A 72,089-nucleotide genomic window follows, 5' to 3' on the forward strand; every position below is an offset into this window, starting at 1 on the left:
GTATGTGTTTGTGTGTATTATAATGTGGCAGGGAAAATTCATTTTTAGCCTTTTATTTTACTCATGGAATAACACAGAATTTTAATTTTTTTTATTGAGAATTTAATTTTATTATTGTGGAAAACTAGGATTCCTGCTGATCACCAAATATGAAAATAACAAAAGTGTAAGAATTCAATTATTATTATTATTATTTTAGCAAAGATCTGCATTTTTGTTTGTTCGTAGTAGCTTCAGTATTTTTTATAGCCTTGCTTATAAACAACTAAATGATACACACTAATCATTTTAAATGTTGAATAAATGGTGTCACATGAAGTATACTGTATAATAATATAAAAATATAAAAGTATACTGTATATTAGGTCTCTACACCTTGTATGCTTATTTTTATTTTTTTATTTGGTCAAAGAAGCTTGCCAGGACTGCTTTCAGCATGTAAGGTGGCTCCGAGCCAGGGTTGCTACATGTGGCGCCATGACCAGGTGCTGTGATGCTTGGCATTAGCATTGTAAGAACAGCGTAATTAGATCAACATCTTGCCACCAATATCAGCAATAGCTGGCACACAGAGAATGGCATTTCTCCATCCAGGAGAACTAAGATTCACCTGGGACAATTGGACGCTGCTAGAGATTGGAAAATGCAGGCAGATGTTGACCAGTTCCTTATTGTCCTACCCTGCAGTCAATCTCAGCACGCCTTGTTCTCCTGGTGGAGCTGACAGTACGATGGGAGAAATAAATTGGTATGATTGGTATAATTGATGATGTCAAATGTGATGTCAAGTGTGACAGGAAACATACACATAAGGGTGCAGAGTTAAGGTTGCGTGGCTACCTTAACTTGCAATGTCCTAACCTTTTGGACTTTTGCAACCAAATCTTAACGTTACTTTAACAAAGTTTTTGCCATTGAATATATATATATATATATATATATATATATATATATATATATATTATATATATATATATATGATATACATACATGTATTTACATATCACTAAATACTCCTGAACTCCATGGTATGAATTATTATCCTTGATGTTATTATGGAGACAATGATGATTTACGCTTTAAAAAAACACGTATTTTATTATTTTCTTCTGTTTCTTTTCATTTAAAATGTTTTTCTTGTTTCTTTTTTTTATACCATTTTTGGATAAATGGTAAAGCGTGGTAATCAAAAGCCATGATAAACTGTGGTAAATGCAAGATCAAGGGAAAAGCATGGTAAAATATAAGCATGCAGTATTTGCTATGGCAAACATTTACATGTCTATGGGAACCCTTGTGGTAAATGCAATAAAAAGACACAAACCGTTGAAGCTTTTAAAAGCCAGGGTTTTAATCCACACTCACATACATGCCTTTACACTTGAATGCTGCAATAATGTGGCAATATGTTCTAAATAACTGAGTACCAACAGCACTTAACATTCTCATCCAGAACAGCACTCAAAAGGCACTTTTTTAGCATGCATAGTGAACAAATATTACCTATGTGGCCAAACACTCTACTCCTGATTAAAGTTCTTCATACCCTTTTCAAAGTTCTGGCAAATATTTTCTTTTATCCATTTGCACTAATCTAGGTCGTAATTATATGACACAATTCACTAACTACTGTATTATTTAATAAAGTACTTTCCAAAAAAAAAAGGGTCAGGACTTGGGCTGAAAAACAGCCAAACATAATTTATCAAGCTGCAGACATGAAGGAATCTAATATTGTAATCAAACCAACTCTCCAGAGGTAAACTAAACCACTTTGCAACTTTGAAAAGTGTCAGTGTCCTTTGTAGTTTAACTTAGTTGAGAGACAGGCGGTTTACCCACAGTTCAGACCCTGGGAGTTGCAGGTCAGCTCAAGGAGTGGCTGATGGAGAAGGTGAGATAGACAGGGATCCAGGGGCCAAGTCATTTAAGAGCAGGTGGGGATACAGCTTGTTGAGGGAATGGGTGTCAGAGGGGACTGTAGAAGAGATGTGGAGCTGTGGAGGGATGGTAGTAAGGCAGAGAGGGAATAGCAGTGCGCTTCAGTGGCAGTGAACAGGGGCCCTGAGACAGACAAAAGAAACACAGGCTCATACTTTTATGTTAAATTACATGACAAAGTAATTCCGTAAATAGCAAATATATATGCTATAATTTTGGTGGCCTCAGAGTTTCCTAAAGGAAAAAAGTTGCATGAAGGAATTAAGTCACAACTGAAAACACATCAGTCATAAGAAAAACAGTGATTAGCGCTCAAAGGTGAACTACTGCATCTAGCTTCTAGGAGGTTGAGTTACTTTAAAGAAAATGAACGTTTCCTTTTTTTTTTTTTTTCCTGGAGAGATATACATTTTTAAAAATGCACTCAGGGACTCAAACTCCCAGAAGCAACTCAGGTGTGCAAAGCAAATGAACTGTATAAAGGGGCAGGTTCTTGATAGTCTCATGGTTAAACTTGTATAATGGGGTATGTTCTTGATATCCTCCCTGTTCTGTCATAGCATAGTACCTTGACTGATCTCCTGATCCCTAACAGAACAACTTATTAGCTGTTTTTTCTTTTCCTTCATCTAACATTTATTTTCATTTAACTAAATGTCTATATTTTTCTGCAAGTTTTCAGTACATTTTCTTGTACATGTTTTATAAATGTGATTATTACACATGTGCTTACCACACCCCCCTCTGTCAGGTGCTGCAGACCACCAAAATTTCTCATTTTCTCAAACTTCCTCCACTTGGCACGGCGGTTCTGGAACCATATCTGTCACAGAGTGAGAAAAGAAAACTCTGTGGGTTTCTTTATATTTATTGCAACAGCACCCTTATGATAAAAACAATCCCTGTAAGTTATACCCCTTCTCCACTGGCACATCCGACCCGTGAAGGCTCGGTACAGTATTGGTACGGGGATTCTCCACTGGCTATTTGTTGAGCCGAGTGAGAACCAAACTGTGAAACTATGGCCTCACAGGACACCTGAATCATGCTGTGAGCCGAACCAGGGGCTGAGTAAGTGATTTTCGTCATTATGTTACATGTTAGTACACTCCAGAAAAAAACAACAAACATGGCGGGTAGCGAGTGTGATGAGAGAAAAGTACAGCCTTACGACGCTGAGGAATTGTAGGCTCTAGTTTCTCTGTGGGCAGATAGAAGTGTGCAGGAAGATCTATCGTGTGTCAGAAAAACACAAAATTCTACCATATTTCTTCTTCTTGACCTTTATTATATTAATATTAAAGAATAAAAAAAGAAAAAAAGAAAAAAATATTCTATATTTATTAACAAAAATATAGTCAAACAAAATATTGTACAGCTGTACCATACATATAACTACGGCTCTTGTTGTGCTCACACAGCTTCTGTTTTTTAAGCACCCAAACAAAAAACAACTAGAAAAAAAACAACAACTATCCATAAATGGGATATCTTTGACACACTTTTTTTCCCTTCAAAAGAAATAATTGAACTTTAGTAAGTCAATATAATTAGCAACATTGTAGGATTATAAAGACATTCCTAAATATATTTACAAAATATAGCGATACAAGATACAGCTGGTACTGTTGGTCTGTTATTTTTTGAACACCATTTGTTTGTGCATCTTTTGGCAAACCAAGTTAATTAATAACAACCCAGACTCCCCTTAACCGCACCCTGAGGGCTCGGTGCAGCCCTGGCACAGCTCGGTGGTACAGTGGAAAACAGGTATTAGTGATTAGTGGTGTCAAGTCAAATTTAAAGAAGTTGCAGTTAAAAAAAGTTACTTAAATCTTAGCTGTTATGCACTTCTGTTTTCTATTTTTTTCTATGTGCATTTTTTGTTTTATTTAGAACGATAACAAATCTCAGTTTGCATACCTTACTTTCAGTTATTATATTACTGCTTCACTTCATAGGCCAATTCACCTCAGTAGTGTCTTGAGGATCAATGATGTCATTCTTTGTCAGTACAGGAAATACATACACACATGGAAGCCTAGTGCTGCACTGGTTGCTATACCTGCACTCTGCCCTCGGTGAGGTGGGTCTTGGCAGCCAGTTGATCCTGTGTGTGCACATCAGGGTAGTGGGTGATCTGGAAGATCTTCTCCAGCTCCTGCAGCTGTTCAGAAGTGAAGGTAGTTCGGATTCTCCGGCGCCCCTTCTTGTCCACTGGAATCACATATGTGGTTTACAGCATCCATGCATGCATGCATACATGCATACATACATACATAGATGCATATGTAGCAAGGTGATTTAAATCTTTAGGTCTTTGAGTGCCATACCATTAGTAAATAAACAAACAAATACACCGCTGCTGCTGCATTAAAAGAAAAAGGGGAGCCTTAGAGAAAAGGAGTTAGAGTTGCATGGGGAACCCCTAGAAACAAAGTAAAAAACAATGTTTTGAAGGGACACAGTCTCTCGTTTCCTGACTCTCATACATTAAGAACAAGGTCAGGTTCAAGCATTATACTCGGTTTTCATTTGTTGATATTCAAGTTCATAAATGTACGGTCATTGAATTTATTCTCTGTAAAAGCCACTAAGAAAGTCCTAATGTTGGAATACTGTAACATGCAAACTGCTGGGACTGAGTAAATAAACTGAGTGATTCGCAAACTTTACTTTCGGTTTCTTCAAGTCTTCACTGCTTTCACCATCAAAAAGCCTCCGGACCAGGTAAAAACACAGAACAAGTAAACACAGACAATGCAGAGTATTACAAGAAACATGGACAAACAATCAAGCAGGGGCTTCTCACAGGCGGAGGTCGGACGCAAACCCGAGACCTCGTGCTTTGAAGCATAGCACCGATACCACTGTACAAAAGAGCTGGGCTCCCTTGCAGGAGCATATGTTGGGTTTATGTCTTCATGTTTTAGATTGCGTCACCTAGCAGCCCTGATCCCTACCCCTGTACACGCTACACTCTCCCCTGCCAGCCTCAAGTCCGCCCTCGGACTTGCTCACCAGGCTACAGATTTCCAAGTGAATGCTGGGGTCCCTTTGTCCACTTCTGACATGAATGTGGTGAACCTCAGTTCCCACAGGGAGGGGTTTCTCACTGACGGAGGTTGGACATGAACCAGGTACCTCCTATTTTGAAGCATAGCACTGATACCACTGTAAAAAAAGAGTCAGGCTCCTTGCAGGAACATATATCAGTCTTATGTCTTCATGTTTTAGATGGTGTTACCTACCAGCCCTGAGACCACTACACCCGTGGTAGTGAGAAGTGGCTCCTCCTATCATCTGTCCTAAATTGTCTCCTCTTAACTATTCCTGTTTTTTTTGTCTAGTCCTGGTTTCTGTTCTGCAGTTAAAGTATTGTTCAGATCACTTGATTAACTCCTTTTAAGATTTTAAAGATCTCCATCAAGTCAGCTCTATTTTTCTTTCTTCTAGTCTAACTATATTCAGTTTCCTCAACCCATCTTCATAGCTCATTCCTTTAATCTCTGGGATTAGTCTATTTGTTCTTTGTCAGAGTTCTTTCCAAGGCCACAATGTGTTTAAGAAACTTTATCCCATATCAGGTTTACTCACTATAGAATGACCGACACACTGGGGTGTCACTGGCCTCAGCCTCTTGTATTTGCTCTCTCTGGCACGGTTGGCTCTCTCTGGGGGTTGTAGAACTCCTATTATGGACAGCCTCTGTTGCCAATGAAAAGCTGCATGGGGGGTTGGTTTGCTCAGGAGTTTTAGTGTGGGGTGGGGGTTCCTGGATGGATCCAGTCACTGTCCACATGGGTTCTTTCAACAGGGCTGACTGCCACTGTAAAGCAAGCTCTGTTGAGGGGAAGAGGATCACAACAGTTCAACCAAAACAGTTGTGCTAAAAGTTTATAAAGGTTTACCATAGTAAAAGCATAACAAAATGTAATAAAGCATAGTGAAAGCAAAGGTATGTTTTGTAAAACCTAGAGAGGTATGGGATAGCATATGAAAAAAAAAAAAACATGGAAAACTGGTAAACTCAGATAAATACTTTGTATAACTAGGGAGAAAACTGCAAAATTAAACTTTTATAAGGGACATTTTGACTTTGTGTTTTGTCATTAATCATAGCATTAAAGAAGTGCTAACCAAGGTTTTAAAATCAATTTTTGACCCTTTATAATACTAGCTACTTTATCTCTACTCCCTTTAATTCGATTGACAATCTTTTGGTTCTTTGCATATGCTTAACAATATATCAAAGACAACTCTATAGATGAAAAGTTGTTGACGCTTCCTAGTACTGTCCCAAAACACTTCATATGTTGCATTTCAAACTCTCTCCAATGGTCAATCAGACTATGTGACCTAAACAAAGGTACCAGGTGGCAGCAGTTTGTTATGGTATTGTATAAAAAATATTTGCAATATTTGGAATAAAAGATTCTCAGCATAATAAAAGGGGAACTAGTAACAAAGATTAGGAAAGTTAAAAAAAGAGGCAAGAAATTAAATTGTAAAGCGTCGACTGACTCTCCTTTGAAGTGCTAGACAGAAGAATGTAAATTATTTTAAATAAAAGAATGAAAGTAGGACCTCCAACAGATATAATCCCGATACCTGCTAAAGGGACATGTGATTGCTGTTTTATTCTTTCAGTTTCCTAATATCCTAAATCAAGATTTAGATGTTCTAATATAATTCTACTAAGTTTTGATGAAAAAATCAAGTTTATTCAATGATAAATTACACAATGTGGCCCAGGGTGACAAAGCAGACTTAAATCTTGACCAAAAAAAAGGGCTCAAGTCGCTTTTGCTATGACCGAGTCTTAAATCCATTTCACAAAGCGATTTTCTAGGGGGTCTTAAATTAGACCAGCATTTCTGTCCTTCTTCACTGTCTTCCACTTGAGAGAAGGCTGTTGCCTGAGGGACAGATTGATCATTTTGATAATTTTGCTTCTTCACTGGGACTTAAGAAAAATCATTGTCATGTAAATACAAATAAAGTAAAATGTATATATTATAGAATTGTGTTATTTTCTATTAAAAAGATATAATTAAAACTATATTTAAAAGTATGATTAAACTGACCTGTTCAATTATTTTATAGTGGTTAGGCTTTCATTGAAGTAAAAAAAAAAAAAATATATATATATATATATATATATATATATATATATATATATATATATATATATACACACATCACATGTAATTACAGTGAAATAAAAACAATGCAGAATGTTATGTAATTGTTATGTGTACTGTATTTAATGGACTATTTGTTAATAAGTATATATAAGTATATTAAAAAGAAAATGTTTGTTATCTGTCTATCTTTCTATTAGCAAAATCTAGTACTAGATTAATCTAGTTAAAAAACGCTATAGATAACAAATGCAAAACTACAAGGAGCTGGTATTACTTTGTATGTTTCTATCTGTGCTAATGAAGTCTTCATTCCTCTCAAGCCGTGCTTTTGGTGCTGCTTGCTATAACTTAAACATAGATTTACAGCCCTAAGTCTAGTTATAATGTTAATGGTATGCACAACAATGAATTTTGCACAACAGGCTCAATTTTCTACAATTGAGGCCCCATCAATGAAAAGTTTGGGAATAGTTCTCCCATAGCAATTATTAAGAATGGTAATAATGACACTATAGTAAGGCATGGTAATGGCAGGCTAAATGAGAGCTCCGCTTCACAACTCCTGACCACCCCTGCCATTTAGTTAAGGCTTCTCATATCAACTTGGGTAAAAAGAGACACAAAAACCCACTTGTGACCCAATTAAGATTTTGCTATTGTTTGTCGTTCTATACTTGTCTGTCTGTCTTTATATCTTTGTCTCACCAAATGTATGGGGCTGCTTAGCTTTTGCATACAGTTATTATACACTTTTGTGATTGTTTTCTTTTTTTTATGCCATTGTCTAAAACCACTTATAATGGACCCCTAAATTAGTGTTACCAAATGTTTTTCTAGCCTACTTTATTTATTTATTTATTCATTCATTCACTCATTCATTCATTCTTTGACCAGGAATAAATTCATTGAGACCGACGTCTCAGTTACAAGAATGTCCTGGCAAGATGACCAGAAATAGACAGCAGTAATTTCACATTACTAAAAACAACATCACTCTAAAAGACTGTATCATACATTCAATCTGGGATCAGAAAAATTTACACTTTGATCATTCTTGGAACCTACTCAATAAAATAAATGCAATCTCAGTCATTGTTCTATGTTTAGCTGATGCATTTTGGGTTATTTGATGCATATCCAGTTACTATGGTCCAAACTATTCCATGCCATAGGGCAGGACCTTCTCCAAGACACTTGATAAATAAATACAAGAACCCAGGGTGACACAGCAAAAAATGGAGTCTCGACTTACCCTTCTTGTGATGAAGATGTGTGGTTTGCTTCTGGCACTCTGGGTTGCCATCTTCCCTCACAGACCTCCTCTCCTTCCCTTCCACTGTTCTTAAATCAATAGGTTTCCTTAAAATCTCCTCAATGGAGTGGTGGATCACTGGGGAAACACTGTACCTCCCCACCCTTGAAGTCTCTCTGCCTCTGCTCCTCTGGTCTCCCAAATGATATTCCAGCTCTGCTGACCCACTCATTGCAGTTAGTGTATGGTCAGAGGATCAAAGGCATTGGACACTGAAAATTCCTCATGCAGAGCTTCCTCACTTAATGATTTATGTTGTTCCATGTGAATCCTAACCAGCCATTTATTATTTATTAAATTGTATAATTGTGTTTTCATACTAAATAAGACTGCTTTATACCTAGTTATTCATTTTAAATAAATCTGAAAAAATAAGCATCACAGCCTAGCCAAATTAAAAACAATTGAAAGAATTCTGATTAAAATATTTTCCTCACTGCTATTATATATTTTACAGGAACTTTCCTTTTCCAATTATTCTTATTTGGCCAAATGCCCATCTGTCTTCCTTTAACTCAACTGTTTACTTTCTTCTGACTTCCTCACTCAACCTGTGCCGACAATGTTTCTCACTAATCTGTGCCTCCTCCCCGTACTGGCCATGCTTTGTCTGAAATGTGCAGTCTGTCATAATTAGTTGAAAATGCAGGTACCACCATCATATGATCATTAATAGAGGGAGCAGGTTTACTGTGTAACCACACTGCAATAAAGAGCTTGCTTTGCTCTGAACAGCAGCCAACTCCACGGACACCTGCCTTTGTCTAATACATTGTTTACACTGAAGACTACATGTGCACCTTTCTTTCTTCATGTTTATATCAATGCAATACATTCACCATCCCCTTCAGTTAGACATTTTAAAAGAGTTTGTGTGAACTCTATGGAATTCGAGAAGTTGCCCTGCCAAAAATAGATACATAGATAGGAAACTTACGGGCCGATGTAAGGATATGTGCAAAGTGATTTGCTGCTGCAAAACACTGATATTGCTGCCAAAAAATGTGTTTAGCTGGCGTAAAGTGGGACTTTAGCGGTCATTAAAAATGTGGTGTATGTAAAGAATGGTTTTCATCCTTTGTTCTGCAACTACTATCAAATTAGCACTTTGCCATCATTAGTCCATTTAAATGGTATGGAAATGTATTCAAATGAAGAAAAGAGTACAGCATTGGACAGGGATCTTGACTACTAAGCAGGCGCAAACATTATAATCAGATGTAAGGATTTAGCCTTGCACTTGGGCAATTGCTGACGCTCCAAAAACTTTGCACCTCCTTTTACAAGGTGCAAACCGAGCGAGTAATTAAGAACCTATCCATTCTGTATTGTCTAAGACCTGTAAAATACTTGCAGATAATTCAATGTAAAGAACATATTAATTAAATTAGGACGGGACAGGGAAAATCTTCAGCATTTCATACCGCAGTGATTCTTCATGAACGCAACACAGCTATAAATGCAATACAACTGCACACGGAATTAAAAGTACATATCAAAATGCAGAGAATTAAAATAAAAGTAATACAAACAGTACTAGAGTTATGAATGCTTCACACGCTGCTGCAGACTCGATTAGTTTAAAAAGAGAATATGTTCAATGAATCGTACTATTTGAATTTGAACTATGAAGGAGTGTTCTGTGTACTTGTTCAGTTACACTTTTTATAGTTCTGTGAGATTTGTAGGCTTCAGACAGTCTCAGCTGAAAAAGCATAAAGAAAAGCCACAGCGTGACACTCTTCCATGGAACCCCAGGTGTATACATGTAAGCAAGCCAAAACCAAATTAGTCGTTTCGCTATGGAGGACCGTGTTCTGGCACAACAAACTGACGGCTTTAAAAATTCATGCAACAGGCTGGAGGGTAAAGAGGGTAAAGTCAGTAAGGTCATATGGTGTCTTATCTATTGCAAAGTACTGTTCAATGTCCTTGACAGAAAGCTGGGGAGATTTTGTATTAATTATTTACCTTACTGAGTAAAGTTTGTTTACTAAAATTAAATTGTTTAAATAAGCCAAAATAATAATTTAAAAAAATGTATATAAATAATGTATACGTCAAAATGTTAAGGTGTTATTTAACATGAATGTAATTTTCACATCATCCCGAATTATAACATAATAGGACACAATTTTCTATGTTAGGGGATAGCCGCTATGGCCTGCGACCCTGGGTGGTGACACACATCGAGAGAACTTTTGGCATCCTGAAGAGTCAGTTTTGCTGCCTGGACTATAGTGGGGGTGCCCTCATGTATGCACCTAAAAAGGTCTGTAAAATCTCATACATAATAAAAGCATAATAAAAGGCTTGCAAATATTTATGGCTTTACAGTATGCATGTTGAGTAATTTGCATTGCTCTTAAGCTTACATAGGCCGCAGTGCAAAATAATAGACAGCAGACTCAAAACAAGGCCTGGTGTGCAGCTGTCAGCTTCCGGCTGCCAGTGTCAAACTGCAGTGGAGTTGCAATCTGAGAGAAATATGGCGTTGCATTGCTGTGTGTCTGATTTTCAATGTGATCCAGAGGAAGAAAAAAAAAAGTATTTTCATTGTTTTCCCAAAATAAAACAAAGATGAGAAGAGTGGGTGCAAAAATAAAAAAAATATATATTTTAAGGTAAATAACAACAATAATTTACCCATGTATCTTTACAATATGAGAAACTTAACCTTGTTCTTGGTGCAGAACGCTTTGTAGCTCAACTAATTCATTTATTAATGGGTAATGTTTTATAAATAAATCCAAATTCATAATATATACAGTAAATTATACAAGAATACTCCTCTACCTTATTACTACTGATCTTATTACAAATATGCTATACTTATTAGTACTTCTTTGGAATATTGAGTATTCTGAATAATAAAATATTAGCCTCACGTAAATGTGCTGTTTGTGGTATATAGTGGTTATGTAGGGTGTCCCATGAACACATTTAATATGAATTCAGCACAATTGCACAAGAATCAAAACACAGAGGTAACTTTAAACATAATACACTCGCTATAACGCGGGCCTCAGGGGACACACAATATGAGCGTTATAACCAACTTTCCTCATAAACAACTTTTAATGAGAGCTGCTGGCTAAATCAGCAGTTCTCCTCTAATTCTCTGTAACAGGGACAGTCAAATTAATTCCTGAAAAAACAAAAGATTGTGCATCAATGAAAAGTTTTTTTTGTTTTTTTTTAAATCAGATTTAAGTCATTGTAGAAAATACAGAAGGAACCTTCCAAGAGGACACAGCTAGCAGCAACCCTCTCCTCCTGGAGTGCACAGCTAGCAGCAACCCTCTCCTCCTGGAGTGCACAGCTAGCAGCAACCCTCTCCTCCAGGAGTCCACAGCTAGCAGCTACCCTCTCCTCCAGGAGTCCACAGCTAGCAGCACCCTCTCCTCCAGGAGTCTAGCAGCAACCCTCTCCTCCAGGAGTCCACAGCTAGCAGCTACCCTCTCCTCCAGGAGTCCACAGCTAGCAGCAACCCTCTCCTCCAGGAGTCCACAGCTAGCAGCTACCCTCTCCTCCAGGAGTCCACAGCTAGCAGCTACCCTCTCCTCCAGGAGTCCACAGCTAGCAGCTACCCTCTCCTCCAGGAGTCCACAGCTAGCAGCTACCCTCTCCTCCAGGAGTCCACAGCTAGCAGCTACCCTCTCCTCCAGGAGTCCACAGCTAGCAGCTACCCTCTCCTCCAGGAGTCCACAGCTAGCAGCAACCCTCTCCTCCAGGAGTCCACAGCTAGCAGCTACCCTCTCCTCCAGGAGTCCACAGCTAGCAGCTACCCTCTCCTCCAGGAGTCCACAGCTAGCAGCTACCCTCTCCTCCAGGAGTCCACAGCTAGCAGCTACCCTCTCCTCCAGGAGTCCACAGCTAGCAGCTACCCTCTCCTCCAGGAGTCCACAGCTAGCAGCTACCCTCTCCTCCAGGAGTCCACAGCTAGCAGCAACCCTCTCCTCCAGGAGTCCACAGCTAGCAGCTACCCTCTCCTCCAGGAGTCCACAGCTAGCAGCTACCCTCTCCTCCAGGAGTCCACAGCTAGCAGCTACCCTCTCCTCCAGGAGTCCACAGCTAGCAGCAACCCTCTCCTCCAGGAGTCCACAGCTAGCAGCTACCCTCTCCTCCAGGAGTCCACAGCTAGCAGCTACCCTTTCCTCCAGGATTCCACAGCTAGCAGCAACCCTCTCCTCCAGGAGTCCACAGCTAGCAGCTACCCTCTCTTTTGTTACGTAGTACAACCCCACAGTCTCTGGTATTTATTTTCACTAGTCCCGATGCTAAATGATTGACCAAAACAGCACAGCCAATAAGATTAATCCTGTAGATTGGAAACAGGGTAGCTGAAAAAGGATTTATAGTCGACCCAGGTATCACTTAAAACAGAAAGGAACCTGTTAAAAACATGTTAATTGTATGATGACATTTCCTGCCTTGTCTCTGCTGTTTTCCAGTACCAACCAATGATATCTTTTTCAGTACCAAGTACAATCCAAAAGCTTCTCTGAGCATTTTACATAGGCTAATGCTTATATTAAGGAATATTAAATAGTATTCCTTTTGTAAGCAAATAAGTGACAAAATATTATTTGATCAGATAAATAATATGATTTAATCGTATTACACCGTGATCTATGTCTCAGCCTATACTGTTGACTCAAAAAAAGAAACAGCCAAGTTCAGCAAAGAAATGCGTAGTTATCAAATTTAGATTATCAGAATACTTTCTCATGATCATTGATTGGTACAGAAAAATTGAAAAGGCAAGAAATTTCATCATACAATTAACAGGTTTTTAAGTGATGCCCATCAGCTTACAATATGCTAAAGGAGGAATTTAGAAATGCAACTACTCGGAGAAACTTACAGGGTTTGCCTACGTGGTTTACTGTTTACCATACTTATTAACTACTTCAGAAGGAAATTCCTGTTTCTGCATCAGCACAGCTTCTAAACAAAACTCAGAAAAGCAGATTAGTGTGCTTCATTTATTGCACACAGTGAAAAGATACCATATTTAATACATTTTGCCACATTTAATAGTAATAGTTTAATAGTAGAAAGTGGCTGAAAAATTCATAGCATTTATAAATCACGGCACACTAATGACCCAAGCAGAAACTACAATGGAAAAAAATATACAGACAAAATACCATGTCATGTTAACTGGTAATAAATTAAATATTTTGAAAAAAATAAATTAGTGTTATTTACACTAGTTTCACTATTTAGTTGGACAGCTACATATATACTGCTGTATTTTCAAACAATCATTATACCACTGTAGGAGTAAAACTGACCAATTAATACTAGAAATTAGGTTCTGCATATAACAATAGATATTTGAATGTCCAGTCAGAGAAAAGTTCCACTGTACAGTAGGTGATGTGATGCCACTGCTGCACAAGCCTCCAGCTAGTGAAAGGTTAAAACGGCTGTGGTTATTTTTTGTTTTCCAAGTCAGTGCATCTTTTCCCCTCCTGGTGTTGAGTAATTTATGGAAATTCGTTCATGACGTGCATGGGGAAGGGGGGTGGCGGGCTGTAAAGAAACACATCTTTTGAGAGAGAGAGAGAGAGAGAGAGAGAGAGAGAGAGAGAGAGAGAGAGAGAGAGAGAGAGAGAGAGAGAGAGAGAGAGAGAGAGAGAGAGAGAATCACATCAGCAAAACAGAAAGCACAACCAGCAGTCAGAGAGCTAAGAGAACAGCTGAACATATTTGCTGTCATTTTCAAGGAGAGCTGAACAGGAATACAAACAAGTCACAAGATTCATCAAAATACAAGCATCATGACTGATTCCAAGAAAAGTGAGATGCAAATTCGGGATAAAGCCATCCTGCATCAGCAGAGACGTCTGAAACAGGCAACACAGTTCACACACAAGGACTCTGCTGGCCTGCTTCCTCTAGATGGGCTGAAGCAACTGGGGACATCCAAAGACCTGGTGAGCATCTCATTCCTAGCAAAGAAAGACAGGCAGATATTGATATGGATGCTGTATGTATACCTGGGTTTGTGCAGCAATACATAGACCTAAAATATTTCACTTTTGACAGCCTGTATCAGGATTTCATTTTGTGTGATTAGATGTGTAGCCTGACGGTCTCTTGCTCTGACTAATTAAGACTCGGACACAAAAGCTTTCTTTTGGGGTTGTTGTCTGGAATTATTATGTTGTTATAATACATTTAGTTGTAAGGGAAAAGCGATAAGTGGCCCCTGAAACAACATGGAAAACATACATGGTTTAACACACAAAGCACATACTGTTTAAATACAGTTTCACAACAAACACTTTAACAATAGTGTTACATAGAAATAACTAGTGTAGTAGTTACATTCATCTCTGCTGTAATACTGGCTCTCAGCTATATACATATTAAACAATAAATATAATCTTCTTTGTTTACGTACTGTTCATTTCTTTAACCATAGAAACATTTTGATATTGTACACACTTATCACAATAAGACAGTCGTGCAAGTGCTTATCTGAATCAAAATTAAACAGCAAAATGTAGCATGTACCTGCTATTTCAGTCTTCCATAGAAATCAAACAAATACAGAAATAGCATTAACTAAAGCTCTTTAAAGTTAATTCGCCTTTAGGACTTTGCTCAGTTTAAGAAATATATAACACATCTCAAAATATTCCTGCACTGCACTGTAGAATTAAGTAATAATTCGTAATACACGCACACGCACACGCACACGCACACGCACACGCACACGCACACACACACACACAGACGGTATTATTTCTACATGTAACTCACAAAATATTCACAATAAGTTTGAAATACAAAAATAAAACATTACTATAATTCTACTCTTGTTTTAGTTACTTGTACTTTGATTTTGCTTACATGCATACGAAGGAATTAATACCTATCTGTACGATTCCCGTTACACCACATAAGGTTCGCTAGCAACTTAATTTTTAACCATCCCCACTGATAAAATCCAATTCAATTTCTTTCTAAAAACAACACTGAGATATTTAAACTCTTGTTTATTAATATTATTAGAAAGATAAAGATGTTAGGGTAAAGGCACAGAATTCACAACACATTTTTTTTTCAGATGCATTTCGGTACCTTCCTGTCTTCTACGGAAACAACACTTGTAGGAACCTTTTTTTTTTTTTTTAATTATGCAGAACACAACAAGATTTACAATGTACAAATATAATAGGGCAAAATTATCGAACAGTAACATCAGTATAGTATACCAGATAATATAGAGTGAGGAGTCAATAAACTAATTTAGGCAATGTTATAAGAAATACAAGTATTATAAAGAGTTTTTGCACAATTAGATTTGCACATTTTAAAGGAGCAAATGTATAAAGATAAATCATTTATGAAAGACTATTAATACATTTCTCATTAAACCCAGGTTTTTGCTTTTTAGAGATATGCCACACACAATATCTCTATCAGTAAGCTCGGAGAAGGTGATTATTTTTAATTGTAACCATCTATGGAAGAAATCCCAACATTTTTGTGAATGATTTTTGTGAACCATAGAAAAATAAATGCTCTGTTGTTTCAATATCATTTGTACAAAAATGAAAATTGTAAGCATCAAAATTAAATCTTAATCTTAAGAATACACTAGATGGATATAGACCACTAAGGATTAGACTAAATTGGTTTCTTTAGTTTTAGGAGGGACAGGAAGGAAAGGTATATTGATCTTATTTTATTTTTTTTTAATAGAGACTTTGTCAAAAATTAGCAAAATAGAGTTTTTAATAATGCAAGGAGGGAAAAGCTCTTTGGTAAGAGCTGAATGCATGTATTTGCATTTCGTATCTAAAAAACAATGTTCATTAATATTAAGTGATGGTAACAGAGGAGTTAGAGAAGAATGATTCGACGTTCCCTTTATCAATACAATAAAAGCACTAGAAATAGCATGAAATAGTATACAAGACTGTTTTGGAGTACAAGGAAAATTATATTTAGATAAAAAAAAAAAAAAACTTGCAATCTAATAAACTGCCATTTCTGTCTATTAAATCTAATATTGACCAAATATTCCTGTCTAGCCAATCCAATGGTGGGTTTTTTTCTTATAGAGAATATATGTATGGACTTGTTAATGGAATGCAAATAGTTTCATTGGTAGTTTTTAGATTTCAAAATCACAAATGAGGAAATATTTCAATCCACCAACTGATTTCAAATAATTTATGTGGGATACAATACTTGTTCATTAAGTAAACAAGATTGTAACCATTTAAGTTTCAATGTGCATTACTTTATGCAATATAACGTTTTTTTTTCCAAATATAATTAGTCTAGTAGGAGTAAGCAGGGTAAATCAATCTTGACAGACTTTCCATTTTTGTTAATAAAATGCGGCCAAATATTGATACATCTCTTTGCATCCAACTATTAAGAATGCTTTGGGATTTGTCAAGATTATTGGTGAAGTTGTGTTTATCTCTTAAAGTGACATCTTTAGTGATGAGGATGCCAAGATATTTAGCCTGTTTAACAGATGTTTAATGTTTAATTTGTTAACTCTAATGGATGATCATGAATTGCTGAGTTCACATTTAAAAAATAAATAAATGCAGGTCTGAAGCTTTGGAGAAAAAAAATCTATATTTTGAATTGCTAAAGGAATTTTCTGTTTGTTTTTGAGAAAAAGTCTTGTATCATCTGGAGGCTGACTAATAACAACAGATTCAACCTTAATTATAAACAAAAGGGGGGAAATAGGGTACCTTTGCCTGATACCTCGCTTAATGTCAAACGTGCTGATGTCTCATGACATAGAGAAACCGAGCTATCAATATTATGATATAATAATCCCATTAAGCTTGTAAAGCTTGAAATAAGAAGGGATGCTCTACCATTTTAAAAGCCTTGTGAAAATTCAAGTATAAAAGGAAACCTTCATCCTCAATTAAATCACTATAGTCTAAAATATCTAAGATTAATCGAATATTATTATGAATGGATCTACCTTTCAGAAAACCAGATTGGGTATCGCTTATAATATGCAAAATGCCAGATTTTAATCTATTCGCATACCTGTAAGCAAACATTTTGTAATCACTATTTAAGAGTATAACGGGTCTCCAATTGTCAATATATTTTATATCTTTTCCAGGTTTAGGTATTAATGCGATTAGACCTTGTTTCATTGTAGATGTAAGAATGTTATTTGCAATGCATTCATTAAAATTAGAAAATAATAGCTCTCGAATATCAGGTCAAAAAAAATTGTAAAAGTTAGAAGTTAATCCATCTGGACCAGGTGCTTTCCCCAGGGATCATTTTTAAATTGCCTTACCAAGCTCTTCTTTTTTCAACTCTGACTCACACATCATTTTAAAATCATGTCATATTTTTGGGATAATGTATTTGAGTGAATTGAAGAATAAGTTGAAGAGTATAGTTCACTATAAAATTTTAAAATTACACCTGGGTCAGTGGTTATTTTACCATTAACAAATAATTCTTTGATTGTATTTTTCTCTTGACGTCTTTTTTCTAATCTACAGAAATAATAGGAGTTTCCTTCTCCTTCTATCAATTTTGCTCTAGATCTTATGAATGCACCTTTTGGTCTTTTTAAAAGAAATTTGATCCAATTTAGCGTGTAATAGTAAACGAAAATGGAAAATGGAAAATGATTTAACCACTCGTCTGGGGTAATATTAATCACCACTGATGATCAAATTGTCAGTTGGAAAGATAGTTTTAATATAAGCTGTTTTGATTTATGTTATTATAGCCATAAATCTTAATTAAAATAAAGAAAATTCCCTCAATATTCAAAACAGCTGCTAACCAAAGCCCTTCTTGATCAGCTTTGTAAGTCATTAATTTACCAGGGCAATTATTAAATAAAATAGAAATCCCTGAAGAACAAGAAGAACTATGACTAAATAACATTTTATCACCCCATTGAGTTGACCAAGAACTAACACCAGTATTGCGTGAGTGAGTCACAATTAGCCTTTTTTATTTACAAAATTAAAACATAGCTTTTCACTTAATATTGTCCTTATAATCCAAATATCAATTGAATTAGCTTAACTTTAATATAGTGAGAAAAAAACGTGAGAATGAAAGTAAAAAATAAATTGAAATCAAAACATTGGGACTAGTCTGAGAGAGCATGCTGACTAACATATGTTCACTTCGCCACCTTGCCCAGCCTCCCCTCCTAGGAACTTAATTATAGTTCTGTTCTTTTCATAGACCTGATACATTTAAAGGGCCAGTGCATTTATTGCAATTAAGGCTTTCCTCCATCCGTCTACACATGTAAATATTAATTAATTGCATCTATTTTCTGTTAACTTTAGAGTAGAATTCGGGGGCGGGAGCTGGAGCTTCTCTCCTCCTATTTTTCTCCTGCCTATCTGTGTTCCTTCTGTTGTGTTTTGCTTTTTTTTGCATACGTTGCTGGAAACCTCCCTCCCAGACCTGGTGCCCCGGCATTATGGAGATCAAAATGCCCCCACCAGCAGGCTCAGCCTTCCAGAGCAGCTATTTTTTAAGGATTGGCCACTCACCAAACTCTTAAAAACAATGCACGACAACAATATCAACAGCCCAGCTGGACGCGAGCATTGCTCAGTAATAAATGTACCTTTATATCTGCTTCATCCACATTGCCTCCTTCTCACAAGCGTGCTTCCACAAACTTGCTCGCACATGAAAAGCTGCAGTTCTCAGCACAGCAGTGCAGCAACCAGGAGACATACCCAAAATCATCCTTCAGCTTTATAACAATATTTCGAAGACATGAAGTCCCTCATTCACCCAATCACCATCTCAATTGCCTCAATTAATACATGGCTCAACGATATGGACAAACGGGTTGCTCCTCAATTACTTCAAGCCAGTATTCGCCACTTCAAGCATGTCCGTTGTCTCTTCGGGTTCAGCACTTCCGGTCACCACATCTGACATTCCGACCTGCAACTGGGCATCAGCCGACCTCAATGATCCACAGCAAGCGCCTGTATTCAGAAATCAAGTCTAGCCACCACATATGGTTTCTACTTTTGATATTTGTGCAACATTAAGGGCCATCCAACGTCACGCCCTCTCCCTGTTGATCCAAAGGCAAGTAGTAAAAGAATGCCAAGATACACACATGAGACACTCACACCGCCAACAGTCATAGACCCACACAAGCTCTGCACCACCCCGCAGTCACAGACACACATACACTCTGCACCGCCCTGCAGTCACATACTCACCCTACTTTTAAAAGCCTTGGTTGGCCCCCTTTGTAATCTCCCACTGTCCCATTCATATACAAAAATCTTCTTCCTTCTGCTTCCTTCAAACCCAGAATCACTGAATCTCTAATCCAAGTCGAGATGGACAAAGAATTCATGGCCAGCTCCTTCCCAGCTCCGTTCCCCATCTTCAAGATTATCCCCATCAGAATAGTGACCCGCAAAATATCAGGGAAAATATCTAATCATTGATATTTCTGCCCCGAGAGGCAGTTCCACTCCAGTCTTATTGCCCTAATTCCCCAAGATCAATTCTCCCTTCACTATATTACAGCTTCCAACGCTAGTAAATCTATCAAAGCAGCAGGCCACGCCACCTGGCTCGCAAAAGCGGATAATTTAGATGTTTTTAAATCATGCCCATCCTTCCCTGCCTCCACCACCTGTCCGGGATCTGCTGGGAAGACAATTTTCTCCTTATATCACCACCTTCGGATCCCATCGCTCAAGCAATTTTCAATCTGCAAACTCTGTTCTCTTCAGTAGGCATCCCACTCTCAAGATAAACCATCTGCCCAATTAGAATTTCTCAGAATCACCCAGGACACTCTAAATTCCTAAGCCAGCCTCCCACTTGACAATCCTGGAATGCATTCATTAACTCATTACCAACTTCCAAGTATAAAAATCAATCTCTAAACGCAATCCATTATCTCCCTTCGGCCACTTCAATTTCGCAATTTGCATTATTCCCGCCTTCTCGCTCTCGCCTGAACTGCAAAAACCTGTCAACTGCAAAAACCTGGATTCTCAGGTAATAATCTTTCAGAAGTAAGAAACCCTCCTTTAGAGCTTCCAATGCTCCAGCTTTTCTCCAATACTCGGATCATGGCAGCCATTTCCTCAGTCAAGACTAACGCTAATCCCCATCTAACATGTCCGCTCATCCTCTCAAATATTACAAGTAATAATACATGGTGAGAGATGTGGTACAAGACTGGAAATCTGTCTTGATTATGGAGTTCCACTATTAGGAGAATGATTGGAGTTGTGAAACCCAAATCTCTGAATGTGAGTTCACCTTTTCCATTCCAAGCAGACATGATAGTAGCAAACTCCTGATCGATCCTGTATTAACTAACACGTAAAATGGTCAGCATCTCATCTCTCTAGACATCAGAATGTGGTACACCTTGCTGCAACACTGGAACAATCAACAAATGAAGTTCCAGCAGCTCATCTTCAATACAGATCACTACGTCACTTCAGCAGGAACATCAACTGCCTCTGCAGTTTTTTCTGCATCTGCCCCTTCGTCCGCCGCAAATATTTCAGCCTTCCCCCCTGCTATAGCAACCCAGCCAGCTCCGGCTTCAACATCAGTTTCAACTATCAACATCCCAGAATTCAACCTCGCTTCAGCTTCTAAGTATGCAGCAGCTATTCATTGTTGCTCTCCTTCCCCTCAATTTTACTGTCTAATAATGAAGATCACTGAGTTTCGCAGTCTGGTCCCTTCAGCAGTCCAATCCCTCTTCAGGTTCCCCAGTTCCATCATGTTATATTCAACTGAACTATTCAACTCCAATCTACTCTCACCTGCAAGAGAATACATGTCACCAGCCCTCTCTTCATCTACCAGGTCCTCCTACACTACAGCAGGTCTCTCTCCCCAGTTCTATACCCCACAACCATTCAGGATCTGCGCAGCCTCGTCAGCAGCAAAAGCAAATGTTAGTAATCACCTTATATAAACCATGGGTCGCTGGTCATCAGCAGCAGTTAATTTCTATATTCATTCTCTTCCTACAGACATCTCAGCAGCTCACCAATCAATTGCTAGTATGCAGAGGTTTCCTCCTAACAGAGAGTTTTTTCCTCTACACCGAGTGGAGGGATGCACATAGCCCGTCTTACTAACCATCTCTCTCTTTGTCCTTGTTAATCCTTCTTGTTTTTTGTTGCGCATGGGCACGTGGTCTTTTGTTTGTCTTCACAGGTGTGGTCCTTGCACAGAGCTGGTGGTCCATCCTTGTGGGGGGTTAGTGAGTCTCGCAGAGGTGACCACCGGCCACACTGTTCATTCACAGCTCATGCGTTATTTTCTTGCCTTACTGTGACTGATTCTTGGTTGAATCAGTCACCTTGTGAGGGGGCTAAGCAGTGAGAAGTTCTTTGGATGGGCTGGTCTGACAGTTCTTTCCCAGGGTTGGGAAGTTGGCAAAAAAGGCAAGACTCCGTTGCAAGAACGCATTGACCCGGAAGGAAAACGACGTGGCAGCCGCAGATTAGAGAGGCGGTTGCACTCGTTTACCAAGGGTTCATGTGTGACAGCATAAAAGGAGACAGAGAATCGTAATCTGTTCCTTCACTTTGGTTACAAGAAATAACCTGGAAGGACCTGTGCAGTATTGAGATAACATATCTTGAGTGTTTGTTTAGTCTGTCGCTAATGGCCAGCACAAAACACGAAACAGCACTACACTATTGTCATGCATTAAACTGTATCATCCACCACCAGTACTACAACACGCACCCAGGACTGGTGACCGTGTTTGTACATTGTGGGAGGGTTACTTGTGTTTATTGTTTGGGACTGCAAACCCATTATTATTTACACCTTGCACTACACATTGCTGTGTATTGCCGGAGATCATTGTTTGGTTCACCAAACCTGGATTTTATAAATAAAAGTATTTTTCTAACTGGATTACAAATCTCTGTCTGTTCATTGTGCACTGCATTACTCCTGCATCTGTACTCAATCAACCACTTTGCCACACTCACCCATAGACTCTATTGTTTTTCTCTCACTGTACCAGTGAGATCTGTGGTCATCTACAATCCTTAAATACTAAAACCAAATACTAAAAAACCAGATACCCCTGCAGAGTGCCTTGGAGGACTTGCCTCACCTCTCTGAGGGTGGCTCGCAGAGACAGGGATTCTTTTCAAGCTATGAACCTTTCTGTCCTCTGAGGGCATGGCCCGGCGCATGGGACCATGCCTCCAAGTATTCTCTGCAGAGTCAGAGGATTTCTATGATTTTGAGGGGGTCCCAGGGACCAATGGGGCCTACCTCCGCCGTGCGAGATTCTTTCGGTAAAAAATCCAGACCCCATCCTTAGCCCTGGCCTGCAGGCCACTAACAGTTCAAAACAAGTACTCCTGGCCTGCAGGCCATCAATCAGTCCCTCGAGGCTAAGCCTCCAAACACTAACCCATATTCTTCACCCAGCCCTGTGAATTTCCTGCCTGTGAATTAATTCTAACTTGATTTGGGCATTTTTAACCCTTTGCAGTCCATTTATTCAGCGCGTGTTAGGCACGTCAGGTCCAATTTATTATCACATGCGCTGTTTATTTTTAAAGCGCTGTTTAAATTTTTTTTTTCCCAAGTAAACCAGTTTAAAGGGCGTTGCAATGCTAAGCGACATCAGTACTGCATCTCCAGCCAAGCCCCACCTCGTGTTCGCTGTATTTTTCACATACCTCTTTATAGACGTGCATACTGATCAATCCTCTCCTGATCACTTGCTTTATCACCAAACTCCTCAATAATGCGATCCAAGTCATTACTTTATTACTATAACATCTCAAAAAGCTCTGCAAATATCTGCTAGATGCGGAAGCAGCTCCCTCCTTTGTTTATGTCTGCTTATCTCTGTGTGGTACAGCAGCTAGCTTGTTTTACATTCTTATTTTTGTAATTTTGGGCTCAATTTACTCCAGGCATGGGCAGAGACTTGTGCAGATGCAAAGTTGTGTGCATGCTGCCCGTGGGGTGCCAATCTTTGAGCTCCCGCTATTTTCCCATCAGGGCAATTAATATAATCAAATTTGTGAGGGTTGTGACTCAGTAAAGCATATGGTAATTAATTAATTGTATAAAAATGTCAATTTCAGCACTGTAACTTTATAAATGGAAATCTGGCAAAGAGTGAAACACCATGAACGAGGAAGCAGAGATAGAAATGAGAAATAGAAATGTTGTTGGAGGAGGTACAGAATCGCACTTCTGATTTATTTGGGTCCTGTAAAGATGGTTCTAATTATAAGTAAAAAAAAAAAACCTTGGCTAGAAGTTGCCAAAGTAATAAACGTCACTTCCACTGTAAAACAGACTTGTCAGAATGTAGAAAAAGATACAATGATATAAAACATTGTACTAAGTCAAAGTTAGCTGCACGAAGACACTTATTATAAAACAATCAATTGGCTACATGTTTTATTTATTATTTAAACAATTAAAAACCACACGTACATAAGAACAGTTTACAAATGAGAAGAGGCCATTCGGGCATCTTTCTCGTTTGGTTGTTAGTAGCTTATGGTTATCAAGTTTCATTAAAAGTTATTTCACATGCAAAGTGTGCAAAATAAATAAATTCTATGTGAATGTGTTATAATTAGCCATTTGCTGTCCAACATCATCAAAACCCTGTCCGACATCATCAAAAAGACATAAAGCACAGGTCTCTAGTCGTTTTTTCTCCAGAAAAAGCAAAGAAAACCTTTCAATGGTCGAGTAAGAATGACAGGAGCCAAATGAAGCTGAAAAAAGGGCATTTCTGAGCAATACAGTAGCCCCATACACCACAGAGATAAGATGGACACAAACAAAGGAGATAGGTGCTTCCGCATCCAGCGCTTAAAGAATATTACAGACATTTGCAGAGCTTTTAGATGTTACAGTAATAAAATAATAACTTGAATCGCATTATTGAGGAGTTTGGTGATAAAACGACTGACCAGGAGAGGATTTATCAGTATGCACGTCTATAAAGAGGTATGTGAAAAATACAGCGAACAAGGGGTGGGGCTTGGCTGGAGATACAGTACTGAGTGTTCTTTTGCAATTTAATGCCTTTTAAAGTTGTTCTACTCTGAAAAAAAAAAAATTAAACACCACATGTAAAATAAACAGAGTGTGTGAAAATAAATTGAACCTGACAAGCGCTGAATAAATTGACTGCAATGGGTTAATTAATTTAGTTCCATGAAAGGAAGATGCAACTGGAATTAAATACTCAACGGTTCCTTGAAGCTTAGACTTTTGGTCTGCTGGTTTGGAAACTCAATCTGTTGAAGTGTCCAGTACAAAAACTCTGCTCTCCCCAACGAAATCTTCAATCCCACGTTGGATCAAACTTGGCAACAAAGCTTTCAATTCTCAATAGAATCAACAAACAGCAGCAATGCCTGCAGTTGGTGTCTGGAATGTACCTGTTGCACAAAAAACTAGCGCTACAGTTACCTTTGCAACAGGCAAAGCAGTAAAAACACATGACTTGGGTTCAAAATCTAAACAGAGTATACTGCATAAATCAACTACTGTTTGCTTATTAATTCGAAATCTCTGAATACATTGACTATCAGTAAGTGCGAGAAAACTGATCCTTTGCTTATAAGCCCTCTGAGAGGGTATCTCTGGCTTCTTATCCTTTGCCTTCATTCTAGTCAAGATCCAACAAATCATATAAAACCTTGAACTCAAACATCTTAAACTTTTTTTTTTTTTTTTTTGTAAAACTGTTTTTATTGTTTTAACTTTAACAGACAATAACACGAAACCAAAAAGACAATAAATGACAGTGAATCAGTGGGGGTGCGGGAGGGGTCACATTACAAGGTATTTGTACCTATGCACATATAAGCAAAACCATTACATACCTTAGCAATTGTTGTACAATAACTTGTTAGTCTACATTTCCGAAATGAGGAAGACAGCAAACAAAGAATCAAAGAGAAACTGACACATGTTGTTGAAGCTGACACCCTGGGATCCTTCAAGAAGCTGCTTGATGAGATTCTGAGAACAATAAGCTACTAACAACCAAACGAGCACAATGGGCCGAATGGCCTCCTCTCGTTTGTAAACTTTCTTATGTTCTTTTCTTACATGTATTTGTCCACTTCTTTTTTTTTTTTCAACTAAGAATTGGAGAGCCAGAGATCCTCCAACATCCTGCCCCAGATCTTTTCAAATTGAGCTATTTTGTTTTTATCTTCTGCCATCTTTTTTCAGTATTTAAATTGTAAAGCTTTAAGTTTTTCCATTGCTGGATTTTAGGAGCTGAGCTTGACTTTTGGTTTTGCTGGATTAGCTTCTTTAGAACAAGTGAAGATGACATCACTATCCAGCCAAAATGATATCTCAGGTTTAGTACATTTTTGACAAGAATGAGTCATGAATGCTATTGCTAAATTTGTTTAAAACATTCCAGGTGTAATAAATTCTTGTCATTAGTTTATATTGCATTAAATGTAGATTTTCATTCATAGTGATATCTGATGTTTGTACCCAGTATGCTTTCCAGTTTAGAGCTATATTATCTCAAGCAAGATCCAAATTCCATCTGTTATGCATTTTGTCTAAAGAGGACTTGTTTCAAGATGAGTTGAGCAGAGTATTAGAAAGTCTACATGTAAGATGTGTACTTAGATTTTTATTAAGTAAAATCATAAGAACATAAGAATGGCCCCCTCTCGTTTGTAGCCTTTCGGACCATCTTGCTTGTTTGGTTGTTAGTCGCTTATTGATCCAAGAATCTCATCAAGTAGCTTCTTGAAGGATCCCAGGGTGTCAGTTTCAACAACATTACTGGGGAGTTGGTTCCAGACTCCTACAATTCCTTGTGTAAAAAAGTGCCTCCTATGTTCTGTTCTGAATGTCCCATTATCTAATCTTCATGTGTGACCCCTGGTCCTTGTTTCTTTTTTCAGGTTGAAAATGTCCCCTGGGTCAACATTTTCAATACCTTTTAGAATTGTGAATGCTTGAATCAGATCAACACGTAGTCTTCTGACTGAATATATTCAATTATTTTAGCCTGTCTGTATATGACATGCCTTTGAAACCTGGAATAATTCTGGTAGCTCTTCTTCGCTCTCTTTCTAGAGCAGCAATATCCTTTTTGTAGTGAGGTGACCAGAATGGAACACAATATTCAAGATGAGGTCTTACTAATGCATTTTAAAGTTTTAACATTACTTCCCTTGATTTAAATTAAACACTTATCACTATATATCTGAGCATTTTGCTGGCCTTTTTTATAGCTTCCCCATATTGTCTAGATGAAGACATTTCTGAGTCAACATAAACTCCTAGATCTTTTTCATAGATTCCTTCTTTAATTTCAGTGTCTCCTTTGAATCACCTTTGCTGCTGTAACAGTGTTTGCCACTCCTCCTGTTTTTGTGTCGTCTGCAAATTTAACAAGTTTACCAGAATCTAGAACATTTTTAAAAGCCTTTGATATGAAAATGAAAGACAAATTATCGGATAAATTCATGAATATCATATCTAACATTTGTATAGCAGAAGCACTGTATTTAAATGGAAAATTAAAGATAAACATGGTGCATACAGCAAAACTACAAAAGACAAAAAAATATAATAAAATAAAATATAGATTTCAAAAGAAACTAGTATGCAAACCGGAATCATAAAAATTAACATAAAAAAGAAATATAACACTACTTCCTGGTGTGTCGGCTCCTATTGTGCTGTATGTAATGTAGCCTGTCTGCTGTTTGTCTTCTTATTGTATTGCTCTATTTGTTTATTTGTTGTATTTATTTATAACTTCCACTTCTCATACACTTGTAAGTCGTTTTGGATAAAGATGTCAGCTAAATAAAATTATTAGTGAAACATACTTTACAAACACCCTGAATAACAAGCCACACAGATATAATGTAAACAACAAAAAAATAGCTAAATTCTTGTTATGTACAGGATGCATGGCACTTTCAAAATAACACAATCCAACAAGATGTACTTTGACTCTGCATGAAGACATATTGCTGATTCCTATTGGGCTGTGGTTTGCAGTGCGCAGGTGTAGAGGTGATGCAGTGCTCAAGTAATGACAAACAAGTATGTTTGAGGTCAAAACAATGTTTTAATTGATCCTGTTTGTAATCCAGGTCGTTATACCCGCAAATAATAATCCCATGAGTTATAGTCCAAAAATAATAAACACAGTATTAAACACACACAAGATACACAGTGTTGTTAGGGTTTGGTTCTGGCCTTAAGTGGCAGCTTTGGATCATGCTAGCCATCTAACAAGAACAAACAAGTATAATTAGGCACGACAAAACAAACAAACAGTAAACACTCACAGAACTTTTTGATTCTTCTTTTTGGTTCGCTCGCAACCATAAAAAAGGAACAGATCACTTAGCTATGGCCCCTTATGTAATGTCTGTCACGGCCCCTTGGTTTGCGATTGCAACAGTTTCTCCACCAATCCGCAGTTGCCACACAGCATCCCTTCTGGGGCGATGATTTGGTGTACCGTAGCCCCGCCTCCTTTCTAGATGGCAACTTCCACCTTTCCCTGGAATGAATCAGACCATCCAGTCCGGGGCACACTGTTCCCTTTACACAGCACCTTCACAGGTTGGGAGGGGGATTTATAACCAAGATTCATTCTTTCTCTGTCACATGGGCACAGCCATTAGAAGTTTTATTATTGTTTACCTACCTGGCACGCGTACACTGAGTGCAGCTTTGCAGTATGTTTGTGTAAAAGCTTTGTGGCTAGTTCCAAAATGAAATATATCCTTCTGATATTTTCCCTGTTATATTCCTTGTATCAAAAAAAGATTGATAGCTCCCAGGTGAGCTGCCAGATAAGTGGCCACCTTGGAGCTATTGTTGTACAAATCCAGTCAGGGCAAATATCTGTGCTCTCAAATAAAACAAAATAATATCTCAATATTTTTCTATATAGTCTATAAAAAATGTGTAATCCGCATTGTCCACACACTGTGCATGTCAAAAAAGATGTGTCATAAAAGATTAGCATACAGCCACACCATCCCACATTCCACAATGAAATACATAGTGATGTGGCCCAGAGGTGAGAAGGGGGTGTGTCTTGAATACTGTATGTAAAAAATAGACAATTGTATGTTATATTTAAAAAAAAAAAAAAAATCATGTATTGTTATACCCGGTCAATATGACCGGTCTGGCGGTTCTAGGGATGCATTTATATAACTGTGGCAGAGCAAAGCTCTGCCCTTTAAATTGGCAGGGATGGGGTTAACTTCCCCTGCCTGCCTGGGTTTATTATGTTCAGGTGGCTGGGGTTGATTAGTTGATTAGGTTGATTAACGATCAATCAGCGCCCAGCCACCTGATATAAAAGGAGGCCTCTGCTTCTCATTTGGGGAGAGGGAGCTGAGGAAGCAGGTTGGTTTTTTTTGGTTGCTTGGAAAGTTTGAATCCAGTGAAGGCATTGCCCAGCCTGGAAATTGTTATTTTTGTAAGTTTTGCTTTTTGTCTTTCTTTGTGTTGAAATTGCTTTGTTTTGGCCCTTGTGCCCTTTCATTTTTGTGTTTATTTATAATAAAATAGTTATTTTTTTGAACTGCAGTCTGTCTCTGGGCCTCTATCCACTCGCCAGCCTGCCACATTTGGTGTCAGAGTGGGATAGCGCCACCTAGAGGCTCAGAGCAGTATTTATTTATTTATTTATTTATTTATTTTTTTTTGAAAAAAATGGGAAAGAAGAGCAGACAGTGGAAAAGGCAGGGGAAGTTAACCCCATCCCTGCCAATTTAAAGGGCAGAGCTTTGCTCTGCCACAATAACTTTGTCATTTTTAAGATTAGTTCTGCCGGGCACAGCACTAAAAACATTATTGAACTCCTCAGTTAACTTACTCAGATCTCTCTGCTGCTCTGGAAGCAACTGTTCCCCCATCGGAATGCTCTGTGTGCTAGGGGCCTCTATACAGGGTCCAAAATCATCCTGCAAAATCAAAATCAACTTTGCCTGGGTCAATAAATAAAGCCTCCCTTGCGTGCCAGGACTTCAATAAAATGACATGGATTCTGATGTGGGAAGAAGCAGCATTACCTTGTTTCCTGGTCAAAAGGACCAAATATGTGCATTTTGATTGAAATGATGTCGATTTTAGATTGTACTGGGCCAAACCACAGACCAAATCCAGGCGATCATGGAGTAGAAATACATGTTGCACTACATTTTTGGACAAACCTTTGTGTTCCTCCCACCCTTCTATCAACAGATTGTGGATGCCGCGAGGCTGTCGGCCATACAAGAGCTCAAAGGGGGAGAACCCGGTCGAACACTGCGGCACATCTCTCACTACTAAAACGAAGTAGGAAGGGAACGTTGCCCAATGTTTCTGCTTTTGGTTCACAAATCATTTCATGCAGATTAAACACAATCAGTAGTTCTCAGGTCCCATATAGCTGCTCAAGTTGGCCAACGCAGTGCTCCCTAAGGTATCCCCTGCTAGTCCACACAGTTTCCTTTTGTACTACTGGCCACACCTCCATCAAGCCATCCCAGCCAACCGCTAATCATTTGTGCTTGTGAAATAGTAGGACCTTGATATCTGCGTAACCTGCAGCATCTGTGTATCTGACCTTCCCAAAATGGCCGGCACAACTGGACTTTACCTAAGGTATAATCGATCTTGGTGAGGTCACGCAGGTTCCTCCCTCTGGTGTCTCCACCTGTCGGAGAGCCAGATTTTATCGCCCTTCATCCTGCCACAGTTTAGAAATCAGAAGAAACGGACGTTCAGTTAAAAAAAAAAATCCTTAAATTTGTAGGTAAAATTTAGAATAAACTGGAAATGCAGAACACTAATAATAATTAACAGGTTTTATGGTGTTCCAGTGAAGAGCAATCAAATAAGTACAGTTTTACATACAGTAACTATAAGAAGATACACGGTAGATCTTTTAAAGTGACTAGCCTACATGGTGATTTATTTCGGTATTTTGTGAGCCCCTGAAAAATAAACGTTGACAAGGAGCAAGACTACATAGTCCTACAGATTTCAATAAATATCTTCAGTTTTCAATTTTTTTTGTAAGGGATCTTTTGTTCTTTGCTCCCCCCACAGCAGCCTCACAGTATCGTGCAGCGGCGCTTGCTCGAAGGCAACATCACCCGGCTGAGAGGGGAGGGCAGAGACTTTGGCTCCCAGGTTCGATCGCCACTGGTGGAAGAGAAGGGTGACCAGAAGGAGGAGATTTATAAACCAAGGAAATCCCTGATTGTTCACTGCACGGTATGGACTTTCCTCCTAGGGAATCCTACATATCACATCAAATTATACTTTCATATTAATATGTTATGATTTAGTTATTGATACTGTATTCTGAATATAAAAGTGTAATTTGAATTAATACTCAGGTATTACAATATGTAATTGGTCTACCAGTTACAAAAGCTTAAATTAAGCAAATTAAGCTTTACTTACCAGAGAACAAGCCCCAGGTCTTGCATTATCATTGAAGGGGAGTTCATTTTAAGTGTTTTGAATTAATTATTTTGCTTTGAATGCCATAAAAAAATATTTTAAGCTACAAAATATATTCATCTTGTTGGGAAAACCCTGATATCCAACAAATAATCAATGCTCCAACATTTCAGTAAGGTACAATTCAGAATGGCACCCTTACATATTTTAGCCAATATAAAACTGTATCAAATGGTCAAGCTACAATAAATTAATAAATACATGTGGCAGAGTGTCCCACTCCTTTGTATATATATTTTGTTTGTGACTCTGAATCTTTCTTCTGCGTCAGAAGAAGCTGAGATTAATTGACCGTATAGTTTGTCACACTTTGAGCATGTGTCACTTCTGGGTTGTCCGAAGCAAAGGTTTAACTGCTGAATTGTGTCTCTGTAAATCCAAAATTGTGCAATCGAGTTCGGAAACTTTTCCTTATACAGCCTATACATCCTCAACAAGTTTAAACCTGGGTTGAGGTAAGACATGTCTGCACTACCTTTTGCTCTTGAATAGTGATTAGGCTGTTGAGAAAAAGAAAGAATATGCTCTTTGATACTGTTCTTTGTTAAATCTGGAATCCGATTAAGTCTGAAAACAAATTTTGAAATATCAATGGAATGATACTTTTCAGAGACACTAAGATTGTTTTCCTGAAATTACTGCCAGTAATATGTGCAAGCTATATATTAAACCAGTAAACCCTTACTGAACACTCTAGATAGTGTCTTATAGGACTGTGCTAGCTTTAAGCTAATTTAAGTGAGTAGAATGTATAGAAATGTATAATAGTCTTCATGATAGTCACCTATGAAACTAACCTGGTAAATACCTATTACTATGCTTTACTCTTCCATTCTCTAATTGGAGCCTGAGCACTGCCTGAAGACCCTGTTTCCTTCAGCTCAACCTTAGCTTTTCCTGAAGAACCTGTGCATTAGAGTATTAAAAACTATTAACTAAACAGAGGGGCATGTCCACATGTTTTAAAGAGAATACCTTATATTGATAATATCAGATATACAGGGGATTCCTGTAAAATATTACCAGTAAATAAAAGCACCTTTTGAAAAAAAAAAAAAAGGTTATCCTTTTTTAAATTTGTTTTACTCCCGAGTTACAAGACAATTTAGAGATTAAATTCTTAACTCCCTACAGCTGAAAGCAGAAGCTATTATATCTGGACTGGACAAACAGGCATCAACATGACTGTGGGACATTGCGACTTTAAGTAACTACAGGCTCATGTGTTTTTTCATCTAGATTTTGTGGTAGAGAATGTTAGCCTTTATGAAATAATATACTTTAAACCTAAAAGATTTTACATAGAAAAGTAACTCATCTGTGAACGACTGTCAACTGGAATATGTTCATATACTGTACCTGACTTATCAGATGGGTTTCTCACAATTTACAGTAGCAGAACTGCTGTTTTTTTGTTTTTTTATCTGATGAGATCAAATGCGGAGGGTCCAGGAAAAAACAAGTATTCAGCATGCCGTGCAAAATTAAATTGTCCAGAACTGTCATTGCATACATTCTTTAAAAATACATTGAAAAACAATTGTAATTGTGCAGTTTTGTAATTGGTGATAAATAAAAAATAACAGTGTTTGTGTGAGTCATAATTTTATGGGATGCAGAGCTCCAGAAAAAAAACCAGGGAGGAGGTGATGTACTATACAGGACATTGTGGTGATTGAAGTTCTGCACTGGCGATGACATCATGATCGAGAGGATTAGAATAGTGTGATACAGAGTGTTAAACTGCATCAGTCTGTGTGGTGTGTAATACGTGTGATACAGAGTGTTAAACTGCATCAGTCTGTGTGGTGTGTAATACGTGTGATACAGAGTGTTAAACTGCATCAGTCTGTGTGGTGTGTAATACGTGTGATACAGAGTGTTAAACTGCATCAGTCTGTGTGGTGTGTAATACGTGTGATACAGAGTGTTAAACTGCATCAGTCTGTGTGGTGTGTAATACGTGTGATACAGAGTGTTAAACTGCATCAGTCTGTGTGGTGTGTAATACGTGTGATGCAGTGTGTTAAACTGCATCAGTCTGTGTGGTGTGTAATACGTGTGATACAGAGTGTTAAACTGCATCAGTCTGTGTGGTGTGTAATACGTGTGATACAGAGTGTTAAACTGCATCAGTCTGTGTGGTGTGTAATACGTGTGATACAGAGTGTTAAACTGCATCAGTCTGTGTGGTGTGTAATACGTGTGATACAGTGTGTTAAACTGCATCAGTCTGTGTGGTGTGTAATACGTGTGATGCAGTGTGTTAAACTGCATCAGTCTGTGTGGTGTGTAATACGTGTGATACAGAGTGTTAAACTGCATCAGTCTGTGTGGTGTGTAATACGTGTGATACAGAGTGTTAAACTGCATCAGTCTGTGTGGTGTGTAATACGTGTGATACAGAGTGTTAAACTGCATCAGTCTGTGTGGTGTGTAATACGTGTGATACAGAGTGTTAAACTGCATCAGTCTGTGTGGTGTGTAATACGTGTGATACAGAGTGTTAAACTGCATCAGTCTGTGTGGTGTGTAATACGTGTGATGCAGTGTGTTAAACTGCATCAGTCTGTGTGGTGTGTAATACGTGTGATACAGAGTGTTAAACTGCATCAGTCTGTGTGGTGTGTAATACGTGTGATACAGAGTGTTAAACTGCATCAGTCTGTGTGGTGTGTAATACGTGTGATACAGAGTGTTAAACTGCATCAGTCTGTGTGGTGTGTAATACGTGTGATACAGAGTGTTAAACTGCATCAGTCTGTGTGGTGTGTAATACGTGTGATACAGAGTGTTAAACTGCATCAGTCTGCGTTTAGTGCATGTTAATATTAGCTGTGAATTTTCCAGCAATCTCTTCCAATCCTGTATTCTGTATTCACACAGCAAGTCTTTTTCCCATTCATCTTTAATCCCTGTGTGGTTATGATTCAGATTATTATTCACAACGTTGTACATTCTGGAGATTAAACCTTTGGGGGATGAAATGTTGAAAATGTCTTTTTCAAATGGGGACTCAGGAGGTTTTGGGGGAAAAAAAAGTTTTGAGTTTATTTTCACCCAGTTGCTAATTTGCATCCGTTATCTGTTTAAAGCTAACACAATTATTATCCCTATACAAGTCTCCGAGATACTCAATTCCCTTTTTCCTCCTGCCATGCCCTTAGGAATAAAGGGACTATCTTTAAATGGGGTGTATTTAAACTAATTGTGCTGGAGACCAAGAAGTGTATGGCTCTCCAGCCAGCAATTGAATGTACTCAATATAATAGGGTTTTTAGTTATTGTTAGCATTATTGTTCTAGATCCTATAAAGGGAGAGCACTCAGCGGAATGGGATCAGCGATGTGTTGTTCTGTCAATATCCATGTTGGACTGATTTTGTTCAAATTGAGCCAGACCCATATATGACGAAGCTGGGAAGCAAGATGGTATAGTTCAAAATTAGACAAAGCCAGCCCCCCCTTAATAAATGGGGCCTGAAGTCTAGAAGCCTTTAGCATGTTTATGATGTCACAGAAATTTGGAAATTATTTCTTGAATTTTAATATAGAACATTTTTGGAATTGTTAGAGGAATTGTTTGAAATAAATATAAAAATGTAGGCAAAACATTCATTTTTATGATATTCATCAAACCAATTATGGATATGGGTAATTCAGCCATCTCTGTGCCAAAAATGACTGCAGCATAACAATCTCTGAATAACAGAGATTGTTATGCTGCAGTCATTTTTGGTACAGTTGATTAAATATTTCAGTGTTTTTAGATATAACATGTACTTTTTCAAGCTGGCATAATATCCTTTTTCAGTGTGCTAAGCTGTTCTCTCTTTTTTCTTTGTCTATAACACTGTATGACATAATCTTACCTCTCAAGAAGGCTTTTAAGGATTTCCAGGTTGTCCCATGCGAGGATGAGTTTTTATTTGAGACTAGAAACAGGTCAATCTGGTTTTCCATAAATTTGACAAATTCAGGGTCTTTAAGTAAATAGGGGTTAACTGTGTGAAGGAGGGGCTTCAGTTCCCCGTTCCAGTATTAATTTCAGGGGACAATGATCAGAAAGGGTAATGGCTAAGTATTTGCAATCTATAATTCTGAGAAGTAAGGTTTGGATGGTGAATATTAAATCTATTCTAGAATAGGAGCTATTTACAGTGGTTTACAGAAGTATTCACCCCCCTGCAAAGTTTTCACATTTTGTTGGCTCCTGAGCATACTCCATGACACTTTCAAATTAAACTTTACATGTAGAATCTACACAAACTACACCACATTGATAAAGTTAAAGTGCATTTAGGATATATATAAATAAGTAAGATTTACAGAGAAAAATAGCTTAATCTCAGCTGCATAAGTATTCAACCCCTTTGCCACTGCAGCCCCAAGTCAGGTCAGGTTTAAATGATTTATTTGAAAGGTCACAAAATTTGTGAAATGGTTTCAGCCTAGTTGTACTCAAAGTGGTTTAACTTGTACATAATTTCCCTCAGGTATATAAACACTTTCAAGCTGCAACTCACATAGTGATCAAACAAAGCAACCGTGAATACCAAGAATCTTCGGAAACAAGTCAGGGATAAAGTGGTAGAGAGGCACAGAGCAGGAGAAGGGTACAAGAAAATTTCAATGGTGCTTATTATCCCTCTCAGCACAGTGAAGTCCATCATTAAGAAGTGGAAGATGCATCATGCTACCCAGACACTACCCAGATCAGGTCGCAACAGTGACCTTGAGAGATCTGCAAAGTTCTGTGTCTGAGATGGGAGTCAGTGTTCACACATCAATAATAAGCCAGTCCCTACATTTAAAACACATATGGAGTTTGCAAAAAAAAAAAAAAAAAAAACATGTAGATGATACTGCAGACATGTGGAAAAAGGTTTTGTGGACAGACGAGACCAAAATTGAACTTTCTGGTCTAAATTCCAAGCGTTACGTCTTGTGCAAGCCCAACACTGCACATCACCCAGTCAACACCATCCCAACTGTCAAGCATGGTGGTGGCAGCATCATGTTATGGGGATGCTTCTCTTCAGCAAGGACTGGGAAGCTTGTCAGGACAGAGGGGAGAGTGGATGGTGCAAAATACAGGCGAATCCTTGAGGAAAACCTGTTTGAGTCAGCCTAGACTCTGAAACTGGGGAGGAAGTTTACATTTCAGCAGGACAATGACCTGAAGCACAAAGCCAAAGCCACACTGGAGTGGTTGAACAAGAAGAAAAATAATGTTCTTGAGTGGCCCAGTCAAAGTCCTGACTTGACTCCAATCGAAGATTTATGGTGAGACTTTGATTGCAGTCCATCGACGATCTCCAACACACTTATCAGAACTGGAACAATTTTCCCTTGAAGAATGGGGAAAAAATTCACTATCCTACTGTACAAAGCTAGTAGAGACCTATCCAAAAAGATTCATAGCAGTAATTACTGACTTAAGGGGCTGAATACTTATGCAACTGGTAAATTTCATTTTGTACATTTTCTTTGCAAGTTTTGCTGACATTTAGTAATACAAAAATGACTACAAAAGATTTAGAAGTGAGTGTAAATACAGTATAATCATAAATCTCGAAAAACTACTCACTTCTAAATCTTTTGTAGTCATTTTTGTATTACTTTAGTATAAATACATGTTAATTTGGATTCATATGTTGTTTTTTCTGACTTTATGTGAACGAAAAGACACACATTTGCCCGTTTTCCCATTGGAAATAGTGATATTTTGAAATATCACTATCCTGGTCACAAAAGCAAAGTTTGTGGGGAATAATAGCCATTTTCTATACTTTTGAGGCATAAGCAATTAGGAAATAACACTTACTACCCAGGAACAAAAATTGTGTTACATATTGTTATCGTATCCTTGTAAAATTTAGTATCATCAGAATTAGGTCCATGTAAATTGATCAGTATAAACGGTTCATGATTAATCTCACACTTTACAGACACCCATCTGCTTGCATTTCCCCTTCCACTGAGTGTAACTTAAAAAATATGTGTTTACTAATCAGCAAATCTACCCCCCTTAGACTGTTAGTTAAAAAAAGAATAAAAAAACATAGTTTACAGTGTTCTAAATCTGTCAGGTGAGTTTCTTGTAAGAAAGCAATACCTACTTTTTCTTTTTTAAGATAATTTAAAATTTGTATGGGATTTTTAACACCTATGACATTCCGAGATACACAATTTAAAGTATTAGCCATTATGCTTCAAAAGTAAAATATAGCTGACTCAAGGAATAATAGGAGATGGTCTGCATATACCGATATAGGAAGGACAAAGCGCAGAACCGCAGATTCTGATATAAAAAAAAAAAAAAAACTTTTCTTTGAGAATGCAAAAATCAAACCCCTGTTTTCAGCATAACTATAGTATGTAGAGAAGCAAAAAGAAAGCTTGCATGCACCATGACCTGTTTTTAATATGAACCCTTTTACCTTTCCCCCTTTCTGCACCCCTCCAAAAAAAAAAAATCAATACAGTAACATGTATTAATTCCCATACATAACATAACTTCCCTATGTAAACTAAACACCGTTTTCCTTCCTGCTAGGTTCCTAGTCTGCTTAAAATAATATTGCATTCATTTCAAACACTGTATAGTAATTCAATTCCGATCAACCAGAGGAAAACTAATTATGTTAAGTTCAGAAAAAGAAGGTGTGTAGGCTTCACAGCTATATACATATAGACTGGTATAATTGGAGTTCAGCAGATAAATGATCACCTAGTCAGCAGGCTTATTTTTTACTGTTTATATACCAATTTGAGATATATTGTCAAATAATAACCATATCAGGGACAATATCTCCTTTTCGGAGCTATCATGGACAAAATCTCATTTTAAAAAGTTGAAATTTGTAAAATGAAATTAGCTAGATAAACCTTCCCTTGCCATTTTGTTAGTACCTGAACCTGATATATGTCTAGTACATAGACCTATATGGCAAATAGAGACAAATAAATTAAATAAATACAATAAAATAAAAAATGACTAACCACGAATCTAAATATATTTAATATCAACTATTTGGAAGAATAATGAAATAAACTAAAAAGATATAACAGCATAAGTCTCTTGTCTTTGGTTATGATAACCTAGCTGAGTCCAGAGATCTGCTACTCAAAAAAGCCAACAGCCAAGAAAATATCTTCAAAAATATCCCAAAAAATGTTTTCATCTTCATGTGGTGAGGTGAAGAATCTCTTTGTGCCCTTGTACTCCACCTTGAGTTTAGCCAGATACATCAGTGCATATTTCATACCATTTTTGTTAAGCTTCCTTTTAACTTGATCACATTCTTTGCGTTTATTTTAAAGTTCAGTGCTGAAATCCAGAAAAAAAAAGATCCTCTTGCCGTTGTAAAGAAGTTCACGTTTCTCTCTGGCTAATCGGAGGATCCACTCTTTGACTGAAATGTCAAAGTTTCATTATGATGGGCCTCACATTCACTGGCTTGGGCGCAAAGGAGTGGTGCGCTGCTTCTATGAGAAGCTCTTGCCCCGTTAGCTGTGGTATCAGTTTTGCAACAAATCATACTGTATTTCACCCCTCTGAGCCTTCCGGAAGCCCCACCAGGTGAATGAGGCGAGTCACAATCGAGCTTTGTATGTTTGTTAGTTTCATTTGTACATCCGCTGTTTTGGTGTCAATATGTTGACATAAATCCACTTTACTTTCTTTAATTGCCTTCCACAGTGTTTGTAGTGTTATCGATGGTTTCTGTTCTTCCATGATTAGTTTCTGTGGGCATGATGTGGCCTGTACATGCACCGGAGAACGAGAATTATTTTTTGCTGAAAATCTTTTACTTCTTTGCAAATTGCAGTAAGCCATGAAGCTTTAAGCAAATCAAGTGTTATATTACAGTATTTTAACAAGAGCTGTCGAGTATGTAGGATTGAATCAGATAAGGAACCCCAGCAACCCCAGTTTACAGAAACACGCCCTTCTTTGTCGGCTGCATCACCTGACCTCTGCTATGCATATTTTTAGGCAATAAATTTAAATTTAGTACATGCTGTATTTTCGATTCTTTCATGCGTAAAAATGGCAGGTACACAGCTTATCTGGGCCGCAGACAGTACCCCTTTAAATGGTTAAAGCAAACTTACCTGTGGGTGGGGTTGGTACTTATAAAAGGAAAGCAATATGGCATCCTAAAAAGAGAGAGCTAGGTGTCTTGAGCTGTTGGTTTCTGCATGCTGATCGAAAGTACTTAACGAGGGACTGTCTGTTGTGCTGTTGTTTTAAGTGTGGTGGATATTAATACTACCAGCAAATAAAGTTTCCTTTTCACTTTTTTTCTACTAACTGGTGTGTATTCCTCCTTGCCGTGTGGAGGTCGGTGTTGCTATATCATTAAAGACCCAGGTGGCAGCTGAGGGATGGAATATAATTCTGTGAGACCGATGACAAGACGAGCGGGGTGTATGGATGCCGAGGTGTAGGGGACGAAAGCTGCAGCAGCAGCAATGGAACATGAAATAGTTTCTGCTTGGATGGAAAGTCAAGGTATGGATGCACTAGTTGACCTTATGTGAACCTTTCTGGGAGCACAGAAGGTTTGTGAAGAGCACTTTACACAAGAAAGAAGGTGGCAGGATGAAAGATAGCAGGACCTGGAACAGAGGATGGATCAGTGGGGTATGCGAGAATGAAACCCCAATGGAAATACTGAAGTCGCCTGGGAAGATGCATCATATCTGGTGTTCCTTAGAGGTGAGCCAGGGTTCCCCTGCCCTTGCAAGAGCAATGGGCAATATGGCTTATAACACTTCTAATGGGAAAAGCTCAAAAAGCCTGTGTAGCCATGAACTGTATGGACAGAACTTATGACTTAGTTAAGACTACAATCCTTGCTAAATACGAGATAACCCCAGAGACTTACCGGTTCCGTTAAACGACTGTGGACCCTGGCGAGACACCAAAGAAGTTGTACACCCGGCTTAAGGACATGTTTTTCAAATGGATATGACCGCGGGAGACACCACCCACACTCATCTGGGGAAGACTTAATAGAGCAGTTTTTATCTCTACTCACCTCTGAAATACATGTTTGGGTCAAGAGCATAATCCAAAGACAGCCAAGGAAACTGCACACTTGACGGAGATGTTCTTGGCTGCCCGAAAATGAAAGGGGTAGGTCCGCTTTGGCATGGTGACCATACCGAAGATGTCAGCGTGTGAGTCTGTGGAAAGTAATTTGGGAATTTAGTTCCATGTCTGTAGCTAACAATAAATTAGATCAAAGATTTTCTAATCCTAGAAACACAGCAAGGCCCGCTTTTGGTAATTCGAGGGAACAGGATTCTGGAACTGTAATTTGTTAACGTTGTGGGCAAAAAGGGCTTATTTCTAAGCAGTCCCATACGGTTTAATAAGGCAAGCAATTGGTGTTATGTTCCCAGATCTTTGGTAAGTAAGGTAATCTCACAAGTCAGAGAGCAAGTATGTGAGGTTCTGTTAAATGGAAAGCCAGTCTGTACATTAATTGATACTGAAAGAAGCCAGACCTTAATATGGTCTGGGGTAGTACTTTTGGATAGTAATGCCCGTTATCATTAGTGTGTACATGGTGATGAAAAGACATATGTGATGAACGAGATTATCTAACTATCACACAGCAGAAGTATTTGATTATGGCATTGTGGCATGAAAGAGGAAAATCCTTGCACATAATTAAAGGCGCAGGGCAAAGCCCTGCGTTTAAATAAATGTATTGTTTGGTGTTTATTGGTGATGGGAAAATGTACTGTTTATTTTAAAATGGGTGTTTGCATTTTGTGCTATTTAAAAAGTATTTTGTGTTTAGTTAAAACATGATGTATTTGTGTTAACTTAAAAATACAATGGTGTTTTGTTATTGTGTGGCAGCGTGGATGGGGTTAGAAGCCTACCCACAAAACATGTGCAGACTGATTAATTGATTCATTTGTTGCTAATCTGGAGATGGTCACTGGTAAATAAGCCTGCAGCTTTCTGTGCTCAGGTTGGGTGTTCAAGAGGAATGTGAGAGTGAGACGAGAGAAAAAGCAAAAACGAAACTGAAGGTAAGAAAGGAAGAAAGGAAGCAATTGCTACTGGTGCTGGACAGACCAAGATTATTCAAGATTTGTTTTGTTTAAACCTTTTATTTTTGCTCTGTTAGCAATGTTTCTGTTAAAATATTGTATTTATTTTTGTATTAGTAAAAACGGCACCTCAGTGCGTTTTTTTTCACCTGAGTATGTATCTGTCAGCTTCCGGATCTGGTCTGGGTATGTCGTCAACCCTCAGCTACTCTGACACAGGCAGGTGTGGTTGATAGTTTGCCTTATGATGTAGTTTTGGGGCAAGATGTTCCAGTTTTAGTGGATTTGTTGGTGGTACATAGCAATGTGGGAACTACCCATAGTCAATTTAAAATGGGAACAGTGCAGGATTTGCAATGGTGGAGACAAGCAACTTTTGCAGACAGTGAGTTGGAGGTAGTGCCTGCAAGAGATAAAAAAGACAGGACAGATATGTAGGCAACCAAATGAAACTGGCAAATATCCATGGTCATACTGGTATTGATGGTTTTGACCAGGTATTTAAGCCGAATTTTAATATTACTGCATATTTCAAAAGAGATTCTTCTCCATGTGTCCAAACCCCAAAAATATAATTGATTTTAACGGTTCTCTTTCTGATTTTTGAATTAATTGTTCTGCCCATTTCTCCATGTATGTACTGGCAAAAGGCTTTCCTAATTTAGATCCTATTGCTGTACCATCATTTTGTTTGTAATTCTTATCAACAAATGCAAAATAACTGTTTTCTAAAACTACATTGAGCATGTTCAGCACTTCTGGTGTTGGTATTGATTTATCAGGGTACAATGATTTTACATCAACGCAAAATAAAACTGTGTTCTCTGGAAGGTTGTGCTTTAGTGATTCCAGTCTTTATTCTTGAATAACTGGTGGATTAACATACATATGAAATTCAGACTATTAAACAATACCTCTTTTGTATTCTTTTTATAATTTTGTGCCTGCTTTTGCTCATTGTTCCATTAGTGTAAATCTATACTGTGTGGACAATATTCCTCAGATTTCTTTTCTGTTGTTTCCCTACAGTGCTGTGACAAGGAGGTCAAGGCCACCATCAACACAGGGTACCATCAGAACATTGTATCTCAGAGCTGCTTCAGACAATTAGGGTAAATCAAGGGAAGAAAATGTAATTATTTCCCTTCTTATATATATGTATATATATATATTAAGCTCACCCCAAAACGCAGGAGGTGTAACCTCAATATAAGCAATTAGTGTTAGAATTATGGCAAAAGATGAAAGTACAATACTGTAGAATGTTGTCCTCAAACAGGTGGAATGATCATAAAAACACAAAAAACAATATTTTTTTTGCTTGACATCACAGTGCTATACAAATGAATTCTGAAAAAAAAAGGAAAAATTATTAACTTTAAGAAAGGCAAATACTGTATTGTATTTCCTATGTTCATGTACACTTTAAACACTCAATTATAAATCTTATGCAAAACTACCCATAGTTCATGTTTATTTAGTTTGTATCCCTTCAACACTTGGGCCCCAATGTGTCAAACTGTTTGAAAAAAAAAAAAAAAATAGAAAAAGGTTAATGCGGTAGTCTAATAAGTACATTGCCAACCTATGCGTCTAAATAAAATGATCAAACCTTCCGATTTATTTATTTATTTACATTTCAAAAGTACATAAACATTGGCATTTTCTGCAACCTGATGTGGTTGTATTTCAGCTTGTGTATAGATAGATAAAATTTGTCAGGATATTAACAATGAAAAGAAAATTATAGGTATGTTATTTAAACAGTTGTAGCAACACTTGGGATGTGTAATGTTATATTTTTGGGAACCCCTCTACTTACTCTTCACGTCAAGCTGAAATATGTAGTGGGCTTATACCAGCAATTAACTAGTTAAGGAGAGGCCCAGTGGATTTACAAAACCATACTTTATAAACATTAAAGACACTGAGAAAGACTTCTAGTCAAAACATTTGGCATTGAATTTAGTGGGTTTTTTTATATGGGTGTGCTTAATTATTGCATAGCTTTTCTTCTCAAATGTTTATTGGTTTATAAACCTGTAGTCAGTTAGCCCTTTATGCTACAGCATTACTCTGTTCTGTTTTTCTCATAAGACCCTTGAGAAGTGCTTCATACTGACTTTACTTGCACACAATGCATTGCCAACTCCATTAAGATATGTTTATTAAATTTGCAACTACATGGGTTTATTCTATAAGTAACATGTTAAAACAGTTGTCTTAGTAAGATATCACATTTTTGTATAATGCAAGTATTTTGTTGATTTGTCAAATTTTATTGAAAGGTGTAAGTTAGTATACCCAGTCTGTTTACGATATATCTGCCAGTAGCCATTTCAGATCCTCAACAGGAGACATGACTATTTTACAAAGAAGGCTCTCTGTCTATTTGCAGACTGACTGACATGCAGGAGGTGAGCAGTGATGAGGAATCTGGTCACAGCTTCCCATTCGGATCCACATTGATGGGGCGGGTGGAGAAGTTAGAGCTCCTGGTAGGACAAGAGAAGGTGGAGTGCTCTGCACTTGTAGTTGGTAAGGAGAACACACCATCATCAGAGAAATCTATGATTGGGGTTACAAAACAAGATTTAAAAAGAGGTCCAGCCTCAAAGGGGGTAAAAACCAAGACTCTACCACTCTTTAACATTACAACAATGTCCCTGATTATCGTCCGCTGGAGTTCCCTGCCATTATATATTGTAAAGTAGATACACAGATAGTCAATTATTGGTAATTTCTGATTCTAAGGATATGGGGGGGGGGGGGTCTGTCTGTCCAAATATCCATCTATCAGTATGTCACAATTAAATATGAGCATGAATCTGGATAATCGCTATCAAATTTGGACTGTCAGTTAAGCCTCTGACAATAGGGCACACAAAATATAATCGTTTGAATAAATATCAATGATTGTATCGCCCACATACATTTTTGCTCCATTCATCAACCCCCCCCAACGTGATTATTTTAATGTCAGTGCAGGTAAGTTAAAGTTTGCACACAACAACTGAATTAAAGGGGTAATTATGAGTTGGTAGCGTCAGGAAGAAAAAAAAAAAAAAAAAACACAACATTCGCAACAAGCCTAAAGCAAGTTTAATATACTAAAGGAGTGTTAGTAAAATATTTATTCCAAACTGATTACAGTACTTTAGAAGGTAATCTATATAAACCAGGTTAATGAAAACCATCTTTTATTTATTTAGTGACAGCTGCAGCATCACGCATTGCATCTTTTTAATACTGTACCACCTAACCTTCACTATCTGTGAAACACACAATGCAAATTTATGGAAGAGGGGGTTTTGGTCTCAGTTCAGCTCCTCCTACATGGCACAAGGCAACCCCAGCTCAACGGAAGAAGCTGGTAATCAATGAGGTGTAAAAGCAGGAGGAGAGGATGAGGTGTGTAAAGGGCATTTACCAGGCTAAGCAGGGAGAATGGATGAGATGGGAAAGTGTGGAACAATGAAAGATCAGCTGGCAAGACCTATGGACAATGGAAAAGAGCAGGATCAGTTTCCTCATCAGATCAACATATGATGTTCTCTCATGACCACAGAACCTAAACCTTTGGGTGGGTGAGGATCCCACATGTCCTTTTTCTTCATTACCTGCAACATTAAGGCCCATTTTGACAGGATGTAACGTGGGTCTTAGACAAGGACGGTTTACTTGGCGCCATGACCAGGTGCTGCGATTTTTGGCTTTAGTATTGGAAGACAGGCGTAACCTGACCAATAAGTTGCCACCAGTTCCATCAACGCATTACACACAAAAGACAATATTCCTCCTTCCAGGAGAGCAACCACCAAGAAAAGGTTTTAAAACCAAGCCTTGCCCAGGACAACTGGAAGCTGCTAGAGAGTGGAAAATGCTGGAAGATGTTGGTCTTATTTTTGCACTTGAGATTGCCACCACTAACCTTCAACCAGACATGGTCTTGTGGTCTGGATCAGCACACCTTGTTCATGTGGTAGAGTTAACAGTGCCATGGGAGGATACTGTGGATGAGGCTTATGAGAGGAAAAAAATGTCGGTATGCTAAATTAGCTGCTGAAGCGGAACAGCGAGGATGGAGAGTCGCGGTTTATCCAGTGGAAGTGGGTTGTCTAGGATTTTTGACACACTAGAACCCAGTTTCTCAGAGATGTCGGGTTCAGCGGCCAAGAGTTGCATCACACAGTAAAAAACCTATCTGAAGCAGCAGAAGCAGCAACTGGCTATGGTTGAGATGCCAGAATCACTGTCGAGCCTTCTTGATTTGTCATGGGCTAGACCGCACTGTGGTTGATCTCCAGAGCCAGCATCGCAGCCTTTGTGTGTGTGCTGATGCGCTTGGGATGCAAAATAAGCTGATCCCTGGAGCCAACATTACACTTCAGCAATCAACACCAGGCAGAAGAATAGCTACATCACCAGATGGAAAGAAACACAAATGGATGGAGATGCAGATGGATCACATTAGTTTACTGTAAAGCTACGTCTTAGTTGGTGCTTACCTTGGCGAGAGCCGAGTTCAAATTAGCATTAAGTTTTAACATCTACTCTCATGTAATGGAAATCACCAGAAAATGTGATTATAAGGCATTCACATTACAAGCACTTAGGATAACACATCATTCTACTAAGCACACTCAATGCTGTAGTAAAACATTTTAACATTGAAATTGAAACATTTTAAAAACTATAATTTATCCCTTCAGCTATATTGTCCTTCACTAACGTGACATTTTATTAAGAACATAACTGGACTACATAGCATAAAATAAAGTGCTAAAGTATAACGTATTAAAGCAATATGTTCTTAGTTATAAACACCAATGAATACAAATAGGAAACCATTTGCATTGAAAACTACTTTAATTACCTCTTTAAACTAAAATGTGAAAATTAACTAAAATAATATTGAAATGTGATGCAGAAAAACTATTAGCTATTTTTGTATTGAGGTATGATTACACTATTTTTATTTCTCTGTAGCTGCTTTATTTAATTGCCAAACTTCTTCCTAATGGCTAGCTTGATAGCGGTGTCATGCTTTCCAGGGAATTTCCTCTTCACAGCTGCTGCTATAGGGAAAATTAGAACAGCATCACATATTAAATACAAACAAATGATTCATATGGAATATTAAACATGCATTTCCTATAATATATTTTGAAGAAACAACATGCCAATTTAATAAGCTTAAGAAATTAACATTTAGCCCATCTATACTGTAAGGCAAGACTGGGATAAAAATGTGCTTTATGTAAAATACAAATCTAATATTAACCATTTTAACAAAACAATTTAGCAAGAGTCAACTAATAAGCAAGTTTACCTATGTTATCATAAAGCTCCTTTTCTGGGATTGGATTTTTGCCGGATGTACCTCCTCCATGTAAAGTATGTGTGGTCATGTACTCCCTTAAGAACATAAAAACATTTAAAAATGAGAGGAGGCCATTTGACCCATCTTGATCGTTTGGTTGTTCGTTGCTTATTGATCCCAGAATCTCATCAAGCAGCTTCTTGAAGGATCCCAGGGTGTCATCTTTAACATTTCTGGAGAGTTGGTTCCGGACCCTCACAATTCTCTGTGTTAAAAAAGTGCCTTCTGTTTTATGTTCAGAATGCTCCTTTGTCTAATCTCTGTTTGTGACCCCTGGTCCTTGATTTTTTTCAGGTCACAAAAGTCCCTTGGTTTGACATTGTCAATAACACTTAGAATTTTGAATGCTTGATTTCCACGTGAACTTCTTTGTTTAAGACGGAATAAATTCATGACATGCCTTTTAAACCCGGAATTTCGCACAATCTTATTTGCACTCTTTCCAGAGCAGCAATACCCCTTTTATAAACAGGGGTTGCAGCAAGTCTCACTCAGCGAGTGAAAGGTTTTTTTCTCCGGAAAAAGCAAAGAAAACCTTTTACTCGCTGAGTGAGACCGATGGGCACCGAGAGAAGCTGAAAAAAAGGGGGTGGATCTGAGCAATACACATAGTCCCTGCACTACAGACATAACACGGACATAAACAAACAAGATAGCTGCTTCCGTATCCAGCGTTCAAAGAATATCGCAGACATTTTACAAGCTTTTTGAGATGTTATAGTAATAAAATAAAGTCTTGGATCGCATTATTGAGGAGTTTTGTTCTAAAACGAGTGATCAGGAGAGGATTTATTAGTATGTACGACTATGAAGAGATATGTGATAAATACAGTGAACAAGGGGTGGGGCAGGGCTGGAGATGCAGTACTGAGTGTCCTGTTGATATGCAGTGCCTTTTAAACCTGTTTTACTTTGATTAAAATTACTTTTAAACAGTGTGTGTAAAATAAACAGCGTGTGTGAAAATAAATTAGACCTGACACGCCTGACAGGCGATGAATAAATGGACAGCAAAGGCTTAATTTTTGTTTGTTTTATAAAATTAAAAATAAATAAATATATGAACATTATTTATATATTTTATTTAACATCATGTATCAAAGAAACTACAAAAGGTTGTTTCAAAAGTCTACCAGAAGCCATAATAGTAGTACAGTATTCATGTTAAATTTTAAAATGTCACATTTTTGTCATTTTTTTGTGGAAAACTACAAAGCGGTAGGTAATTCAATATGTTAACGTAAAATTTGACTTTATGAAGCAAAATTAGTTCATTCTAAACAGTGATGCAAAACCTTTGGCCATAACTGTAGATTTGAGCCTACAAGAACATAGCTCCCAGCGCTTAAGTCAGGCATTGGCTTTTATCAATTCACAAGGTAGGAGCCAAGCCTGAGTGAAGGGACTATTAGAATAAAGAGACTAAATGCGTGTGACTATAGCAACAGAATAGAGGTTTCCCCTTGACTACTCTGAGAACTGCCCTCGCTGATGTGAGGCCGAACTGATTGACTTCTAAGTCCAGGAAGCAAGGTAACTTCCCCCAAGGGGAAACTGAGGATGGCTAGAGGACGAATTGAGGTCTCTCTGGCTTACTGAGACAGCGAATTGATGGCTGTAAGAGTCACCTTAGATAAGTTGAGTCAATGACTAACGCAAAGGTTTGGAGCAAGCTTTGCTCCCTGAAGAGGGAGACTGGCGTGGGTGCAAATGAATAGATTTAAGCAAGAGAATGGAAAACAAAATGTAGTTGAAAAGTTTTTGCTGGGGGTCATCGCAACTGCGCCACCAATGCAAAGAAGAGAGAAAATTGTGTTAGTTAGAAATGTTAGTGATTTAATTGCATTTTGAAGTCAGAAGATTGCAAATGGATGAATTTAGTTCAAAACCAGTTCACTGTATGGAGTAATGGGTAGAAGGAAAGGTTGAGCTGAGGGAACCAGATGTCTGAATTGAGCAATATCAAAGTAAGCATGTGGATTTAAGCTGAGGAGGAAGATTTTTTTTATTTCTGGAGGCCAGACATCTGAGAACCATTGACTAAGAAAAATTCCACCAATACCTACAGAAGAAGCATCCGTATGAAGTGACAGGTCATGGGGGGCAGAAATGAGATCATCATAAAACAGAGAAAGGCCATTCCAGTGCTGTAGGAGAAAGGACCACATCCCAACATCTTTCCGGGCTTCAGCTTGAGGAATGATGCAAATTGCAAAATTGAAATGTCCCAGGAGTGAAATCAGGTTCCGTTTAGAAATGGAATGGTTGATCTCAAAGGATTGAATAAGAGAGCGAATGTGCTCTGAAGATTAAATTTGTATTGTATGGCTAATACAATTCCGTGGTTGCAATTGAAAACAATGTTTTTTTGTTTTAAGTTTGAGTCTGCAAATCTGCATGGTGAACGCAAACTGAAAATCAAAACAATAATTAGGGAGCTGGCTACAGTTTAAATAGGGTGGGTGACTGACAGGTATTTAACGGGAGGAGCCCCAGCGCCAGCCCCCTGAAATACACAATGGTTCTACTATCCATGGAACCGTTTTTGTTCAATTTTAATAGCATATATTCTATTCAGTTCAACATAAACTAAACTCAGAAATCTTGTTCCTGCATGTAACATACAAAATGCAGAGGTGCTGTAATACATTTATGGATAAAGCTACCAACTTTCCAAAGCCTAAATCCTGGACATGACATAATTTGCAAATACAGGTTACCCAGTGTTCTTTCAATGAAAACTGTTCCTCACCCGTCAAGGACAGTAAACCTCAGTTTAATAATACTTATGCTGCAGATTAATTTCTTATAGTTTATGGTTAACTTTTTAAAAACCTGTCCTTTCTGGATTATGGGGTCAGTTGGTAGCTTTAGATTTACCTCAGTCCATCAAGGTGGTGCTTAATTACCAGTGAGCTAGCCAAAACCGTGACAAAGGTAAGATTTTACAAACCTGTGGGGACACTGGGAGGTGCAATCCTAAAAAGGAGATTATCCTGGGAAAATTTTGGTAGCTTTATTTATGGAGGAACTGAAAATACTAAAACTTATCTTTATAATAAGATGGACAAATAATGATAACACCGTGTAACAATTTTTTTTTTTTTTTTTTTTTTTTTTTTTTGTTCCTGGGTAGTAAGTGTTATTTCCTAATTGCTTATGCCTCAAAAGTATAGAAAATGGCTATTATTCCCCACAAACTTTGCTTTTGTGACCAGGGCAGTGATATTTCAAAATATCACTATTTCCAATGGGAAAACGGGCAAATGTGTGTCTTTTCGTTCACATAAAATCAGAAAAAAACAACATATGAATTCAAATTAACATGTATTTATACTAAAGTAATGCAAAAATGACTACAAAAGATTTAGAAGTGAGTAGTTTTTCGAGATTTACGATTATACTGTATCGTATGAATCCAAATTAACATGTATTTATACTAAAGTATAAATAAAGATTTAGAAGTGAGTAGTTTTTCGAGATTTACAATTATTCTGTATTTACAGTATAATTGTAAATCTTGAAAAACTCACTTCTAAATCTTTTGTAGTCATCTTTGTATTACTTTAGTATAAATACATGTTAATTTGGATTCATTTGGATTCATATGAAATAGTGATATTTTGAAATATCACTGTCCTGGTCACAAAACCAAAGTTTGTGGGGAATAATAGCCATTTTCAATACTTTTGAGGCATAATTAGGAAATAACACTTACTACCCAGGAACAAAAATTGTGTTACATAGTGTAAACAATGCAGAATATTATTTCCTACCATTTTTGTTTTGTTGTGGTAAAAATAAGGAAATTAAAATAAGAGGATAACAGCAATTGAGTTAGTAATAGTAAATAGTATTTTTAAAAATCTGAAAGAAACTCACTTGTAGTATCGTAAACATTTCTAAAATACTGACCTGAAAAAATGATCATGTTTTACATATGTGTTTTGCAGCTTAGCAAGGTGTTATTCCGCATGATAGAAATCTATGTGCTTGAAAGGGTTCGCTGTGTGCTAGTTGTTGTTTCTCTGCCCACAGATGCGATTTAACCACAAAATCATGTTGATGTTTGGATCCTGAAAGGCCACTGCGGCCATAATGGTAGTGAATAAACATTTAGAGGGGCATTGTGACAACTGAGAAGGGCACCCACAGCATTTGCATCATGACCACCGTTAATTTTGAGCCCTGTACGTGTTATGCAATGGAAATGGGTAGAGCTTCCCATTATCCAAATGTTTCCATTTTGTGTAAATACAATACCCAACTTACCCGATTAATTTTCTTCTTTGACACTGGTTGAAAGCACTTGACTCCTGCTCTGCTTCCTAGATTCAAAGACTGATTGGTCCAGGTGGTTTTATGTTTTTTTTTTGTTTTGTTTTTTTTGCAGAGGATGAGACATTTGAGCTGTGCCTGGGATTACAGACTCTGCATAACCTCAAAGTAAGGGATTGTTCTTTCTTCAGTAATGCTTTTTGCTTTGTCTAATCATTACCTCTCCTATGACAGTCTTCCAAACAAGGTTAATTGAAAACACAACAGCATGCTCCTTTTTGAAGAGTAGACTGAAGTAGAAAAGAGCATAATGGAAACAGGGGGAAAGGTTATTCTATACGAGATAAAAGGAACGTGTGGTGAAGGAGTGATGAGTAATGAGGCAATTAAGGGAATTAAATGAAAGCATTGGTCTGAAGAAGTGAGAGTAGGGGCAGAGCCATGATTAGGTAACCAGTCTGTATATTAGTAAAATAAAAAAGGAAGGTTCAGCTAGGATGAATGAGGTAGAGGGAGAGCATGTTTTTTCCATATTTTGTAAGTTATTTAAATCATTCAAATATTCAGTTAAGCCAAGCAAAATAAATGTTGTGTTTTTCAGTAACTGTGTTAAAAATATAGGGTGGTCGGTCTTTTCTAAACTAGAATACAAAAACTAGATGCATACAAGTAACTGAATAAAAAATACAAGTAATTGTCAAATTCTGTGAAACCGTATAATAAAGTGATGTATATTTGATTTACTGGAATGTACTGAAAATATGTTTTTCAGGTATTTTAATATTATGCTATTATTGCATATAATGTTAGGTTATTATCATAACCCTGGTTCCTTGAAATAGAAATGTCCCTATTACTGAATGAGTGTTTACCTCCTAAAGACCCCAACCCTGAATAGATTATACCAAAGCTGCGCACCAGCGCCTGTGACACAGCCATGCCCACCCCCTGGGGAATAAGAAGACTGCACACACAGAAACCAGCATCATGTTTCCTTCAAGCATGCTGCAATCATTGACGCAGCGACCTTGAAGGTTAATGGTTTCATTCCTATTTCAGGGAACCAGGGTTATGATAATAACCTAACATTCCCTATATAGTACGAAATGTAACCATTACTGTATGGGTAAGTGTACCAAAGCCGTCGCCAGGGACTATTGCATAACAAGTGGAATGGTAACAGAGTAAACTCTTAAACTCAGAGGAGACATTTTAGGAGGATAGAGATGTTTTAAACTCCTGTAAGTCGATTGTTTGTGCACTGGGCTTGCATCGTATCTAGACACCTTTTAATAATCACACAGACTCATTCAATTCAAAGTTTTAATGAATTATAGCAGTAATAGTGCTCCTACTGTTTATTAAATGCTTCAAAATGGATCGGGTGGTTTCAGGCTACAGCAAATCCCAAGCAATAGGCAGTCTGGACGATTCCAGTGCATTTACAGGTTTAATAGCATTAAACTCGACTGTGTCTTGAACAGCTCTAAACTTAGTTTGTTCTTGCCCCGAACCTTACAAATGTGATAGCTATTCACGATGCTGCGGTCAGTTATAAAATGTATGAGAAAGGTAGTGTCTCAGGTTATTATGGGATATCGGGCCAGCAACTTTATTTATTAGCCCTAATGGTCCATCCAGCTCACCGCTACCACCCCTGTGCTGACTCGGGAGGGGCGAAGACGAACACACGCTGTCCTCCGAAGAGTGTGCCCTCAGCTGCCCGCATTTTTACACACTGCAGACACACCATGAAGCCACCCAGAGTTAAAGCGTTGGAAGACAATGCAGCTCTGGGCAGCTTACAGGCAAGCCCACAGGGGCCAGGCCAGACCACAGGGGTCGCTGGTGCGCGGTGAGCCGAGGACACCCTGGCTGACCTAGCCCTCCCTCTCCCCAGGTGGTGCCAGGCCAAATGTGTGCCACCCCCTAGGAACTCCTAGTCACGGTCAGCAGTGACATAGCCTGGATTCAAACTTGTGATCTCTAGGCTATAGGCACATCCTCGCGGAGCGCCTTTACTGGATGTGCCACTCCGGAGCCCCTGTCTGCATTTCTAAATTCAGTCAGACATTCAGACCACTAAATGTAATCTCTAAAAATATGTGCTTTACAAAGCCATTGCATTTGGTAAATAAATACAAATGCAGCTCCCTTTACCTAAATGATGTGCTTCTTGTTTTCTTTTTGCCGCACACCAAAACTACTGTTTACTTCCCATGTACTGACAGTTCAGAGGGAAGTTGGGTTATGATAAACCAGTATTGGTTATTACTGCATGTTAAAATAGTCTAAATGTTGGTGGATTATTTATGAAAAAAAGAAGGATAGTAACTATTGGTATGAACATAAAAAAAAATCAGTTTATGCCTTAGATTTAAGTACTAAAATAGCTTTATTAAACAGTGGAACATGATTCTTTAAAATCAAAACTGTGATACAAAAGAATATGAATACCAGTAGTCAAGTATTTAAAAAACAAAACTTCCAAAAACTCAATAATATTTATATAAAAAGGCTATAGCACAAAAAAACTACAACTTTTATACCTTATTGAAAGATTTTGTGTTGAATTATTCTAGTTAATAGCATAATGGCATTGATTATGGTGAATATCAATAGAACTGATCCATAGAAGTCTGCTTTAATAAAAAATGTAATGACAGTTAGTTTCTGTAGGTTTACATTTTTCTGCAGTAATTTGTGTTTTCTTTTCTGTGATGTGAACAGTGCTGTATAGATTTGGACAAAGGGGTCCTGAAGCTCAGGGAATCCAGCGAGGAGTTACCTTTCTTGGAGAGCCCGTTGAACCAAGTAGAGCCACCAACTTTCCTTCCTTGAGATGTATTACAAAAAGGCCTTACTGTCTGAAACAAAGTCTCATCGTTTCACCAGCAAGATAATATAAAAATAATCTTTGTGTTCCCTGAATGTTTTTCTTGCAGGATGAGTTGTATTTGTTTTTGGATGAGGGGTGGAATTTTATGAGTGAGACCTGACCTGACCTCTCTCTCTCTCTCTCTGCTGTTTTTGTGTTAAGGAGGAATAATCAGTTAAGGATTGAACTTGTCAAGCAAAAGACTTCCTTTATCTTTAATTAAGTGGAAGGTGTGCCATAAGCCATTGGTAGCGTTTTGGTCAGAAGCTTTTGAAAACTCTGTAACGTAGTCCTCCTGTCTAAAACATGTGTCTTATTCTATGTATCTAGCACGGGGTAAAAATAATGCACTGATAACTGTGTTTTGACATATTGCAAATTGCACAGAAGAAGTGCACACTTTATAAATGTATTTTCATAAAATAGAGAAGCTAATGTACACAACTAACATTATTCCCTGGATAGATGATTCACACTGTCCCCATAAAAAGACTACAATACACCCCAAATCCTCAGAGAAGACGGTTCCATCTCCCGCAATGGATCTCCTTAGGTCATATTCTTCTAGTTAACTTAATGCTCCATTTACTCCCAAGGTGTTGGCAAGGACTTGTCAGTTACTTTTCTTGGTGTGTGTTTGTATGTTTTACCAGGGAGCTGTTTTAAATTTGCCTTATGTTTCTCCTTCATTATTCTGCAGACACCCCCCTTCCCCACCCCCCTCCCCCACTGCTCCTCCAAAAAAAAAAAAATCTCATAGTGACAGAGGAACTCAAAAATGGAATAACTTCAGAAATTATCATTTTTAGCCTGAAACTGGTTCTTATCCCATGCCACACGTTATGCCTACTCGAGATAAACAATGTATCCCAGGACATTTTAATCTCCCTGTCATGGTACCAAAAAATTCATGAAGATGATAAGCCAAAATGAATTGGACATAAGTCTGGAAATCTCAGTACAATAAAATGAGTTTCCAAAAATAGTAGCATGATTTAGTTAAAGTTCACTGATGTAAGTGTTTGTCAAGTTTGACAATATATACAGTGGCTCTCAAAAGTATTCACCCCCAATTGGACTTTTCAACAATTTATTGTGTTTCAACATGGAATCAAAATGGATTTAATTAGGAGTTTTTACCACTGATCAACACAAAAAAAGTCCATAATGTCAAAGTGATAAATAAAATCTACAAATTGTTCTAAATTAATTACAAATACAAAAACAGAAAATAATTGTTTGCGTAAGTATTCACCCCCTTGAGTCAATATTTGGTAGAGGCACCCTTGGCAGCAATTACAGCCATGAGTCTATTTGGATACGTCTCTACCAGCTTTGCACATCTGGACACTGTAATTTTTGCCCATTCTTCTTTGCAAAATTGCTCAAGCTCCGTCAAGTTGGATGGGGACCTTTGGTGAACAGCAATTTTCAACTCTTTCCACATATTCTCAATTGGATTGAGGTCCGGGCTTTGACTGGCCCACTCCAGGACATTGACCTTTTTGTTTTTAAGCCACTCTGTGTGGCTTTGGCTGTATGTTTGGGGTGATTGTCCTGCTGGAAGATGAATCTTCTCCCAAGTCCCAGGTCTCTTGCAGACTTCAATAGTTTTCCTCCAGCATTTCTCTGTACTTTGCTGCATCCATTTTGCCCTCTATCTTCACAAGCTTTCCAGGCCCAGATGCAGAGAAGCATCCCCATAGCATGGTGCTGCCACCACCATGTTTCACGGTAGGGATGGTGTTCTCAGGATGATGTGCAGTGTTAAGCTTGCGCCAAACATAGCGCTTAACTTTGAGGCCAAAAAGCTCTATTTTGGTCTCATCAGACCATATAATCTTCTTCCACTTGGTCTCAGAGTCTGCCACATGCCTTCTGGTAAATTCTAGCCACGATTTGATGTGAGTTTTTTCAACAATGGCTTTCTTTTTGCCACTCTCCCATAAAGGCCAGTTTTGTGAAGCACCCGGGCTATTGTTGCTATATGCACAGTGTCTCCCAGCTCAGCCGTGGAAGACTGTAACTCCTTTATAGTTGCCATAGGCCTCTTGGTGGCCTCCCTGACTAGTGCCTTTCTTGCCCGGATACTCAGTTCTTGAGGACGGTTCTAGACAGATTCACAGTTGTGCCATATTCTCTCCATTTCTTAATAATGGACTTTACTGTACTCCAGGGGAAATTCAATGCCTTGGAAATGTTCTTATATCCTACCCCTGATTGGTGCTTTTGAAGAACCTTATTCCAGATTTGCTTTGAATGTTCCTTCGCCTTCATGATGTAGTTTTTGTTAGGAAATGTATTAAGCAACTGTGGGACCTCCCAGATAAAGGTGTATTTAACCTGAAATCATGTAAAACACCTTACTTGCACACAGGTGGATTCCATTCAACTAATTATGTGACTTCTAAAGACAATTGGTTGCACCAGAGCTTATTTAGGTGTGTCTTAGCAAAGGGAGAGAATACTTATGCAATCAATTATTTTCTGTTTTATATTTGTGATTAATTTAGAACAATTTGTAGATTTTATTTTTCACTTTGACATGATGGACTTTTTTTGTGTTGATCAGTGGCAGAAAATCCTAATTTAACCCATTCTGATTCCATGTTGTAACACAATAAAAAGAGGAAAATTCCAAGGGCGGTGAATACTTTTGAGAGCCACTGTATTCTTGGAAGCCTGTTTTAACTTTTTCCCGGTTTCATGAATGGGAGAAAATTCAACAAGTCGTGCCAGTTATTGTGTTGGGGTTTTGTGCATTTAGTGGCAGGTTAGTACTTTATGAATACTATGACTACTTCACATTGACATTGTAACTTCTTTAATGTTTTGACTATAAATCTTTCTCAACGTCTTCAGTGAATATGCCACAGAATGTATTGGCTGCAAAGACAAGCTTTTTCTTCCACTCTCCTTGGAACCCGCTTTCCACAGTGCCATAGACATGCTTCTGTTATTATTTACAGCAGTAGGAGTTTATAAATGAGCTTTTATAGCTATAAAACAACATATTATTATTATTTTATTTTTATTTTTATGGTAAAACCATCTCTCATATGTAAAACCAAATTTTAAAACCACATTGAGCATTAAACAAAGCAGGTTTCACTCAAATGTTCCATTTCCACTGTTACATTTAGGATACATCCAGAGTTCTCGCTTTCTCTGTCCTCTTGTTTACTGATGACCCTGCAAGTCTTCTACCTGTCAAGATGTATTTACATATAATATTTTTGTATCTTTCTTGCTTTTCTGTCAGCATGGTTAAATTTCATTGGGGTTTTCCTTGTGCTGTATGTATACAAAAACAAACAAAAAACAGCCACTGTTTAATGGTTTGCTTCTTTCTGTAAACAATGTGAGTGTATTAATGTGCAGCTATAGGTATAAAAAGAACTGAAAGGCAGCAGTCTTAAATCTCTTACACATAGGGAAATACATATCTGTCCATAGCCTTATAAAAATAAGAATGGAAAATGTACCTATCTGTGTCTGTTAACCCCAGGGAATACTTGAAATGTAAGAGCAAGCTGACAAGAGTAGCGCCATGGAATAAGTGATTTATGTACCAGAATGTTAATAAAAGATTGGAAATCTGGGTTTGATCATTTAACGTTGAGCCCTTTTTAATATGTTTTAATTTACTCAATAATAATCTATAAATATTGTTCTATATTTATCGTTCTAGAAGTTGTTTTAGGAATCGTCCCCGATTGATATTAATTTATGGATTATAGCTATAATCTGTGCAAGCTTCAGACTGGATGCCTTTCAGTGTTGTTTTAGCTTGATTGTAATTAAAAAGCCCAATCTTGAGCTGGAATTCTGTTCTGTATGTAAACTGATGGCTTTTGTCCCATATTGCACGTTCCTTGACAGCTTTGTTGTTTATAATATTCTATTCTCTTGACAATAAAAGTGTTATTCTGAGTAATATCTCCTCTTGTGCTGAGTGAAGTGAGTTCCTGTGTCCTAGAGAGCAACGAGACAAGCATACTGATAAGGGATTGTCCATTCTGATCTCATAGGTGAAAGCTTATTAATACAACAGACCCGTCTCTGTGCAGGGCCTCTGTACAGATTGGACAGGAGATAAGAGAACTGCAGAACAGGGCTTATCTGTTCCTGACAAATCAAATGAATTTTTGAATTATAAATGAGCAACTGAATACAACAGTAAATAAGAAAAGAAGCATACGTTTACCTAAGTGCAGTACTGGTGACAAATGTATAATTTAAGGACGGGTATCAATAAGGCCTGGATTTTGCCCCTAAAATACTAAATTGTCTCATGAACAAAATTGTAATAGGTCTGTTTTCATATAAAGCACTGCTAATCATACTGTACTCCAGTAAGCTGTTCTTCCATGGATATTTGGAATAGAGAACATAGGAGTAAAAAGTATTGATATTGCTCTGTAGTCGAGAGGTAAATACATGTCAAATGCTGGAGTCAGTATATTATTTACGCAACAGCCGCTCGGAGAAGATCCCTTACATGATACAGAATGGTTCTAAATGTGTAAAGCATAAGCAACTCTGGACATCGTCCCTTTGTGTCTTCCCTCACTCACTGATCATTTCTTAGGTACACATGAAAAACATCACCTTATCTGTTTACGCGGGGACGGGGGGTCACTAAGGAGGGTGAGACTATGAATAAAGGGGCAGTTCTGTAAAACACACACACATATATATTAAAAGGACAAAACATTTAAAATAAATACATAAATGGTAGCTAATTAAGCCAAGTTTTTACCTTTCAAATGAGCTGTTGATGATCACTTTAGTACTTGTAGAACCAGAGAAATTATGTTTTAAGTGGTGAGTGTGTCAGTGAAACTGCAGTGAACAGTGGCGACAAGTGTAAAAAGCAGCCATTTTTTCCCGGATTTAATGTAAATTGCATATTTTTTCCTAGATTTAACAACACAAAGTCCAGCTTTAGCTAAATACATAAATGGTAACAAACACATTCTTAACAGTCGGAGTGTAAGCACAGCTCGGCAGCATACAATGCCAAATCAAACGAGTCAATGGGCATGGGCTTGCATGTTAAAGAGATGCACACCGGACGCAAGTTTTGCGAATCAAAAATAATTAAAACTATTGTTTTAAATTCAGTAATGCACAACGCAAAGCGAACCGAGCAAATATAGAAATACATTTGTTTTGTTTGTATTTTTACACTTTGGTCGCAATGGACCAATCAGAAATAAGGTCAAAGGCAGTGGCTGTCAGACTGTCAGTGTCTCGCTTATGCAGAGATTACTACACAAATTAAAAAAAAAAAAATCTACATCAATGACAATTAAAAATCAAATGTTCTTTACGATGTCAGTGTCCGTGATTATAAAGATAATAAAAAGAAGGACGCCACATGTCAAGAAATAGCAGAAGAATTGGAAATTGATGGTCTATCTCTCTTTATTTCACCTTAATTTTAGTCAAAGTGACAGGGAGCACCACACACTGGTTTCGATTTTCGCAAAGTGAAGCTTCTTTGTTGTAATGTTGACCAGTAATAATAATCACGTTAGCTATTTAACAAGCCGGTGGAATTCCCCAAACTGTTTACTTTATTTTAGTGTGTGGTGAAAAAAAAAAAAAAAAAAAGTTTTCTAGACTGATTTTAAATTAATTTGTGATACACATATGTATTTAGCTAAATTTGGAAAAAAAAAAAAAAAAAAAACACCTGTTAAAATATAAAGTTAAGGTCTAGCGTTTTAATGTGGCGAACACAAATTGAGAGACACACACAATGAGACACACACACACACTGAGACACACACATACACACACACACACACACTGAGACACACACAAAGTGACATTCACAAACACTGAGACACACACACACACCGAGACGCACACATGCTGAGAAACACACACACTACAACACACAGTCTCAGTGTGTGTGTGTGTGTGTGTGTGTGTGTCACAAGGCTGGCTGAGTGGTGACCTTAGACCCAGAACAATAACACACAGGACAGAGACGTGGTGTTTTGGTGAAGCTGAGCGCTTGCTTGCACTCAGCATTTAATAAATGAATAAACAGAAAATAAAAGGTTGTAACAAAAACAGCACACGGCACTTGACGCCAAAAATAAAGAGAAACAAAATGAGTAGCCACTAACAAAACAGGGTGGACGAACACTGCACAAAACAAATACGGTTCTGGTGCTACCAGCACTCCTAGCAATTGATCTTATATTTTCCTTTACATTTGTCCTCTCTCTCTCTCTCTCTCTCTCTCTCTCTCTCTCTCACCCGTTCTCCACTCCCGAACATACAACCCCGAGTGAGTGAAAACATGCTGTTTTTATGCAGCTGTACTGAGACTCGATTGCTAGTAAATCATTCAATTGGAGTCTCGGTACAACTGCACGTGAATTAATAAAGTGCAATTCCCCGTGCTCATATATTATTACATTTTACCTGCACATGAAGTGCTGTGCAATCGTCGTGCCTAAATACAAATACACAATTTAAACACTCGTGCTTATAACCCATCTTATATCCCATGTACCAATGACTGTACACAACATATAACACAGAAATACACACAGGGGCAGGGCAACATTGCTACAGTGGCTCAGTAATTTCAAGTCATACAAAGAGCATTTCAAGTGGAGTGATAAAGTAGAACGATAAAGTGGAGCGAATCGATCAAAAAGGCGCCAAATTAGAAGCAAGAATTGTGTGAATCTTGGGCCCCAGCACCTTTCCAATTGTGCCTATTTGCTTGATGCTTGACAAGATTGGCCTAATTCCTTCTCCTAACTTGAACTTTTGTGTTTGATATCACCCCTTTAAATGGCCGTTACCTTTTTTTACAATGACAATGTTTTTGTTATAGATATCACTTCTTTTTTTACTTGAACAAATAATGAATAAAGCGAGGGAAAGCTATTCGAAAATGTGTAGGGCAAATAAACAGACAGACAAGAGAGTTATAAGTAGAGTAATAAGAAAAGAGAAAGGATTTGAAAGTAAAATAATGGTAGAAGGGATTTGGACAATACTGAAAGTGTAAACCTTGTCTTGTTTTAGTTGCAAATGTACATCCATGAATGGTGAAAACAATATGTCTGTTTTGGTAAGTATTGATATATTGATATTTACGTAGGCACAAAACAACAGCGTTGTGAATGGTTAAAAAGGTTCAGATGCATGTCAGTGATAAAGGGTAGTATACTAACACATTTTTATGCTGAAAAAAAAATTATTCTCCTTGTTGTAGAGGTGTTATGAAGCTAGTCCAATGTAAGGCATTTATAAAGCATTTGATATCTTGATAAAAGGCCATGTTCATGTCCTTTGCATTTGTTGGGCATGGTTTGACTTGAATGAGTGCATCATTTGCATGACCCCATTTTCCAGTCGCACCCACAGCAAGAAAAGACACATACTATCCTGAAGTAACACCCTGTCCTTGGTCTATGATAATGGAAGATAACTAGTCATTCCTGTTGTCCACAGTAATTTTGCTCTTCTGCACAGCAGTAAACTTGGCATTGTGACACTTTGTAACGGTACTGTCTGGTTTTCACTGCAATCATTCTTCCTGTTGACTGAATAAGTTCACTTATTGTGACTGAAACCATGCAAGATACTGCAGGAGAAATTTTAGACAATTTGATGAGAAACTGCAACATCTTTCTGCTCACCTCTATTGAAGGGTTCTCTAAGAAGTGACAAATATCTCCAGTAGTTAGAGATGCAGTGGATGGCAAGTGATCATAGTGGTAAACAAAGCTCCTGGTAGCCTCTTGTTGACTGTGTTTTAATGAATCCTTCAGAGGCTGCAAGTAAAGAAGGAACTGCAATGTTTCATTTGCATAGCATGAGGTGAAATTGGGGTTGCTCAAGCCTCTGAATGGATGTGTAAGTGCAAGTGTTCTCTTAGAAGATTGAGGCTTTTGCTGTTCCTGAACATTAGTGATGGCTCGGTGAATGAAATGCACTCAATCTTTTACCTTGTGTCCCTTGTGCATGTTGGTCTCCTTCAAGCTTATCAACTTAGGGCAATAAATCCCTCTGAGCCTATTGTACTCTGCAACTGCAGTTTGAGGTGCCTTAATGCAGGTGAGGTCAAAAAGTTGATAAGGTGGCCCTTCAAAGTGACCACTTCCAGAAGTGATCACTTTTAAGAGAGTAGGGTGTAGGGGGTGAGGTTTTGGATTGGAAGACAGCCTGTATTTGTTTCCTAGATGGATCTGCTGGTCAGCAAGACCTCAAGCTTCGCTGTGGCTGGCAGAAGGACGAGGAGTGGGAGAGTAATAGCACCCTCTGGAAAGTGCAACGAAACTTTGTCCATAGGAGGAAATGGAGTTACCAAGATCCATCCTAACTTGTTTTTACCCTGGCATTTGTGAATGGTGATTGAATGAGCACCAATGACTGGGAAGTGATCTCTAAACAATGTAGACTTTGTCCATGATTTGTGCGTAAACATTCAAAGGTATGGGTGACTCCATTGTTAAATGAGATGGTTATGGTTTTGACTATACTTGTGTTTTCCTGATAGCAGGAAACAGCTTGAAGCTTGCCTATTGCCCTATTGATGAGAGCAGTGGCAATGTCAATGTTCTTGCGAAGCACCAGTTTGCAGCCTATTTTGTATGGTAGTTTCAGGTCCAGCTGTATGCAGTCAGCCTTGTAGGCATTCATTTTTTCAGCACATTTCTCTGAAAGTTACAAGGGCAATCCACAGTCCTCTGAATGAATGTCCTCTCCAGGCATATGATCAAGCACAGCAGTCTGGATCTGGTTACAGGAATCTACAGTAGGCATGACACAGGTTGAGCCCTCAGGATGAAATAGCTAGGGGGCTATTTTTTTTTTAATTAGCAGTGGGAGAAAACCACTTCAGCAAGTAAAGTAGAATCTACTAGAACTTACGGACGCTGTATCTACTATAGATACTAATGAGAGCAAAACAAATACATTTAGCATAGCATTCACAGAATCACCGCCTGCGCTCCTATTATCAGTGATTAAAGGCTGGTTTTCAAACAAACTGATTATCGCTTACCAATACTGTATTGGTATAAGAAAAGTGTGTTTTTAAAAAAGTAAGTTCAGCTTTCAATCACTTAAAATATGCTGAAGATAATGTAAACAACACCAAGCTATAGACACAGAGTCCCAAGCTTTAAACGTGTTACTGTTTATAAATAAAAACTCAACTTTATTATTAATATTGCGTTATTATGTTTTAAGCAACATACTAGGATAGTGTTCATTATGATAATTGTTTGTTTATTAGTTTTAAAATGTTTAGTAAATTGTGACCTATTGTTTGACCTCGTTAGTACAACCGACCCCCTAAGTGGTTCATACAGATTTTCACTTGCAAATTTCAAGGACTTTTCAAGGACAACTAAGCACCATTGTAAAAATTTTCAAGGCCCTAATTTAAGGAGTTTAATAGTTTCCAGAGTGAGTGAAGTCATACAACTCTAAAAACAACGCTTTAGTGTAAGCAAAAATCAAATTATTACAATTCATTAGCATAAATTAAGATCACTTTTCATGTAAAGATTTTTTTTTTATTTAGAATATATTTAAAGAGGCTTAAAAAAACATCCACAGACGTATTTTGACTACAGACGGTCATCTTGAACACTAAAGTTACAATTTAACAATAACATGGCTACCTATACGCAGCATTTTTCTATTAATACCCTTATTGTACTACTAGAAGAGTATAATTATTAAAAGTGTTGAATTATCAGCAAAATTATCTTGAATATATCCTAACATGTATAGCTACATGTATCTGACCACGGTTTTCATTAAAGGCCCTACTCTATGAACACATTGGCGTGAGTTGGTTTTTGCTGGAGTTTTTTGTGTGTGTTGTGTGTTTAACAAACTATATATACATATAAAAAAGACAAGTGACATTTTGCTTCTTCTGTAGCTGGGAGCTTTCTGTACTGTAAAAGAGATGCTTCTACCTGTGGTTTCTTTGTCCCTTGCAGCATCGTGCGGTGGGCACTTCTTTGCTCCCCTGGGTGGCCTGGCTACTACTCTCAACTGCAAGTGGGTGATTGAATCTGAAACTGGACGCTCCATTAAAATTACTTTTGACAGGTCTCCATGCTTGGGTTTCTACATGTGGACCGATAAACTTTCTCTCTGGACAAGTGCATGAACCTCACTTCTTTGCTAGGATGGGCAGTGGTAATCCTTGATCAGCTTCATATGCCAGTTGTTTTTGCATACCAGTCCTACACTGCTGCTGGAACCGGACTAACAACCTTTATGTGGTATTAAGTTCTATAGTATCTAGAGCCAGAGAATTATGTGTTTGAAAGTAACTTCCCCCATCTTTTTCACTGAAGCGCTGCTGTAAGATTTCCATTACATGAGAGTAGATGTTAAACTTCATGCTGATTTGAACTCAGCTCTCGCCAATATAAGCACCAACTAAGACGTAGCTTTACAGTAAACTAATGTGATCCATCTGCATCTCCATCCATTTGCGTTGCTTTCCATCTGATGATGTAGATATCCTTCTGTCTGGTGTTGATTGCTGAAATGTAATGCTGGCTCCAGGGATCAGCTTATTTTGCCTCCCCAGTGCATCAGCACACACAACGGCTGCGATGCTGGCTCTGGGGATCAATCCAGTGCAGTCTCCCCAGCACATCAGCATGACAACTGTCTAGATTGAGCTAAGTAGGGTACATCTCTGGGGTCTTCAAGTGGGCACCTTCCATCCTTGGTGTTTCGGCGACTAGCCCACAACACCTAAAGAGGGCTCAACAGTGATTCTGGTGTCCCAGCATCACCCCCCTCCATCCCCGACTCAGCTCAGCCCAGCTTACTTACCCATACATCAGCATTGCTTTCTTTCTATTGTGCTTGAGATTCCCATCCAGAATCTTTCCGTCTCAACCACAGCCAGTTGCTGCTCCTTTCTACTGCTTCAGGTAAGTTCTTAACTGTGCAACACAACTCTTGGCCATTGAACCCGACGTCTCTGAGAAACCGGGTTGTAGAGTGTTCCACAAATCCTCAACACTGGGTAAACTCAGACTCTCCATCCTCGCTGTTCCGCTTCAGCAGCTAGTTGAGCATACCAAAGTTTTTTTCTCTCAAACGCCTCATCCACAGCATCCTCCCATGGCACTGTTAACGCTACCAGATGAACAAGGCGTGCTGATCCAGACCACAAGACAATGTCTGGTCGAAGGTTAGTGGTGGCAATCTCAGGTGGAACTTCTAGACATTGCCATGTAGTGCTGAATTCTGAAGTTGAAAAACTAAATTGCAAATCTTCAAAGTAGGCTTTCACTAAATTTGTTATTGTCATTGGTACGTCCTCAAGCTCCACCTCCACAGATTTAAGGTTTTCCTGCTTCTGCTTGGCAGTTCTTCTCAAACTGTTTGATTTGGAAATGAAACTCAGTTTTCCAGTTACTTCAGCTTTTTCTGCATTTTTGTCAGCTGATTTTAAGAGGACTTGGACATCTTCCATTTTTTTTTGTCTTGATGTTTGCAATCTCCTCCATCAAGGATCTTTATAGAGATTTTTCTTCTGAGCCTCCTTTTGTCTGTGACAGTCCCCCAGGTATCTCTAGTACTTCTCTCTAGCACTTGCTGCAGAATGGAGCAGCTCTTTGCTCTAACTGATGTTAAGCACACCTCCCACATTGCGAACCTGATTGTGAATGATATGCTGTGCTATCAGGGACTGCTCAGCAAGGTTTTTCCACAATCACTTCCTTGTTCACTGAAAACCCACGTTGCTTGTCCATATGACAGGATAAGCAGAATCTTCAGAGTCTCCCAGAGATGTCTGAACTCAGCTTTGTTAGCCAACCAGACATAAGAACATAAGAAAGTTTACAAACGAGAGGAGGCCATTTGGCCCATCTTGCTCGTTTGGTTGTTAGTAGCTTATTGATCCCAGAATCTCATCAAGCAGCTTCTTGAAGGATCCCAGGGTGTCAGCTTCAACAACATTACTGGGGAGTTGATTCCAGACCCTCACGATTCTCTGTGTAAAAAAGTGCCTCCTATTTTCTGTTCTGAATGCCCCTTTGTCTAATCTCCATTTGTGACCCCTGTTCCTTGTTTCTTTTTTCAGGTCAAAAATCAATTTTTTTTCAGGTCGAATTTTCAATTTTTAAATGTTGCTGGTTCAATTTCGCAATTTGCATTATTCCAAGGCAGAACATTCATATCACACATTCTCGCTCTCGCCTCAACTGTAAAATATATCTTTCAGAAGCAAGAAAGCCTAAGCCAGAGCTTTCAACGCTCCAGCTTTCCTCCATATTCGGATCATGGCAGCCATTTACACTGTCAAGGATAACGCTAATTCCCATCTAGTCTGTCCGCTCATCCTCTCAAATACTACAACATTAATACATGGTGAGAGATGTGGTACGAGACTGGAAATCTGTCTTGATTATGAGTTAAGAAGTTCCACTTTTATGAGAATGACTGGAGTTGTGAAACCCAAATCTCTGAATGTGAGTTCACCTTTTCCATTTCAAGCAGAAAAGACAGTAGCAAACCACTGATCGATCCTGTGTTAACCAACACATAGGATGGTTGGCATCTCATCTCTCTAGACATCAAGATTTGGTATTCCTTGCTGTAAAACTGGAGCAATTAATGAATGTAGTTCTGGCAACTCATCTTCAATACAGATCACTAAGTCACTTTAGCAAGAACATCAACTGCTGCTGCAGTTTTCTGCATCCAACCAAAAGAGGGGAGAGAGAAGGGAAAGAGGTAGAAGTCAGGAAATGACAGAGGGAACCAATAGGTCCTCCAGGTGTGAAGGAGAGAAGGCATCAGCCAACCAAAACAGGTGCATCAACAAAGGAATGGGAGCTGGAGGCAATCAAAATAAGAAAGGTTGCCATGCTGTATAAAATTTCTCATTGGAGCCACAAAGAGTAAACTTAATTTTTTCTAACTTGAGAAAATGCAACACATCTCTAATCCAGTGATTGTGAGTGGGCGGGACAGTGTGCATCCAATTTAGCAAAATTAAGCATCTAGCCAGGAGAGTTACAAATGCCACAGTGTCTGATTTTACTCTGGGCAAACAAATTGTGTTGGGTACCACATCAAACAAAGCAGTAAGCGGTATGGGGTCAATGTGCAGCTGCAAAATTTGTGAAAGTGTCAAAAATAAGAGTTTAGCCAGGAACCAAAACATATGTAAAAGTGTAGCAGGGGCTTGTTTACATCTGTCACATGTTGGGTCAGTTTCAGGGTAAATCTTGGAGAGTTTAAGCTTAGTCAATGAATACGATGGAAAGTTTTAAATTGTATTAGCCCATGCCTTGCACAGATAGAAGAGGAGTGTATGCGGGACAGCACTGCCTCCCAGTCCTCATCTGCAATAGCACGGCCTAAATCTTGTTCCCAGAGTATTTTTAATGTGGACAGTGATGGGCAATGTAAGGCAAACATTTTTTAATATATTTAGAATGATAATCTCTTAGTAATTGGACTCAAATTAAGAATTGAGTCAGTTGAGGAATTTGGAGGTAATGTGGAAAACTGGGGCTCCCTGTTACGTACAAAGTCACACACTTATAAGTAGTGAAAGAAATGAGTTTGAGGGAGGTCAAATTTAAGAGAAAGCCGTTGAAATGATGCAAAAGTGCCCTCAACATACAGATCTTTGATGGAATGAATACCATGGTTACGCCAAATATGGAAGGCTTTATCTTGTAGGGAAGGAGGAAATAAATGGTTTGCATAAAGATGTGGTGTAGTGGTGTAGTGTGAGGCTGGTAGAGGGATTTGAGAATATAGAGGGTTCTTCCTGGCTGCTTGCAGGATGGATTGGCGGTCAGAATATCGGGACAGATTGAAGGCGAGGGTCCTGGGCCTATCATTTGTCTTGGGCCGTTGTAAATGCGATGGGCACGCATGACTTCAATTTTTTTGTCAGTTATTTTACCTTCACCTCCTGTGTTGATTTCGTACTTTTATCAAGTAGAAGCAGCACTACAGTAGCTGCACACGGTCTGGTTCAATGCCATGCATTTGGTTACTACAGCAACGGGGACAAACAAATACCAGCTTCTTGATTGGTGAATTCCTCATACTGTACAATGACATTCCTACATACTACTAATGTACAGTGTTCATAAAGAAAAACACAAAAGCTTTGGTTTTGTCATTTCAGGTTTGCAATTAAGGTTTCTCTTGTGTTTAATATTTTGGGATTGTTTCAGCCTTGGTTTTGGGGTTATCATTGACGAACTATCAATGATAACACATTTTAAGCAACTTACATCAGTAGAATATAACGCAAACAGAAAATGTATTTTTTTATTTTTATAAAATGTTGCTTTCGTGACACTCCGTGAACTTTGTTGGGTTTTTTTTTCTTCGTGAATTTCTTTAAAAAATACAGTGCATTTTCCGGGCCCCTATGACTGCTGCCATAATGCTCTTTCCTATCAACTGCTTTCTGAACTTTTTCTTTGCCCCCACATAAAATATCATATTGAAATCAGTCTTATTTGTGGACCCTTTCAGGGCCAGTGCTGCTATTCTGCTGCTTCATAAATCTCATTTTAATATCAGACTTCATTTACAAATGAGCCCCACCTACATTTGCCCATGTATATAATTAAGGCTTGACACGCCTTGAAATGAGTGGCGGAGCGCAATGCATGGCGGAGCGCACTTTAGTGGTGCTAGCATGGCCTTAACTAGCCAAAGGTGTCCTGAAACATACAGATAATTTTATGGCTGGTGTCAACTCGGCGCTATGGCCTCAATGCCGTCTTAGGAAAGATTAGGAAAGGGGATCGAATCATTACCTTTGCTTCCACACCTTTTTCCAATGCAGCTTGGCTCATTGTCTTTATTATTATTTATTTATTGCAGAAGCCCTTATCCAGAGTGACTTACAGTTGTTACAAAGTATCGCATTACAGATAATAGTATAGAATACAATAAAATCAGTAATAAGAGCAAGTTCAATTGAGAGAAAATAAAAATTATAGTAAATAATTACATTAGAGTGATTATGACTAAGAGCAGTTAAACTTACAAATATTTGGTTATAAGAGTAAATTACATTAAGAGCAAGTAGTAAGTAGTAAATTCCACTAAGAGCAAAATGTGAATAGTTACCTTTAAGAGTAAAATCAAGTATAAGATACAGAAAGTACAAGTATGATTGAGAGCAGTAGTAGAATACAGCAAAATGTGGAGCAGTTAAGTGCAAGTACAAGATGACGATCCAAGTACTGCTGCAGTTGGGTGCCATATAGTCGAGAATTGTGAGGTTTACAGATGCTGTCTGAATAGGTCTTGAGTAGGCACCAAAAGGTGGACAGGGACTGAGCAGTCCTGATATCCGTTCCACCGCTGAAGGGCAAGGGTGGAGAAGAAGCAGGCTCTGGAGTCTGGGGAGCAGAGGGCAAAGGTAGCCGAGTCTACAGAGAGCTGGGAGTCGATAGAGTGGAGGTGCAAGAGGAGCAGACGGGGGAAAGAACAGAGGTTTTGACGGAAGAAGACAGAAGGGGTCGGCAGAGTAGGAAAGGATGGGAGCAACACAGAGATGGAGATAAAATAGTGATCAGCATTGGTTTAGGTGAGCATTATAGTTCAGCATGCTTAATCATGCAGGAGACTGGTGCTGGGGAGCACACGCTACAGTGTTTCTGCGTTTTGTTAATGTGCAGGTATGGCAGAATTTGCGCTCCGGTTCAATGTTTGACAATAATATTGATACGAACCTCCCTTTCAGTAAGTTCATCTGCTTTGGCACTTCAGTTTCTTTATTCTTTACAGTGCAGTACTGCGTCAGAGAACAACACTTCCTATAGGTTCTCAATATTTCATTGATAGGCTACAATTGATGGATATTAATTTGAAATACATATTTCCCTGCTACAGTATACATACACAGGATTTCCAGTTGTTTTAATAATTGAATACCAGAACACAGACAGTTTCAGCTAATTTCAGCATTGCACAGCAGCAGCACAAAACCATGTAAACATATCTTCAACTCTATAGTTACACTGTTAAATATATAATTAAAGTCCTGCAGTTAAAACTGCATCACAATTGAATAAGACCACTGCACATATTAGTTTCTTTATTAAAATGATACACCTTTCACAGCACCACTTCCTTCAACTGTAGCTGCTGGACCAGCAGTCACTGAGCTCACATCTGTTCTTTCTAAAACTGCAGACAGAAGGAACCATAACATCAAAATTAAATATTTATGTAGCATCGCTGGTTAATCTTGGTAATGATTACACTTAATGCTGGCTGTGTGTAAATATTCCCTTGGTAACCAAGCGCTGCTACTTGACTATTCAATATTTGCATAATTAAAAAACCATTTCCCTGTGCTTTTTCAATAATGGGTTAGTAGACAGGGCTAGAGATCTGAGATTGGCTTTGATCAGGGGTGTTCTGTTACTGTTTGGGTATTCACTGTGAGACAAGAGACACCCTCAGAGGTTTGAAATTGAAAATGCCACTTAGTGTACAGGTTTAATTAATAAACAAGGGGTCGCAGGCAGCTGCAGTGTTTGGTGGCCACCACTAGGGTACCAGCAGTGGTATCCTTAGTCTGGAAGGATATATACATCCAGTGGCTCAATGCTGCTCACACTAAAAGAAGGTCCTGCTTGAGGAACCTTCTCACTACAAATTTAAATAAACTTTGGTGGAATTAAAATCCTCTAAATTAATCTCAACCCTAAAGTTTATACAAATATCCCAGTTACACATGCAGTGATAATCTTGGTTGGTAAATCTGGTTCACTCTCCTTCCCTATCCACACTGGCATGAATCTTCACCCTGGTACACAAGAACAGGAACAAACAAAAGTAGAACAAAGGACTGGCTTTCCAGACCCCTTTTAAAGGCAGGTGACCAGGGTTAACAGATTGTCAATTCTTCAACTGACACCTGACCACCTGCTGCACATTCCTTTCAATTAGACAAGGAGGGATATCGAATCCCCCAGCCTTCCACATCTAATCAAAGAAAAATGCATTTAGGTGCAAATCAAACAACAACATATTCTTTACAGGGGCAAACATTACCCCTGCCACAGACTTGCTTTAGTGTTTGTTGACTTTAGGGTTAGGGTAACTACCAGGAATAATACAAGAAGTCTTAAAAAATACATGAATGAATCACCTTTATTGGTAAACAGTATATACACAGAAAAATGTGGACTTGACTTTTGTGCGACTTCATGCTGAGATGGTGTTCTTTTTGTTCTCATAGAGCAGGTTGTGTATCAAGTCTCTGACTGCAGTGTTGTCATCAGCATCTAGAAAAACACAAGTTATAATAAATACAATAATCTGTACTCTTAGGTAGAAACAAGTACAAGTTGTGTAGCTATCAACATGTTTAACTTGTGAAGCAATGTCTATTGTCAATGCTACAGTTTTTTTCTTTATCCCTTCTCTGCTAAGGCCCTTGTGAGAATTTAGTGATTTAGGGACTCAGATGTTTTACACCAGAATTCCCTTTCAGATACCCCAGACAAACTATATATTGTTTTTTGTGACTCTTTGGTTGTGTGACGACAATATACAGCTATTATTGCAAACAAAATGCTAAATCTTTCATAAAACGTATTTTACTTACATCACATTTAGTCGGTAAAATACTAATGGTTTGACATAAGATTTTAGAAACAGTTTAGCTGCTGGACTTCCCTATGTCTATTGTATGTGTGCATCTTTTCACTGGTTTGGGGTTTTTATGTGTTGACACCAGGCAACTTTGACTTTTCCACTTCGAATTATGCATCCCATGGTCTATATCCCCCAATCCCAATATCATGTGCCTAGTACACAAACAAAGAATGAGATACCCTGGCATAAGTATATATTTTTTTAATCTACACAAAATAAGGATTTTAGAAATGGGTAAAACATCTCCCTTCAATGGCTTGTTACCGATAGTCTTTCTGGAATCTGAGGTAATGTCACCATATGAAGTAAAAAATCACTTGTTTTCACAATATTTGGACTGTAAATCTGACAGTTTTAGTTCCACTGTTGAAAAGACAGTGGTTTTGGATTGCTCTGTATATTTAAACAGTTTTCCAAGTATTTACAAGCCCAAGAGTGACATCAGGTCACTCTGACACTTCCACTTCGGATTATGCAGCCCATGGTCTGTAGCACCCACCACAATTTCATGTGCCCAGTATGCCACCAAAGGATGAGATGTGGTACAAGTATACATTTTTTAAATCTGTACAAAATAAGGATTTTAGCCTGAGGTAATGTCTTTGGCTTGACATTAAAACCAGTGATTTTACAATCTCATGGCATTTCAGTCTGGGGTTTATTTAGTCCCTCCAGTAGTCATTTACTGTGTGGTACCTTTCAAAACAGAAGCCTGGCTGAAAGGGACAGAGTGGACAGAAGTACTTTTTATCCCTCCATATGCCCTTGCAGGAACATACATACTGCAACTTTTTGGTGACATCACTTTTCTCCCGGACTGTGACAGAGTTTGAATGAAATGCCGTTCACTAAGCCTTGT

The 72,089-nt window shown here is 38.2% G+C and overlaps 3 protein-coding genes and 1 long non-coding RNA gene across 5 annotated transcripts in view; 1 reads left to right on the forward strand and 3 right to left on the reverse strand.

Annotated features, from left to right (window-relative positions):
• Positions 1-1,968: 1,968 nt before the first annotated feature.
• LOC121319100 (intestine-specific homeobox-like) lies at positions 1,969-8,572 on the reverse strand. The gene is made up of 5 exons (XM_041256292.1): positions 8,341-8,572; positions 5,539-5,784; positions 4,007-4,158; positions 2,675-2,764; positions 1,969-2,064 (listed from the first exon to the last, which is right to left on the reverse strand). Exons 1-5 carry the CDS (start codon positions 8,570-8,572, stop codon positions 1,969-1,971), a joined length of 816 nt encoding a protein of 271 aa, XP_041112226.1.
• Positions 8,573-14,029: 5,457 nt separating this feature from the next.
• Positions 14,030-54,682, forward strand: nrip2 (nuclear receptor interacting protein 2). Of its 2 annotated transcripts, XM_041257145.1 has the most exons (6): positions 14,030-14,345; positions 30,514-30,681; positions 42,042-42,124; positions 43,411-43,550; positions 50,789-50,841; positions 53,404-54,682. In XM_041257145.1, the coding sequence occupies exons 1-6, from the start codon at positions 14,190-14,192 to the stop codon at positions 53,512-53,514; spliced, it is 711 nt and encodes a 236-aa protein (XP_041113079.1). In that variant the 5' UTR covers positions 14,030-14,189; the 3' UTR covers positions 53,515-54,682. The 2 variants fall into 2 exon arrangements, with proteins under 2 accessions (XP_041113079.1, XP_041113078.1); XM_041257144.1 differs by lacking the exons at positions 50,789-50,841; positions 53,404-54,682 and having other exon boundaries at positions 43,411-44,166.
• LOC121319568 lies at positions 39,989-43,508 on the reverse strand. The gene is made up of 3 exons (XR_005950718.1): positions 43,421-43,508; positions 41,162-41,415; positions 39,989-40,130 (listed from the first exon to the last, which is right to left on the reverse strand). It is a non-coding gene; the product is annotated as an uncharacterized LOC121319568 (long non-coding RNA).
• A 16,023-nt stretch (positions 54,683-70,705) lies between the features above and the next one.
• The window catches only part of itfg2 (integrin alpha FG-GAP repeat containing 2), a 48,563-nt gene continuing 47,179 nt past the window's right edge, over positions 70,706-72,089 (reverse strand). Inside the window, exon 12 of the mRNA XM_041257147.1 lies at positions 70,706-70,857. Within this exon, the coding sequence (XP_041113081.1) occupies positions 70,778-70,857 (80 nt within the window). The 3' untranslated portion in view covers positions 70,706-70,777. The remainder of the gene's footprint in view (positions 70,858-72,089) is intronic.

The sequence above is a fragment of the Polyodon spathula genome, chromosome 8 (assembly GCF_017654505.1).
Source record: "Polyodon spathula isolate WHYD16114869_AA chromosome 8, ASM1765450v1, whole genome shotgun sequence".
NCBI classification, from domain to species: domain Eukaryota; kingdom Metazoa; phylum Chordata; class Actinopteri; order Acipenseriformes; family Polyodontidae; genus Polyodon; species Polyodon spathula.

Bases quoted from the DNA above. Each gene is read 5' to 3' on its own strand.
- LOC121319100 (XM_041256292.1), bottom strand. From the start codon at position 8,572: ATGAGTGGGTCAGCAGAGCTGGAATATCATTTGGGAGACCAGAGGAGC. The intron at 5,785-8,340 runs GTAAGTCGAGAC...TCCCCTCAACAG, and splicing joins ACATCTTCATCACAAGAAGG to AGCTTGCTTTACAGTGGCAG. The intron at 4,159-5,538 runs GTGAGTAAACCT...ATGTGATTCCAG, and splicing joins AGTGTGTCGGTCATTCTATA to TGGACAAGAAGGGGCGCCGG.
- nrip2 (XM_041257144.1), top strand. From the start codon at position 14,190: ATGACTGATTCCAAGAAAAGTGAGATGCAAATTCGGGATAAAGCCATC. The intron at 30,682-42,041 runs GTATGGACTTTC...GTTTCCCTACAG, and splicing joins CCCTGATTGTTCACTGCACG to TGCTGTGACAAGGAGGTCAA. The intron at 42,125-43,410 runs GTAAATCAAGGG...GTCTATTTGCAG, and splicing joins AGCTGCTTCAGACAATTAGG to ACTGACTGACATGCAGGAGG.